The sequence below is a fragment of the Anomalospiza imberbis genome, chromosome 5 (assembly GCF_031753505.1).
Source record: "Anomalospiza imberbis isolate Cuckoo-Finch-1a 21T00152 chromosome 5, ASM3175350v1, whole genome shotgun sequence".
Taxonomy (NCBI): domain Eukaryota; kingdom Metazoa; phylum Chordata; class Aves; order Passeriformes; family Viduidae; genus Anomalospiza; species Anomalospiza imberbis.
Window position 1 is genome coordinate 50287248 of NC_089685.1, and position 60648 is coordinate 50347895.

General features: G+C 41.7%; 3 protein-coding genes and 1 long non-coding RNA gene across 5 annotated transcripts; 2 read left to right on the top strand and 2 right to left on the bottom strand.

The window, feature by feature from the left end:
• Positions 1-1962: 1962 nt before the first annotated feature.
• TMEM52B (transmembrane protein 52B) lies at positions 1963-6405 on the bottom strand. Its single transcript, XM_068190634.1, has 5 exons — positions 5817-6405; positions 5160-5203; positions 4419-4457; positions 3353-3519; positions 1963-2583 (listed from the first exon to the last, which is right to left on the bottom strand). The coding sequence occupies exons 1-5, from the start codon at positions 5862-5864 to the stop codon at positions 2333-2335; spliced, it is 549 nt and encodes a 182-aa protein (XP_068046735.1). The 5' UTR covers positions 5865-6405; the 3' UTR covers positions 1963-2332.
• On the top strand, positions 3514-4170 carry LOC137474251 (uncharacterized). The gene is made up of 2 exons (XR_010999256.1): positions 3514-3852; positions 3972-4170. It is a non-coding gene; the product is annotated as an uncharacterized lncRNA (long non-coding RNA).
• Positions 6406-25857: 19452 nt separating the features above from the next.
• Positions 25858-34738, top strand: LOC137474252 (sulfotransferase 6B1-like). Its single transcript, XM_068190635.1, has 6 exons — positions 25858-26110; positions 26924-27108; positions 28150-28276; positions 30439-30533; positions 31558-31744; positions 33944-34738. The coding sequence occupies exons 1-6, from the start codon at positions 25966-25968 to the stop codon at positions 34060-34062; spliced, it is 858 nt and encodes a 285-aa protein (XP_068046736.1). The 5' UTR covers positions 25858-25965; the 3' UTR covers positions 34063-34738.
• Positions 34739-40345: 5607 nt separating this feature from the next.
• Positions 40346-52843, bottom strand: CMAS (cytidine monophosphate N-acetylneuraminic acid synthetase). Of its 2 annotated transcripts, none has more exons than XM_068190637.1 (8): positions 52578-52843; positions 48748-48890; positions 48314-48469; positions 45537-45670; positions 44504-44598; positions 43650-43821; positions 42003-42153; positions 40346-41253 (listed from the first exon to the last, which is right to left on the bottom strand). In XM_068190637.1, exons 1-8 carry the CDS (start codon positions 52826-52828, stop codon positions 40979-40981), a joined length of 1377 nt encoding a protein of 458 aa, XP_068046738.1. In that variant the 5' UTR covers positions 52829-52843; the 3' UTR covers positions 40346-40978. The 2 variants fall into 2 exon arrangements, with proteins under 2 accessions (XP_068046738.1, XP_068046737.1); XM_068190636.1 differs by lacking the exon at positions 52578-52843 and adding an exon at positions 51139-51443.
• Positions 52844-60648: the final 7805 nt, after the last annotated feature.

Below are 60648 nucleotides of genomic sequence, written 5' to 3' on the forward strand. Positions count from 1 at the left end.
TGTGGCACCATGAGCTGGGCGAGTTTGTCCTGCAGCCGAGGGACTGGTGCAGCTCAACACTGGGGCTGCTCGGGGAACATGGTGTGGAAAGGCCTCACCTCAGAACTGGACTCGTGCTTCAGGATATTTACTGTTTCACAAGGACAAAGGAGTTCAGTCCAGGAAGGAAAAGAGGCTGTCTGTCCTATCCTGAGCCCCTTTCTAAGAGAGAGCTGAGCCTGACTGCAGGAAGGGCTTTCACAAATTGAAAGATGCTTTAATGACTGCTCCTGCACTGGGACTACTGGGCTTTCTAGGCAGAATTGCTGCCCTGTAGAGCAGAGTGACCATCACATGTTAAATGCCAGGACAGCTCAGGGTTTGCAGGCAGGATGAGCTGGATGTTCCCCCTGAAAAGCACTGTGAAGATTTCCAGGGAGTTTCTGGGCTTGACAGTACTTGACATATGTTCAACAGACTCAAATGTCTCTGCTTGCTTCAGGCTTTTACTGTGGAGTAAACAAGAGCCTTCCAGGAAATGTTCTGCAGCTTGGTGAAGCCAGGCCTGAACAGCACTTCAGAGAGCAGCTGATAAAAGAGGTCACTCTAACAGGTGTTCCACAAGCAGTTATAATTATTATTATTTCAAGGCCAGGCTGGACGGGGCTCTGAGCAACCTGGTCTAGCCAAAGGTGTCCCTGCCCATGGCAGGGGGTTTGGAACCCGATGATTTTTAAGGTCCCCTCCAACCCAAACCATTCTACAATTCTAAGACTGAAGAAAGGTGTAATAGCAGAAGGGAAATAAACTTATGTGTCACTTCTTTACTTATTCCATTCCAGTTTATCACTTGCTAACTATACAGTTAATATGACTAGACAAGTTAGGAAGAAGCTTGTGACCTCAAAATCAAGACCCTTATTAAATTCCTTTAAATACAAAATTCCTGTGACTGGTCAAGGTCTGGGGCATTATCAAAGATGTTTTGGTTGTTCAATTTAGCTTTATTCTATCCCCAAAGCTATTTTATCAACCTTCTCTAAAATTTTCTATGGTTGTAATCTCAACAGCAGTTAGGTTCCTAAACATGTTTGGGACCTCATCTATGTTGGACCTTGTCCAACATTGTCCTTGTTCTTATCCACAAAATAACTGTATTTTCTGTATTTCACAGGAAAGGAGACCAGCATATTAACTTAAGTGGGAATTTGGGCACTTCAGCAGGAAGGGTCATGCAGGCATTTCAAAAACATGTGATCTGTGCCTTCATATCAACATGAACATATACATGCAGTTTATCCACAGCTGAATGAATCATCATGTGATATTTAATGTTGTGTTGCTTTAATGTTTTCAGGTGCTGAATCCAGGGTAGAGACAATACTGACGTAGTTCAACACTCACCTTCTCTTGACAGCCTAGTCCAAGGTTTTACAGATAGGCCATACCTATGTTCATCCAGTTTCATTAATATTTCTGGATGGTTCAGCATATTTGTATTGACCAGGAGAGACTCACAAATTATTCAAGCTGAGAAATGGCTTGCATGTTTTAAATGGTCTTACTTCAGTTGATCTGGTTTTGACAGCAACATTAGGAATTAATAAATGATACTATATGAATGCATTGAAAATATGATTGAGCTTTATTTCAGAGGTAGTATTCTTTCTCCTCCCCTTGTTTGATCTGTTGGTACATATATAATATTTTTTAATTCAAATATAAGAGCTTGTGACTACCATTTCAGAATTGCTATATATCCCATTCAGAACCAGACTCTGTTGATTCTATGTATCCTGCAGGGCATTAAGGGCACATACTGTCTATATGTCTGCTGTCTCTCATTTACATACAGATTGTTCCCATAACTTTTTTAAAATTCACTATCAATGATTGGCAATTTCCAGAATTGGTGTTACTATTGGGTCATAATAGACTTATGCAAATGTCTTTTTTTTTCTGTTTTGAAGACCTTTCTGCCATCCTGAGGAAACTTAGACTAAAGGCAAGAGGAATGAGACTGCATCTGCAGCCACCCTACCCATCACAGCCTACAAAATGGCTTAGCACCTTGATCCTGCTGCCTGCTTATTTATGCAAAGTGTGATTCTAGAGTTTTCTGCATGTAATGAATGGCTTGGAAAATGCAAATTATCTGAAGGAGCTGTGAAAAAGAACCATTAGACTATGCTAGATCTGAAAATATTTGGAATTTTAGTTGCTTCCTCCCCCGCCCCCCTTTCTCAATTGACTAAGGAAGTGAATCTGAAATTCTTAAACCCCTGCCCACCTGAATTAGTCTCTGCATGCAACTATCCTGTATTTTTTGCTATCATGAAAAACCAGACATCCATCAGTGTCCTGGGAGGGCTGGCTGGGTGTCCTTGCCCTCGGCAGGCACCTGCAGCTTTTCCTCCGGCACTGGATCCAGGTCTGGCACCTTCTGCCCCGCCTTGGCCACGGTGAACCTGCTCATGTGCAGAGCTTCTTCGTACACTGGAGGGGTGTCTGAAGCAGAGAGGGGTGGTGTTCCCTGGGCAGCATTGTGGGAGTGTGCCACGGCTAATATCCTCCTGGCAGCAGGCCCAAACACTGAGTGGAGAGCTGGAAGAGAGGAGACCAAAGCTGTTTGCCTCATCCTGAAAGCATCATGTGGTTAGAGGAGCCAGAATATTTTCCTTTTCCTGCTTCTTGAGTCTTCCCTAAAAGGAGTATATGTGTGAAATCCTGCTAGCAGCATCCCACAATTCCTCTCTCCTGAAATGCCACTGAACCCTTATTCCACCCAAACATGTCTCACAGCTGAGTGCCTTAGTTTGCACGTGCAGAGGTCACTTTCCCTCCATCCTGCCATGAACTTCCTGTAACATTCACATTTTCTGGAGAGAGAGACATAATTTTGTCTCAGGATTTCTTGAAGAAGTACAGAGAGAAGAAGAGAAAACAGTATTTATCTCTGCTCCTTTGTTTTCCCCATGTGGAATGTGGTATGGAGATTGTTTACCTGAAGTGATTGCTGGATTGGATTCTGGTGAAGGTTGTTTGGGTTCAATGCCCAATTGGATCCGGCTGTAGCTCAGACTCTCAGCAGAGAGTCAGGAGTTAGTAATTAGTTAGATAGGTAAGTAAGAAGTAAGTATGTAGAATAGTATAGCCTCTCTTTAAATAGTATATTAATGTAATACATTATAGTTTTAATAAAGCAGATCCTTCAGCCTTCTGATCTGGAGCCAGACATCATCATTTCTTCCCTGATCTGATTTTACTATAACTTCCCTCTGTCAGCCTTGGGGTGTCACCAGCTGGGCTTTACGGTGCAGCCCCTCACTTCACAGGGTGTTGAAGTCCCCAGGATGGGGCAAGGCCAACTTACAAGTGATGGTGCTCTGGAGGGTGCTGTCATGGTCAAACGCAATGACGGTGACCTCGTAGGGCTGGGGGCCCGCCTCATCTCCTGTCTGATGGCACTGGAAGCAGCACCTCAGGCAGACAGAGACCAGGCCACACAGGAGCAGGAGCCCCCCGATCACCAGCACCAGCCTGCAATGGGAGGGGACACAGAGTTAGGACAGAAAGATTTTGTTTACAGGATGCCTCTTAGTGTCTCTGACTGCTTACAGCAGGGTTAACCTCAAAGATAAACTAAGACACCTGGGGCTTTGTCCAGCTGAGTTTGGACAGTATCCAGGGATGCAGATCCATTATTCCCTCCAGGCACCTGTTCAAGTGCTGCACCATCCTCAGGGGAAGCATTTTTTCTCCTATCTAATCAGAATTTTCCTGTCTGCAGTTTGGTCAGCCACCTAATGTGCTTCTACTGAGCACCTCTGAGAACTCTCTGTCTTTATTTTCTCTCAAGATCCCCCCTGGTTAGTGGAAAACTGCAATTACTTTATCCCCTTAGCTTCCTCCAGGCTGAAGAAACCTGGTTCTTTTTATTGGCTTTCCAGGGGACTGGCTTCAGTTTGCCAACATCTGTTTTGTATTAGGAGACCAAAGCTAGGTATTCCAGACATCTCGTCATGAGTGACAAGCAGAGAGGAAAAATTGGATCTTGCAATCTTCTGGCATACCTTTATCAATTCAGCCTTCCAGATATTCAACAACTACTATCCTTCTTAATCTCATCCTGGTGGGAATTACTAAGAAATCAGACAGAACTTACTTTAAAAATCAGTCTTTTAAAAGGCATACTGTGCCACGAATACTTTATTAATAGTGTACATATGACTAAATATGTGGAATAAAAAAGGAGGCTGATGGATCAACTTTTGTTCAAGACAGATATCTGAGGGGTTGCCTTGCTCTTGCAGAGTTTTAGAGAATCCCAGGGAAAAGGAGGGTGTGGCATGACTCTTGAGCAGGTCACATTTAATCTCACCCTTTGCTACTGGAATTGTCTAGAGATGCAGATATTTAGAGTAAACATGTTATCTTACCAGATATACCACAGACGGTCCCATTCTGTACCTGAACAGCTGAAGAGAAGAAGGTGCAGGAAATAGTTATCCACAGAACACCAAATAAATGCAAAAATCCCTATGGTACCCTCCTGCCCCTCCCCTCATGCTCCTCACTTCCTGTCCAAATTCCAGATGCCACAATGATGAAAAACTCGTTAAACTCATTGTGCTGTGTGGAGGACACAGTTGTCCGACCTCATCAATATCCCTGTCAGGTGAATTTCTCTTCTGTTAGCTTTATATCTTGATTGTTTTCCTGATATTTATCCTTGCCCAATTCCCTTTGCAAACCTTAGAGATCTGCATTCATGTTTGTTTTCTTCTGTTTTGTCAATATGTAATTTCAGTTATTCTTACAAATGACTTCACTGATAGTAATATTCACCAAAGCAGTATATTTCAAACCATTTTTTTAAGGAAAGCTCGATTCTAAATTCATAATCCCAGTCAATTGAAATTACACCATAAAGCTCTTAACTATTGCAGTAATGCAAATAGGCAGCAGGAGCAGTACCACACAATCAGTATGTTGACCAATAAAAATAGCAATTGATACAGTTCACATTCAAAGTAATGGTGATTTTACATGAATCTTTAAAATGACTAAATAAGATTTTCTGGGAAATGTCAACCATCAGGTCATAACACCCATGTCCAGTATTGCTTTTGTTGTTCAGTGTTTTCTCTAAAGAAGAGCAAGATTGACAAATACTTAACAGTTCAGTGTTAAGGCAGCCTTCCTCACCTCTCACGTGGGGGAACTAGAAGGAGAGAAGCAGCAAAGATACAGCTAGAGTGAATTAAATATTTGTCAAATGCATCTTGCGTATCTTTATATTATGAGTGTGGATCTCCTATGGTAAGGACGTACTGTTATCTATCTTCCATTGTTTCTATCGTATATTCTGCTGTAGCTTTGAAGTTACTCCTACCAACAGCATTGTTTCATATATTAACTTCCTGTAGTCCCTAAAAAAGTCCTTAAAATCCTATTCAGTACTGTTCTTAACTTCATTGTCACCACAACCTTCCCCTTCTCCACAACAAGCCATGTCATTCTCCAGCTGTAGATCCTTCTCCATGCTCAAATATTAAGAACATTTAAATACCCTGCTTCATATTATACCCACCCTGGCTTGAAAACTGCTCTGTCCCTTCAGCACTCCTACTCTTCTCATTCCTTTTCCTTGGGTACCCTGATGTCTGAGTTCCCATCCCTGGAAGAACACCAAATAATTCTCTGTGTGTGCCTTTTAAATGTTCAGTTCTTTCTAATATCAGGGGAATTATTATTGCTAATGGCCCTCCATCTTTTCAAGGTAACGCCATAGCCGTGCAGAGACCCCATAAAGAGGAATGTCAAAGATGACTTACCCACAAGAAACTCCCTACAACAAAGCAGATCATGTCTGAGTTATGCATCCCTGTAAGGTGGTTCTGTGGCCCCTCGGTGTTTCAAGCTGCTTGGAGTCTTCTTGTCCTTTCTACTTTCAGTTCATCCTCACCAGTCCAGTGGCTAGGAGAAGGAGCAGCTTCTGTGCTGTGTGTTGAATACAATCTCTTCTTCCTACTCTACCTCTTTCTGCCCTTCAGGTTTTTGCTTTCCCTCTTTTCCTTTTTGTCACTGGCAATTCCTGGTTTTTTTTCTGCCTGTCTCTTTTTGTTATTCTACTTGCCCAGTTCTCTTCCTCTTTTGAAGAGATTTCTAAAACCTTCCAGTCAGATCAGGAGAAAAGCAGTGGCTACAGGTTCTCATTTTAGATGTTTAACTAGTTCAGTGAAGGGCATCATGAGATCTCTGCAGGCCTGACCCTTCCCTTCTATGAGCAGAAAGGGTCTCTGAGTTTGTTCATTCCCAATTATTTCTCTCCCCGCCCCTACCCTGAGGGGAGTGGGTTGAAGGTCATGTTACTGACCTGTTTAAATGGAGTTCAGATTCCTCTCCATCCTCCAGTACCTTTTCTGCTCCTTCACTCACATTGTTCTACCTCTGACCATCCAGTCTACTGACTTGGAAGTGAAAGAATTTGCCATATAATAACTATATTCACCATTTTGTATATATGCAGTTATATGTGTGTATGTGGACATATATGTGTATATATATGCAACATATATGTATGCATATGCATATATATTTTTTTTTCATATGCAGCAACTCTTGTACCTCTCATTTTAAGGCTCTGCCACCATCCCTCTTACCTGTCCATGTCCTGCTATGTCACTCCTGCAGCTGAGAGTTTGTTCACTCACAGGTCCCACTCCCAAACTTCCTGCATGGCCAGCCAAGCCCCGCTCAATCCCTTGCAGCAGAGGGATTACATGTTGATTCTCCTGTCCTGGATACTATTAGTCCTACAGCTGGTTATATTCACAGGCTTCATTCAACAACCCATTAATTTTCTCTGTCTTGTAAAATAGCTTAAAATTTCTGTTAGTGCTCATGGCTATGCACAGTGTTATTGCAGTCATGTAATTGGGTTCTCCTAATCTTTCTCTTTTGAATAGCTGGGACAGGAAAAAATGCTCCGCAGTAATGTGTAACTATTTGTGTTTGGGAACCACCTGGGACTGGTGCATAAATGTTTGCTGAAGGCAGGAGAGCAGCTAGTGAGACTTGTTGCCCCTTGTTGCAATCACAGCCCTTTCACATTAAACTGGTGAATCATTAGCCCTGGTGGTGCATTTTAGAGTTGCAGAGCAGAACCAATGGATTCATGAACATAATGTTTTCTCTCAAGGCAGGCTAAAACCCATTTGCCATTCTCTAATTATAAAAGCAGTGGTGCAGTATAAACATGCCTTAGCAGTAGTTTATCCATCCATCCATCCATCCATCCATCCATCCATCCATCCATCCATCCATCCACCCATGTCTACTGGAAGGAGGTTTCTGATGTACAAATAACAAAGAAAGAAAGAAACATGACCTACTGATGTTGTATTTATATAGGAATTGATCAACAATCTTTTGGTCTCCTTCTCCTAAATTCTTTGGTGTATTAGAGAAGTCTTAGAAGAAAAGACCCAGCAGAACTGTAAAATAGTTTTTCTTGTATGCATGGCTTTTGAAACCGGTGGGATTCAATGTGGAAAAGAAGTATAAATAACCAATGCTTCCAGGGCTTTTTATTATCACCGTGATAATTCAATAAATCATCACTTGATTTTAGCTGAAATTCAGTCATATGATAATCTCAAATTCTGGGATGATCCAAATGCAGAATTAGCAGGAAAAGTGACAAAAAAATCCCTAAAGAAAAAGCTGCAGTGTGACATGAAACTGTGACCCCCTCCAAAAGGATATCGTAATTAATTCTTACTGAAACTTATTGATTACTCTTCTTCAATTACTATGGCATTTCTATTAACACTCTGCTTCCATGTGTTACCAAAAATAGGTAAATATACAAACTCCTTAACACCAATGTAGCATTAAGAAGCAGGCATTCTTTATTTGGCTGGATACATGAGGGGATATCCTCCAGAATATTGTGCATACTGAGTACAGAAAAAGCTCCTATTTAGAGGCTTTATTTTACAGACATATTCATTGATTTTCCTGGAATAAACAAACATTTGACAATCATTTCCCCAAAATCATTATCATAGTTTCCCTCCTCTCTGCAGATGCATTTTTCTGTCTTGGTGGTCTCTTTGGTGGTCCCTGGTGGCTGCTGATCCCAAAGTCAAACCTGACTGCCTGGTGAACTGATAAAAGTTGGCACAACTGGGCTGGCTCCTCTCATGTTCTTCTTCCTACAGAATGGGCATGGTGCAGTTCCATAGGCCAGTGGTTTGTCAGGAATGATCATTGTATTACCCACCAGGTGCAAACAATTCTTCATCTGGCAACATTCTCCCCTTTAAGGCTTGAGAAACTTGTCTTTAACTGCTCCACGAGGTGGCCTTTTCCAGCTTAGGGGATTGTTTTTTAAACAAATTGGACATTGCACTGTTACAGATTTTTCTATTTCAGTCATTCCCACACTAAGTACAGAGTTTTGGAGACTAGATGTCAGGGACTCAGTTCCCCGGAGGGATTTGCTGTGTTCTTTTCCCATTAATGTCCTCCTTAAAGGAAGTGGAACTATAATCTGTTGGCTGCTTGTTACCCACCATCCCTCTTGATTCTTACCGTCTTTTAATATATTTTCTAAACATTGATCCCCACTGTCAGAATTAGCCTTAAATTATGTCAATTTATTTTTATGGCACTAACACAAAAAGAAGGTTGGGATGCCATTTTCAGCTACTCCTCGAGCTGCCTTGTCTGCCAGTCAGTCTCCCACTCTAACATTAGTTTGTCCAGATTGATGTGCTTTACAATGCATCACTGCCACCTCCTTTGGTTTTTCAACTTCTTTCAGAAGTTGTAAAATTTCTTCTCTGTGTTGAATAGATGATCACTGAGCCGACAGCAGTCCTCTTTCCTTCCATATGGCTCCGGGGGCATGAATCACAACAAATGCATATCTAGGATCAATCCAGATATTCACTCTTTTGCCCACTGCCAAGTTCAATGCTTGTTTTAATGCTATTATCTCTGCTTTTTGGTCTGGCGTATTGATTGGTAAAGACTGAGCTTCCAATACCTCAGTGGCAGTCACCACTGCATATCTTGCCATCCATTTTCCATCTTCCATGAAACTGCTGCCATCTGTAAATAATTCTAAATCAGGACTCTCTATTGGTTCATCCTGCAAATGAGTTCTGCTGGAATATAGCTGTTCCATGGTTTGGAGCCAATCCTGTGTTAGGGCTCCCTCACCCATTGCCTTTGGATCAAGGCAAACTTCTGGATTCATGGCTGCTGTTGTCTTTAACTCCACATCATCCTGTTCCAAGAGCACAAGTTGGTATCTGAGCATCCTGCTGGGACAGCCAATGCCCCTCCTTTTGCTCTACTATGGATGTCACCTTGTGAGGGACAAAAGCAGTGATGTGCTGTCCAGCCCTGAGCTTCCTGGCCCCTTGGATCAGTAGAACAGTTGCAGCAATCGCTCGCAAGCATCCCGGCCATCCTCTGCTCACATTGTCCAGCTGTTTGGAGAAATAGTCCACAGGTCTCCTCCAGGTTCCCAACCTCTGCATCAGGACCCCCAGGTCCCCTCAGGTTACCTGAGCATCCAATTTTCCCCATAAATCTCTCCCCAACAAGGGGACTGGGCATTAAGGCATATATAGAAACTGATGAGTAGTGCAGTTCTTTCCTAATTTAAATTTCATGGGCTGTAAAAATGACCGAGTTTCAGTTTTCCCTGTAGCACCAATTATATTTACCACATCATGTACGTTTGCCACATGTACCAATTTACATTGAATAATTTGCAATTTACCAATTTACATTTACCACATCCTTCCTAAGCTTTCCTTTACATGTATTCAATACAGAATAAGTTGCCCCTGTGCTTACCAAAAATTCCACTTCTTCTTTCCCCGGCCTCAGGGGTTCAGCTGGGGTAGAATCCCCCGTTTCCCTTCAGTCTTCATCTTCTCGTGTAACAGCCGCTAAGGCAGGGTCCAGCTTCCCAGCCCGCGGCCATTCCCGCTTCCAAAGTCCCTTTTCTTTACCAAGCGGGCTCTGGTTTTTCTCTAATCGTTGTCCGGAATACGATGGGAGCCTCCCGCCTGCCCCTTCCCCTTGTTCCGCCTCGCCGTCCTCTTTCTCCTGCCCTGTTGGGCGGTCCCTTAGCACCCTCTAGAGTTCCAGCTGGGTTCTCGTGGCTCTCGTTTTCCTTTCCAGCCGGTCACTTTGCCTTTTCCTTATCGATCCCTGTTGTAATATGCTTTCCAAACTTCATCTAACAACGCTCCTGAGTCACACCACTCCGGTCCTTCTATTTTCTGCAGTTTGCTTCTAATATCTGGGGCCGACTGTCCTATATAGAAACTATATTTCCATATATAGAAACTATTTCTATCTTCATAGAAACTATAGTTTCTAACTGTACAGCCTCCTCTAGATTCTGAGGATCCGGATTAATGTATTTTCTGGCAGTCACCTTCAATCATTCGATGAAAGTCACAGTCCTGTCCTGCTTTACCTCACACAGTTTTGACCAGTTCATGGCTTTCAGTATAGCATGCTTTACAGCAAATAATACCCATCTGTGGTACCTTGCTAAATTCTCTCCAGCCCAGGTAAATTAGGGTCCCACCTTGGGTCTGTTAAAGGAAAAATTTTGATCTGCTGTTGCTTCTAAGTCTCCATGAGCATGTGCCTCCTCTACCTGCTTTCTATACCATCTTTTTTTGATTGGTTGACTAATAAATCATCACTTGTATATCATTTCAGTCAGGTTCTTGAATCCTACTTATGGTTCCTGGTGTAATTCCAGCTGTTTGGGTGAGCCCTGGTTTAGCAGTCACAGGATCACAGGATTATTTGGGTTGGAAAAGGCCTCTGAGACCATCCAGTGCTACCTGTGACTGATCACCACATTATCAACCAGACCATGGCAGTAAGTGCCATGTCCAGTCTTTCTTTTAACTCCTCCTGAGACAGTGACTCCACCACTTCCCTGGACAGTTCCTTCCACTCCAAACTCACCAAGTTATTTTTAGGTTTTCCCACAAGGGATAAGAGCAGTCCCTTGCTTTCTGCCTTCTTTCCCTTTCTCCACTGCTTTATCTTGAACTTTTTAATTAACATTGCCCCCCAGCCAACCTTGCAGACAAATGATGTATGAAATTATCCTGTGAAGTGAGACCAGAAAGGCTTTGGCAAACCCTGTTTTTAAATGTTCCTTCTAAAAGCTGCAGAGAACACAAGCTGTTGAAGAAACCAAGCTTTTGCCTTCAGTTTGACACTGAAGCAGTGCCACCTGTTGTGCTAATTCTCTTGATTCAGCTACATAACTCAAAGGAAAGCAAGAATTAGAGTTGACTGGCATAGTCCCAAAAAAGCAAGACTAGTGCAAAATAATGAAAAAAGTGCAGTTTTTTATAGCCAGAGACTAATGAAGTGAGCTTTAAACCACCAGCCAGTTTGAAATGACTGCATATACCAGTGTCCATGAATCCTGAAAAGTCAGAGCAGAGGATCAAACAAATTCACTGTGAGCTCATCCATGAGGGCCATCACAAGGGGAAAAATATACTGTACATATCCAGGCTCATGTTACAGCTTCAGTAGTGTCACTCCTGTGCTTTCTACTGCAATTCAGACTTACACTTGAAGGAGGGCCACACACCTAGTGAAATGAAGAAATAAAGATACGGGGAAACAACTATGGGATGCAGTAGGTTAACTTTTTCCATGAGTCTGGGAAATTATGCTGATGTTGCTTTTCTTGGGGGCACAGAAAGAAACTCCGACCTGAAAGCAGCAGTTCAATGGGTGCATCAGCTAGTTATTTGTGGTTGAGCTATATGTATCAGATGGCAACAGGTAAAAGCACAGTTCATTTCTCTGGTGATGCAAGGACAATGCTTTTGTAGGCCAGCACAGCCCCCCTTGATCTGTGATCCCCTTTTTGAGTTTCAGTAAACTCGATGCCTCTGAAGTCCTTTCCTATTTAGGGCAGAGGGTTTTACTTCATTCTCTTTGTACAAGGTGTACAACACAAAAAGTAAAGGGCCTCCTGAAGGAAAGGAATTGATTGAAAATGCACAATCTTGCCTATCTGGGTTGTGATGTGGTTGTTTCATGCTGAATGGTCAAGGTCCCCTCTGCTGATAGCAGGAAGCTGATCTTGCTTCTTCAGGGAAACTGCTCCCAGAGATTTCTAAGCACAGAGGAAAATTAGCAGCTTTCTAGTCTGAGGTGACTACCCTGTCTGGGACTTTCGTAACATCTGAAACCAGACTCCAGTCTGGTTTTCCCATGCTCTCATATGGATGCAGATTTGAATTTACCCCCCTCCTCTGCAGAGGAAGAGCAGAAGGCAGAGAGCTGGCATCCTATGTGACCTCATAGGGGGATGGCTTGGAGTTTTTGGGCAAATAATAGCTGAGACTCTTGGACAGCACAAACTGCTGACTTTCCCTCTGTATTTACACCTATAGATTAAAATAATCTATCTCCTCAGTTACACAGGTGGTCTCATCCCTTCTGGGAACAAGGATGTGCAACAAGTCTAATATCCCAAAAATCTGTGTATACAAATATGTTGCCAGATGGGGAATCAGAGACTATGGAGTACAGGACTCACCTGTCTTTAGGATGAGAGATATGCCCTGTTTTACTAAACATGTGGAGCAGATGGAGTGGGGAATGCTAAGAGCCCCATCCAGCCTGGCCTTGGACACTTCCAGGGATGAGGCAGCTACAGCTTCTCTGGGCACCCTGTGCCAGGGCCTCAGCACTCTTTAAACTGAATAATTTCTTCCCAGTATCTAATCTAAACCCAGTCCATATATGAACTGTTCCCCAAGTTTCTGTTGTGGTCAGCAAAAAGAAATTAGCATTTCTAGAGCACAATATATCTCAGTCTGTTATTGATTTCTAAATTAAGTGAGCTGTATCTTCAAAGCCTTTGTCATTCCTGGGCAAAGTCAGCTGAGAGTGACCATGCTGGATCTCCTCTGTACACACCTTGCAGGCTGTTCCCAGTTATCACAGAGGGAGCTTTAGTGTCCCCTTGGTGGACACTAAAGTTGGGCAAGATGAACTTGGTGTGTCTGGCTGTTTGTTCCTGTCTTTTAAGAAGTGGTTGCAAACTGCCTAGTTTGCTTTTCAGAAATGCTTTGGCTTCTTCTCACCTTGGCCTGGATTTAGCAAAAAATGATAATTAGGTAACTGATTTATTCCAAATACATGCATCCTTTCCTGCACATTGAAAAAAATTGCAAGAGAACAAAGGACAAAATTGTCCTCTGGGTTACTGAAGGCTGATCTCTGTAAAGCATTAGAAATATGACAAGCACTTATAAGCAATTTCAGGCCACTTCTTTTTACCTTTTTCTTCTCTCCACTTGATTGTCTTGTTAGGGTTTTATTCTGTGTCTTACCAGATCAATACTACATCTAATTAAAATACACACAGCCTTCTAAAAGTAGGAGTAGGGAAAGGGGAAGACAGCTAAGACTTCAAAGCTCCCTAACTGGTGTTATGGAAATAAACATCCACCTTCCAAATTAACTCCCCAAATTCAACTTTGTGAAAGGCCATAACAAGGTGACATGAACCACTGCTTTGAAGTGAATAACACCTGAGAAGTTCTGTGCTGATATCCCTGTGTCACCTCTGCTGTGCAAACAGGGAAAAGAAAAGCCACAAAAATCCAGCTTCTCCTGAATCAAGGACTGAATTTGAGAGCCCTGAACATGAGTTCAGTAAAATCCACAAAATCTTGCAAAATGCTTCAGGCTCACACAGGAGAGAATCTGAATTAATACTTTAAATGTTGAGTGGTTTTTCTGCTAAAACCTTTGTTTCTGCAGGAGATGGATAGATGGGAAATAGAAATTTCCTCAGCTTCTCTGACACTCGCTGGATGCCTCAAAGCACAGTCTGCTGTGTGGGCAGCCAGGGAATATTTCAAAGGGATAAAGCAGATATCTCAGAAAATCTATAAGTTTTAGTGTAGGGAGTAACCATGGCAAACAAAGTGTTTGCAAAGGCCCAGCCTCGTGATTTCTCCCAATGGGCTCAAGTGGGAGAAAACATTCACACCTAACCTCCTCAGCTTTCTCTAATCCCCTCCTGCTTTCTGAGAAGCACTTCTCAGAGACAGGTGCCTTGGGAAACAGTGATGCCAGGCAGGGCACTGGGCAGCCAGCAGCCTGTTTTATCCATGCTTATGCCTTTGGATGCCAGGCTGAATAATTCAACTGGCCTGGTGCTCATTTGGTTCATTTGCTAATGGCATCAGTCAATGCCATCAGCCCAATGCAAGTTAGTTCAGAAAGAAGCTTTGCACAAGATAGGGCTGAAATGAGACATTCAGGTAGAAATAATTCAAGATAACTGATGACTAAAATATATATGATGTCAGTAATCTGTCAGACAGCTGTCTCAGTTACCTTGGTGGCTGGCTGGACATCTCTTGGTGCCTGAACTGATGTCAGTGAAAAGGAGATTTATTTTCTTTCTGGAGGCAGAGACAGGCCTGCCCTGGATGGATGAAGGGAGACCACTATGCAGATTATATGGGAAGAGAATTAAGGTTATTTGGACTGAGTACTTAAAGGACTGGTCAGCCTGAGTCAGTGAATTATAGGGGAAGGTCTCCAAATAAAGGAGGAACAGATCTATATTTCCATTGGATCAAATGAACATGAAGGCTTTTTTTTTTTTTTTTCATTTCAGTAGGCTTTGGAAGATGCCTCTGCTTTGGAAATCTGCCTAGTGCATGTCATCAGTCAGCTTTTCAAAAAACTTTTATTGCATTTCAGACAAGCAAGAAAACAAATGGAGCCCCCTGAAAACAAACAAACAAAAATTAATAGCAAAACAACACACCAGAGCAAGGAATCTGGATTGCTGAGTCTGATTTCACTGTGGTGCCTTTTGCTTTAATATGAAAGAGTAGGAACTCAGATATTGGTATTTCTACTCTTCAGTATTTAACTGTTTTTTTTTCTTCTTTTTCAAATAAACCCACTTACCCAGTATGAAACATTTTTCTCTTAGTTCCCTGTAAATTCTGACTTGCGCAATTATCCTAAGCTTACATTGATGTGTAATGTTTCACTTTTAAGGATACCAATCTAAGCCCACCAGACTCTGCTTCTAAAAGTATTCATAGCTGTCAAATCTAATACAAGTGAAGTGACTGATCTTCTAGCTAGCAGCATCCTCCAGAAGATAATACAGGACTTAGGTCCTAAAAGCTTCTTGTTCTTTTCAAGCACAAAATCCTCCTGCCTATGATCCTGTGCTACAGGGCACCATCATTTTTATTTTCAGTGTATGACAAAAATACAATTTAAATATAGATTCCAAGTGTTTTAAATCCTTTCTTCTCTTGAAGTTTGCTTGCATAATAGTGGCTTATAGAGTAAGGCTAAAAATGGTATAATTTAAATTAGTGTTTTTTCTGGGTTGAAAAATGAAACAAAGCATTTGTCAATGTTTCTCATTCTCTAGAGTTTTAATAATGATCCCCAAATCTAAGACATTCACATTTTTCTCATTTGCTGCATAGTTAACCCTACACATTCAGGGCAGTACCACAGTGACAATGAAAAAGACTGAAGCTGTCTGGACACATTCTGTGCAAAATGCCCACACTGAATATGTGCAGGAAGACATGTTAAGGTGGTTTTGCTGAGGCTTTTTTCATATGATTTGAATATCCAAAGGACTACGTTGTGTTATCAAATCTAAATTGCCTGTGGGTAGCACTGAGGTGATAGGTAGGAACCAGATAAAGGAAGGCACAGGCTGCCTCTGTCGGTATTGTTTGGGAGGGTCATAAATGCTGTCAGGTCCAGATGCCTTCAATTATGGAAAACTTGAAGTAGGTTTTAAATAATAAAATTGGTACAGGTGTACTTCTACTGGCAAAGGGTTCAGGAAAAAAGAAGAGCTGGGGATTATGAGGACTGCAGCTAACCAGAAAGAGAGGGGAGAAGAGCAGAGGTGTGGCTGAGGTTGGTGTGGACAGGAGAGTGGCAGGGGAAAGCTACTGACAGATCTGAAAGGAGGATCCTGCATGCACTGGTGGAGAAGGTCTGAGGTGTAAGAAAGGGAATCTTTAGATCTCTCCAAAGTAGGGCTATGGCTTAACCATCCTTCCCCCTCTCTCTTCTGATCAGAAATCTGGAGTTCTCCTGGCTGACAAGAGGATGGGCTGATCCACTTTACTGCCCACAGCACATGAGCTGCTCTCTGGAGAAACTCACAGCCTGCTTGTGCTGTGGATGCCCGCAAAGATCTCACTGACTCTGCACCTGCTCATTTATAAATAGACAAAGGGACTTAGCCTTGGGGTCTTGGACACTTCAAGACCTCCAGACAAGTTATAATAGTCTTGTACATCTCTGGGGCTTGCACCTCTCATTCCCTCCCTCACATGAGAAAGAGCACAAGGACTTTCAGAGGTGCTAAGTGAAGGAGGAGAGATGCAGCAGCTATGAAGTGCCCTCTGGCTCTGATCTGCCTCTACAGCAGCAAGAAGTGTCAGCCAGAGGGAGTACTTCACTTCCTCAGCTTCAGAAGACAAACACATGTTTAGGAATTTAAGTTGATTTTCTTATTCATATTACTTGGTATTTCTATTGTTACCTAAAACCAGGACCTTCACATTCCAGAGCTCGAAATGGAGAGATTAGAAACTGTATTCAGCTCTAATGTTTGCCACCCCACATTTTATACATTTATTAAAGAAGGAATGTCTGTTATACTATTTGTTGCTGGTCAGCAGAAATATGCCTTTATGATAGAATTGGCCTCTGTTCACTAAGCAAAAAAATACCATGCATATAACTTAGGGGCTATTTAGAAATTAATTCAAATAAATCAAAGTGTTATCTACTCACTTAAAGCCAAACAGTGGCAAAATGCCCAGTACAAAAAGTACACCTCTAGATTTATGTCTCAAAAATTATTAAGCATTAATTTTGCATTAAGATGCATGATACTGGCTGGCTGCACCATTTTTCTGCTGCACTTCTCTTTCACTTTGCATCAAAAAGAATTGAAAAATAGCTTGAAGATTTGAATCCATCTTCATCAGATGAGAGTGGTGTAGCCACTGCTTATTCTGCCAGATAACGAGGGCAGATCTCTGCTGCCAAGTCCTTCACTGCCATCAGGATAAATCACTTTACAAGCTTAAATAAAGGAAATAGACCTACTAACTCTGTAAGATGTTTGCACAAACCATAAATATTTATTTGACCATCTCTCTGATTTTAGGAATAAAAGAAAATCCAGATTACATTTACATATATTAATTTCATATATTCATATATTCATTCCCCCATTCTAAAGTCATGTCTTTCATAGATGTGTGTGACTTCTGCATACACATTTAAAGAAGTCTTGCACATTATTATTTCATTTTATATTCAGCCATCAACAATTGTTGCAAAATGACATTACTGAAGCTGGTAACATTTAATATTTTTATTTCTATCCTAAAGCCCACCTATTTTTCCATCAGTCAGACTAATGAAAAATCCAGATCCTGCCATCCACGCTAAACACACTGCTCCCAATAAATTAAGTATTATTTCCAATTTTCTAAGGACAAAACACAGGACTGAGCCTAGAGTTACATTCATGCAAGAAAGGAAGAAATCTTTTTAATTAGGTGTAAGAATTTGAGGTAAAATGCTGGGTACACTTGAAACTATGAAGAACTATGAGGCTGTATTTTGATATTTATACTTGCTGTCTGTATTTTATTTTATTTTTTTTATTTTATTTTATTTTATTTTATTTTATGGATAATTTTAGGAATTTCACTGCAATCCAATATGCAGAAATGAACTGCATGTCCTTTCTCTTCCATTAACTTTTCTTTTTATCCCTCAGCCAGCTCCATTTTCTTTCTCTTTGTATAGTAATGATAGTGGAATGGTACAAGTGTAAGAAATAAGGATCTGAAAATGTAAAAAATTTAGGGCAATTTTGTGAAAAGCGGCCGGAATTCCAGATTTGTAATGCTGGCATTAATTAGCTCAATTTTGCATTTAACCTGTTGGTCTTCAGAAGCATTTCATTTCTTCAGGAAAAAAAACAAACAAACAACAAGCTTATGAAGTCGTTGCTGAGCTGACAGCAAGAGAGAATTTTGCAGAAGTTTGCTGGTTGAAGTGCATCTGAAGAAATTATGCATTCAGGCAGGTAAATGAGGTGTTTCTGTTGTGAATGGAAGTTTCTGGAGCTGGCTGCAGGAAAGCCAGTGAGTCAACAAGTTGAATAATAAAAAAAAGAAATCACAGATAACCCCATATTACACCTTAATCACACAATTTATTACAGTAAGATAACTCTGGAAAAAGAGAGACGGCCAATGTGAAATATTAATCCTGGGGATCTGGACAACATCTAGAAGGTCCTAATGTAGATCCATGATTTTAAAGATTGATGTGGATGTTGGCCCAGCAGTCTTTAAAGGTTTTCAGCCTTGTTAGTCTGGATTGGATCCTGATTTCTCAGTAATGTAAAACAAGGATCATTATTTCAGCTAAGTTACATCGTGATATTTGTGATTGGTTGCATACAAGACATTACTCCTTATTTATATTCTAAAAGTTACAAAGGTGTTGGAGGCCTTAACCAAGACTTTTAGGGCTTAAAATGATCATTCATTAGTGGTGACAGGGAAGACACTCCACTCTGCAAGGGAACTTTTGGCATTTTCTTGTATACTCTGCAGAAAAAAATTTGAATTGCTAATGAAAACAAAAACTGCCCTAGGTAGAGCACTGGTTGGATTTGGAGCGATTGTTCTCTTATTTCTTATTTAGGTGGAAATTTTGCACTTAACACCCACTCAGAAAGATCTTGTAGTGGCAGTTACCACACCAGTATTTTAACTCCATTGATTTTACTGAAGTTGGCATTTATACCTTCTCTCTGGTGACCAGGGACAGGACCAGGGCATGGCTGGAGCTGTGTCAGGGGAAGATTAGGGTGGATATTAGGAAAAGGTTCTTCCCTCAAAGGGTGCTGGGTTACTGAACAGGATCCCCAGGGCATGGTCACAGCCCCAAGGCTGCCAGAGCTCCAGGAGAAGCACAGGGTGGGATTGTTGGGGTGTCTCTTTTGAGGGAAAAACTCGAATGCATGAAATAGCTACTGGACTTGGTGTTTAAATGAATTTATATATTCTATAAATATAGATTCATAAATGGAAGCTGCATCTAATAACCAGACAGAAGGGGTTAATTGGTTGGATTCAACTTAATGTTCCTTCCTGATTTCAGACACCTGTTAGAGAAAAAGGGCTGCTAAACCTGCAGATTACCACCATGAGCATGTCAACTCAGAGAGGAGCTGAGCTGGCCTATGATCAGCCTGGTTCCTAAACTCCTGGAAAGGGCCTCTAGCATCATCAAGTCCAACCATCAACCCAGCACCACCACCATGTTTGTCAGTAACCATGTCCTCAAATGCCACATCCACGTGTTTTTTGAGCATTCCAGGGATGCTGACTCCACCACCTCCTTGGGCAGCTTGTTCCTGTTCTAGTACTTGACAAGCTGTTCCATGAAAAAAATGTCCTAGTATCTAATCTAAATCACCCCTGCTGCAACCTGAGGCCACTTCCTCTTGTCCTGCCACTTCTTACCTGGGAGAAGAGACTGATCCCCACCTGGCTACAACCTCCTTTCTTGGGTGTTTAGAGAGCACCAAGGTCACCCTGAGCTTCCTTTTCTCCAGACTAAAAGAGAAAAGGCTACTCCCTCCTTCTCATGGGACCTGTGCTCTTCACCAGCTTCATTGTCCTTCTTTGGACATGTTCCAGCCTCTTTGGACACACTCCAGGCAGCAATTCCTAGGGTAATTCTGTCACAGACAGTGCACAGGCAGACTGTGCCAGTCCTGGTTTGTGTGCTGTGTTAGCTCAGCAGGAACCAGATCACACCTGGGGTCTCTGAGAGCAGCAGGTATTTAACCCCTGGAGCTGGACAGCCAGCAGCCCACTTGTCATGGCATTCTGCTGCCCAAACCCACAGTCATCCTCCCCCTTTGTCCCTGCTTGTTGCAAGAGTTATGGTGGAAACCAATTCCAAAGAGACTGGGACCCATTGAGTCTTCTGCACTGTATGTTGTAAATCTTATAATACTTTCTCTTAGGATGAGAGTGTGCATGGAAAATCCAGGTAAGACAAATGACGGCTTTTAAGCCATTTACATTTCAGCACCTCCCAGAAAGGCGTAGAAGAAACAAGGTAGGTTGATTCATGGCTGTTCCCATTTGGAAAAATCTCTTTTCTAAATTGGCAGTGAGACACAGAGTATAACTGACAATAATTAGCTACTAGGAAGGGAATGGCCCAAGTGACTTCCTTGTCGTTTTGAATGAAGACTTCAAACATGACTAGATGGAAAATACAGCTGTGTGCAACAGACTGTTGATACCTGTTCAGGTGCAACTGGATGAAATTACACTGTGTGTTAGACTTGTGGTTCCACTCCAGGGGCTATGGAACCATTTGTACTTTTTAGTCTAAACCAAAATGCTGTCTCCAACGATAGGAAGAGTTATGAGCTGTGCTCCATCCCAGGAAAAGGGCTGGACAGCTGTACAAGATCTATTTAAAAGCTTCCTTTAGAACCATAAAAAGATGTTTTGGTTTTTTTTTCACTCTGTCCAATATTAAGACTAAAATACTGTGTGGCAGAGAATCCTAATTTGTTCTTGCCTTGTTCTGAGCTACATCCCAACTCTGCCAGAGAGGACAAGTGTGCAGTAGGAATTCTCTTTCCTGTTTAAGACATCTATGCCTAAAGAGTTCATGCAGCACAAGAACGTATAAAAGAAACCCCAACTAATGACAAGAGAGAAGAAATATAAACTTTGCAGAATATTGCCCAGCCACTGAATGACACAAAGGCAGATAATTGACAGGAAACTTGTGTTTCACTTATCCAGTCTGGATCCGGCCTGAGGTTTGATTGCTGTTCCCATCACAAATCACAGAAAGCTGTTATAAATAGCAGCTGAACAAATTCCTTTTGGACTTTGGAATCAATTTGTCTGTCCAGGAGTAACTAACACTTTCGGGCAAGATCGAGCTGTACTAGTGCTGGCTTGCTTCCCAGCTCCTCTCTATGACCTCCTTTATTTTCCTGTAGCATTTTACAGCTCATATCTAATAATTTGGTACTGAGAGACCTTAAAGAACCTTGAAATCAGGAATAATCTTAAGATGTAGCTGTGTCCAGCTAGATGCTGAATTTAAGGGCAGTGTGTAGACCAGCAGGATAGCATTTGCTATCAGACCTTTTTGCTGTGTGCAGTGATGCTCCACATGGTGAAAATCTCTGAAAAACACACACATAAAAAGACTTTTCTTTCTGGAATTTTTCTGGCTCCCCAAAGAATACTTTAGCCTATTATTGCATATGTGCTTCAAAATATTTCTATCCAATGGCACTGACAAATCAAAAGAAGTTGAAACCATTTCAAGTCACCAATGAAGTTCCTAGAGCCATTTGAAGTGCCGGTGCACCAGCAATTACAGGGTGACTCATTAGTTTTTGTAATTAATTCCTGTGCCAATTAGCCGATAAAGATAAACAGAAAGTAAATTAGGCCTCCATGGCCCGTCCTCTCTCCCTGGATTCTCATTCTCTAGGAATGCCCCTAGGCAACCCCCAGGGGCAGACGAGGGAGAGGGCTTACCTGGCTTAGCCCCCCCCCCCCCCCACAAACATGTGCACCGCATCATCATTTTTTGGACCAGTGTAGGTTAAAATCGTCATTTGATTTCCTTTTCTGCCCTCTTGTCCCCCTGCCTCCCTTTCATGTCCTCATTCTGTGTGTGCTCACACCCCAGAGGTGTCCTCATGTGCAGCTGCAGGGCAGGAGCTGGAGAGATAGTGGTGAGCTCAGAGGTGGCACTAACCTGCCACCCTCTGCCAGGGCAGGGCTCTGCTGGCAGCAGTGGCACTGTTGCGATTAGCTCTAATTAGCTGCATCCGCTGTGCATGAGGCATGAAGTGTCCACGGGCAATGATTTGTGCTAAGAGGGATGGAGGGAGGTCACGGAACTTTATCATCTGCCATGCCATAAACATGACCCAGCACACAGGGCTGACTTCCTGCAGAGCATTAGCTAAGCACAGGCACAGCTGCCTCACACAGCAGTGCCTGTGGAGTCAGGGACTTCTGGAATCAGAGTTGTCAACTCATAGCTCTTGATTAGGGCTGAGATATAGGTTAATGAGGGGAGGCTTCTGAGAGCGCTTAGATGCTGCAGGGAAGCTCTATCAGGAAGAGAACTGCTGTTGGAAGTTGGAAGCTGTACAGAGATCCAGTCCAGCCCATTCCAGTAAAGCACCCTTGGCTAAGTCACACACCCTGATAGCTGGGACCAGCTCAGAGTACAGTGAGGCAGAGTCTTGGTGTGTTGTGGGCAGCCCTACACACATCCTACAACTGAGTTTTGTTAGAACTACACAGAAGCCCAGGATGAGGTTCCTAAATTCTCAGCATTCAGACACCGAGGTGCCCTAACTTCCCAAACGCTCTGAGCACTCATGCTGCATCCAACATTTTGCAGGTTGTCTCTATTAAATAGCCATAAACTTAGACAAGACACTTCATTTGTAACATAAAAATAAACAGGGATTTCACTGGAACCCTTCAAGGGAAATTCTACTCCCAGGTGCATCAGGTGAAGTTAAATCTTTTGTCATTTAGGGACATGTGGGTTCATGAGACCTGGAACAATGATTAACTGGAGGCATTTCAGTTCTTGCCTACATCAGTTTTACCACTCATTCACTACCACAACATTGAAATATTTCACAGCTTTAGGACATTAAAAAAAAAGGAGGGACCTGGTGCTTGAGAGTGCTAGCTAAAACCACTCAGAACCCTGTGGATGTACACCGAAATTTTCACCTGTGTAAACAACACGTGGCTTTGCTTGCACATTTCCAAAATATCACAATATCTTTTTAGTATGGGCTGCCTGAGAGGAGTTTGGAGGGGAACAGACTGGCCTTAGCTGAGAAATCTTCAGCTGAAGGAGATGTACATGGTACTGCCTTTTATCAAGCAGAGAAGAGGATGGGGAATCTGAAGTGGAGCTTGCAGGACACAGGCAGGAACAGAACAGTCAAAATTTTAAAGTCATTAAAAAAGAAATTGCTCACTCGACAAGGATATAGATGAGAGAAGGTCAGTCAGACATGGAGACAGGAGGAGCTGGACTGAAGCAGTGTCCAGATGCCCAGCTACATTTGTCTCAAATCATGAAAATCCAAGTTTGGCACTGCTCTCCAGCAAGAAAATACCTGTAAAACCTGCTGGTAATGTGTGCACTCCATCAGTATGGATAGCAGAGACAAGGGCAAGGAGAACTTGGCAGTGGGAAAAGCTCCTCAGAGCCTGGTGCAGAGACCAGGGAATAACTACTGCAGTCCTGGTGTGTCTATATATGCATGTTGACATATATATATATATATATAGATATATATAGATAAAGAAGAAAATCAAACTTGGATGGAGGGTTTGGCACAGTCTTCTTTAAACCTGTGCTCTCTTTGTATAATGTCACTATAATAATGTATTTTATGGCAATGTAGTTAGCATAGTTTTAATAATAGCTTTTTCCTGCAAGGTACCAAATATTGTCTTGTTGCTTAAATTGTTGCACTTCAGGATATTGTTCCCTTGCAGGGATAGGCCTTATTTTCCATGTACAGGCAGCATTTGAGGAGGAAAAATTTCAGTTTAATTTCCCCTGGATTGCCATTACACATGCTTAAAAGAAAAGCTACTACAAAAAGCAACTGAAATGAGCTAAAAGAACTGGAATTTTTCTGGCTTCTGTATTGCTTCTGTTTTACACCTTAGCAATATCTGTTGTGAATGATTAATTCAGGTTCAAGTCATTAGATGAGGCAAATATGCTGATTCAAAACATAGCAGGAATGCAGGAGGAAATGAAAGAGAATAAGCACGGTAAGTGTGCAAAACATTTTACAGTGAGATTACTTCTGCCAGGTCAAGGCAGTAAAGTTTTACTAGCTTGTGCTACTTGCCTGTAACTGGAATGATGACTTGCAAAATCAACCTTGGAAATCTCTCTCTCTGCATATTCAGATTAATATGCACATTCAGAATAACACAGGATCAGGGTTTTTTATGCCTTTGGACATAGTTTGTATACCTGAAGTAACCAAAGTGAAATCTGCTGACAGAGGTAGATTTTTGAGTATTCACACCTTAAGGTATGAAGCAGTGGCTTACGTGTTCAGCCTGGGGGCAGGAGGAAAATGTTGAGCTCTTCTGGAAGATTGCCTAATTCGTACCTGAGCACCAGTATCCCAGTGTTTCTTGTACCCCCACTGACTCCCTGCAAAGATTCCCCATCGCCTCTCATCCTTAGCAATAGGGAACATCTTTCCAGAGCAATTTTTCCATTCTTTTCAACCCCACCTGGCCCTGCAGGAGGGGAATTCAGACTTTACTGATGGCACAGGCCATATTTTGCAGGTGATAAATGTTTAAGGACAACTTTACAGGTGAGAAGATCACTTCTCTTTGAGGTTGAGAAAGGAAAGGCAGTGGGGGAAATAAATTTTACATTGCTGGTTTTTGTGGAGATTGGATTAGAAACATGCAAGCACAGAAGCTGGTAAGTGTCATTACTCCTTGTGAGTAATTCTGGCTGCTCAGGTGTTTATTGACTTCTCATCAGGGCTTGTGGGAGTACATCTGGGAATCGCCTCCTCTGACCAAACCCAAGTTGTTATTTACGATAAAAAAAGAACATTGGTAAAGCTGGAAAATTCCTGAAGCATTGCTTCATTTTAAACCAAGATTTCCAGGGAGGTTTTTGAGTTAAAAATATTGAAGGGCCTTGGCTGAATATATTGGAGGAATCTTTCAATAGGAATAGTAAAGCCACTGGATTTTTGAAGAAAAGAATGTAAAAGAAGAGTAAATTAATTTGTGGCCATTGAAAGGAAAATTGAAAATACTAAACATTCTAAAATGTTTTAGTTCATAACTGAGCTATTTATTTTACTGTGATACATTCACATTGCTTAAGGTCACATTAAACAAAAGTGAAGTTTTCTGTTTGAAAAATATTAATGATAACTTCCACAGATTCAAATTAAAAATAAACAAACCCAAACAGTTTAAAACAGACAATTAATGGAGAACTGGCTCTTTCCTGAAAGTGACTTTCGTATTGATAAATCTGCATATTCTGTGGAAAGGTTTAAAAATCTTCAGCCACTTCTAGTCACGAAACACATGGGATTAAATGCAACATTAAATATCTATATAATACATCTATTTAAATACCTATTTTCATTTTGGGATTTTTGTTGCTTATACTCTTCTTACGGAGACATATAACATCTTAAAAAATGATTGTGCCTCACAAGATTCAAGCACTTTGAATCAATTTGCACTTTTGAAACTTCAAGCTGTTGTATAGTTGATAAAATGAAACAAACAAAAAACTTTCATTCACATAAAATAAAACATTGTTTCTCTAATAATCAACATTATTTTAAGACGCAGCTTTTTCCTTGGAAGGTAAGAATATTTCCCAACAAAATATAACTTACAGAATAATCATATTAAGCATATTTTAATGTAATATTAATTGTCATTATTTTTCACAATTACATTTTGACCATTACCTCATTTTTTTATCTGGAGAGCCAATAAATGACAAATGGGATGCATTTTTCATGACTTAGCATTTTGGTTATTTATTAAGTTAGCTCTAATATTTCAGTTGCCTTTATCAACTACCTGAAAAAAAATCAATATCTGATAGGGCAGTGTGGCAAAGTATATAAGCATGAGGTTTGTGCTGCTTAGTCTCAGTTTGTCACTTCCAATCACCTGACTAAGAAGTGACATTTAAATCTTCCTCCTGTCCCTGTTATCTGATTTGCAGGAACCCAAGACTTAAGCAACCATGTCCAGCTCCGGCGAGGCAGAGCTCCTACACACATTTAAGGGGGTTCCCTTTACCTCCAGGTCTTCTCCAGAGCTTTTAAAATCCTTGGATACTTTTGATGCTAGAGAAGATGATGTCCTTTTGGTTTCCTATCCCAAATCTGGTAAGTTCTAGTTTTCAGTGTTAATTGCAAGAAGTCTTGATTTTGTGTTTCATGTTCTCTGCTTAAACTACTTGGGAAATGTCTATGTGAAAGAAACAGGAAAGGATGTTTAAGTATGTGAATGTATTATTCTGTCAGTAAATGTTCATATTATAAGAAATATGGGTAATTTCCCTACATTTTGATACTGTAATTGAAAACAATCACAGGTGTTTTCATGTTGGAAAACAAATATATATTCCTTACCTGTGAGCAGAATCTGTACCTGAAATATTTTCTTGAGGACTTTCTACATTCAATTATGAGCAAGTCAAGAATTGTATGAAGTTATTTGTGTGCCTCTTGGCTTGTAGATTTATTAATTTCTTATCCTCTCTCCACCCACCTCTCTTGGGCAGAGTAGCATGCTCAGGGGGACCTCAATCAATACTTTCAGAAATATACAGACTCAAGTTATTGTAAGGAAAAAACCCCCAAACAAACAGGTTTTGCTAAAATAAATTATAAAAACAATAGCGCCACCTCTCTGCTGACAGCAGTTTGTCTAATGGGATGGTTTTGGTACCAATATTAACACTTCTCTCAGAGTTACACTGTAATTCAGATACAGCCCTAATTTTTTCAGTGTTTATATATTTGGAGCCAAGGGGATTATTTAGTCATGTAGTTTCTTGAATCTGTGGGATTAGAAATATAACTTGTTCACTAGCAAGGTGTTTCTGTATGAAAAAATGCATGTTTCACAGTAATAAATATTCACCCTTTTCTTTTTGTTGTTGCTTGTTTTGTTTACTTAAAATTACTTTTTTGTAGGCACTCACTGGCTTGCAGGAGTTATAGCAAAGCTTTACAATACTCAAGTCACAATAACATCTCCCATTGAATTTGGAGACATTTCCCAACTGGAGGAGCTGAATAAACTCTCATCAAAGAGAATCATCCCAACACACTTAGACTACAACATGTTGCCTCCAAGTTTTAAGAAAAAGAAATGCAAGGTAAGTCAAAAAATATATCAAAGCAGTAAAATATGTAGAAAGTCTACTAGGAATCTATTTTGTCCTGTTGATCCTCAGTAATTTTTGAATGATTCACAGTTTTTAAAAGTGTTTTGCTGTGAATTTTGGTGACACAGCTGACCACCAGTTGAAGGCAGCAGGAACAGAGACTTGGACTGGGGACTGGGTTCTGTTTCTGCCCCACTGCTCCCACGGGGTGATTTTTACACCAGGCACAACACAAAATAGGACATCAACATCTTTCAGTCAGAAGTCTCTCACTGGCATTTGGGGTGTTCTCATTACCTCAATTCCTACTCTCAGAAAATCTTGGCTACTTACAGGCTGTTCTGGGATTAAAGGTACTCTGAACCACCTGCTGGAGCTTTCTGAAGAGTCCATAAAGGTATTGGGCAAACAGAGGAGAAATGAGATGAGGGAGGCAGATTCAGAACACAGTTTTCAGTTCACAGAATCACCTGGATTGGAGAAGACCTTAAAGATCATCTTGTTCCAAACCCCATGCCATGAGCAGGGACACCTACTGAACCAGTTCCTCCCCTGCTAATGTGGGAGATCTTTAAAAAATAAGCTCTGGGTCTCAGATTTTATATTCTAAGTAAAAAAATTCAGGATTAGTCAGATTCAGACTTTTGGGACGAAGCTGATTTGAATGAAAGGCCAAAATTTACGTTTTGCAGCTGTCCTTTGCATGTTAATTAGTAAATGCTTTCATATGTGCGATATAGGAGATAATATACTGACTCAAAGTTAAAGTTAACACAGGCTCTTTCATAAAACATAAACATTACCCAGCCAGAGCAAACACACCTCTGTCCACATGGAATTGTTTACTAATCACAATGGACTCCTTACTAAGAAGAGATTTCTGATTTAATGGCATGGCCACTGAAGGAGGAATCCTAAAGGAAAGGGTTTTGACACTGCAAACTGCCTATGACAATGATTTATTTACACACAGAGCTCCTCTAAAATAAAGGGAGGATATATCATTCATAAATACATATTCTTCATTTACAGATGATCTACATCAGCAGAAATCCAAAAGACACTGCAGTTTCCATGTTTCATTACTACAGAGATAACCCAAACCTTCCCACTGTAGACACCTGGACTGCTTTCATTGACCTGTTCTTAAAAGGCAATGGTAAGGATAAATGTTTTCTTGCAGTTCACATGAGTTTGTTATGCACAGAAAGACTTAAGAAATTTGAACTGTGTGAAAACTCCTTATTGAACTGCTTATTCATATGGGGTTGGTGGGGATAAATCCTAATGCCAAGCTAAACACGAGCAAATAATAGGATGCTCTCTTCAGCCCTGCAAGGAGTCATTCTGAGAAGCAGCTGCATCATTCCAGCACAGCTCTTTGCAGGTTTTTGCTGCTCTTTGCTGCCCTGGGCGAGCAGGGCCATGGCTGGTGACAGAGCATGTGAGCCTGGAAAAGCTGTGACTGCAGGTCTGGTGTCTTCTCCAGGCTGGGAGACAGCCCTGGGCAGCCCAACAAAGGAGCCTGGACATGTTCCTAAAGCCCTTCTGCACACACTCTCCCTTGATGTGCTGTCTCAGAAATGGGGTCCAAAGACCAAGGACAAGAGGAAGATTTTTTTAGGAGTGGTGGGATGGCAGCTGGCAACAGGACCTTGTTCATGTTGTCCACTCCCATATTTAGTGTTTTATTACTCCTTTGAGGACATGTGTCACCACAGTGGTGATAACAGCAATAATGATTGATCACCTTGAAAACCCCAAAAGAAAAGTGCCACTGCCGTCATCACTGGCTCACATCAGAGCTCCAGGAGTCAATTTGTTTACTGCCTCCTCCAGGCTTTGACTCAGATCTGGTCTTCTGAGTCCAGAGGAGCTCTAAGGCACATGCTTCAGTGATTTGCAGGATCTTGGCTCGTTTGGTATCAACACTGAATGTACAATAGTGAAAAAAAGGAACGAGGATTCTATTCAAGGCCAGGCCGGATGGGGCTCTGAGCAACTTGTTCTGGTGGAATTTGTCCCTGCCCGTGGCAGGGGAGTTGGAACTAAATGATTTTTAAGGTCTCTTCAAATCTGAAGCATTCTGTGCTTCAATGATTAATTTTTAAAAGCATCTCCTATTTCCCCATAAATTATTAGCCACCTTCTATTTTCCAAGTGCTTATGTGTGGCATAAATAGATAACTATATTGGTTAAAGAGAAATTTAGGTAAGAGGTGATGTGGAGGGAAAGGTGGTAATTTTTGCTCCTAGAAGAAACATTTCAAGGTTGTGCTGCTTGATCCAAATCCTGCAGTACTCTTGCAGAATATCAGTTCAGAACAAGGGTTAGAACACACAGGGACAACTGTAATGAATTCCATGGAGCCTCCAAGTCTCTCCTGAAGCCACCAGGACTGTGCTATCACTGGCCACATCCCCAGAGTAGCTGGGTTTAATTGCACACTGTGCACTTGCCTTGCACTTAAAAACTGCTTTATGTGCTGGAGATGGCTCCAGACTGGAGCATTCAGCTTAATTATAGCTATTAATTATAATTTATACTTAATTACAACTCACAGTTTGTGACCAAAATGATGCCCATTACAAGATTAGAATTTTCTGGTGGTAGTGGTTATAAAGCAAAGTCACAGTTCTGGCTGAGACTGGCTGGCTGAGCTTTCCCTGTTCAGGCCTCTTCTCATTGCCCTGCAAGAGGTTTTCATCTTGCCTTTGAAATGGAGAGGTCAGAATTTTGGTTTTTAAAAGAAAGCTGAAATTTAGCTGTGGTTCAGCAAATGGGGCATTCAGACAAAACAAATCAGCTACAAACCCTTCTATTTGTATCACTGACTGAATGAGGCATTTGCACGAGTTCTTTAAGTAATTCTTCTGCGTTGAAAAATTATACAGATTCCCTTCTGCTGGGATGAAAGAGAGGTAACAACAGTGTGCTCCATTTGCCAGCCTACTCATTTCATCTCCTGCTGAGGTGATCATACCTCTGTGACCACAGATATACAGTCAGTCATCTGTGAGATGTTCACATCTTGTTAGGCTGGTACATTTTACTTCATTATTGGCTTTGCCTTAGATCTGGAGCCTGCTTCCACTACAGAAACATATCTCAGAATAGTATCTGGTATGAAAACAAATTCCAACAAGAATGGAAACCTCTTTGGAAGTTACTTTTGTAAATTTGCATCACTTGACACAAAGAACTGCCTGTGTTTTAGAGGATTATGGATACAAATTATTCCCCTAAATGTGTGAGGTAGCATCACAGTAATTTATGAATAAAGTTTTTCTGAATCTCTTTTACATGGGTTTTCCTTTCAGTTGTCTGTGGATCCTGGTTTGATCATTTCCTAAGCTGGGAAGAACATGAAGATGAGAACCACATCCTCTTTTTGTTCTATGAAGACATGAAGAAGGTAAATATGGTCTCTGCTTTTGGTGCAAAAGGCATTACTTGTAAATTAGCATCATTAAAACATCAAAGAGGAAGTTATAATGAAAAAGGAGAAAGAAGGAAAATGTGAATATGTATCTTTGGCATATTTTTATTTGTATGGAATTTAGTATTAATTAAATAATTCTGACTGCACAAGTTATATAAATATCAAATCTTGGGAGAGATGCATTTCTTAGATGCAGGAATGGGACTCACACTAGACAATTTTCCTCAGGCTCAGGCAGAATTTTAAGTTCCCTTTTTTTTGTCCTATGGAAAGACCAACCAAGGACATCTACTGAGGACCACACATTAATTTGCTATATCTGACATTTTAGGTGACATTTTCAAAAAGTGATGTAAGACAACAGAACTGCTCACATTTGGGACTTGTGTTCCCAATTAAAAAAAAAAAAAAAAGAATTAGAGGCTGGAGGGTTAGGGAAAAACTTCACTATTCTTAAAAAGGAAAAAGTAAAATATCAACATACCTTAGCTTTCAGAGAACGAATTTTTAGGTGAATAGAATACACTTTCTAGTATCTCCATGAAAATAGGTTTGTTCAATTTTTGGAGGGGAAAAAATTCAACTACTAGGAATATAAACAAACCATTTTGGATGCTGAGTCACTTGCTAGATCTCCAGATATAGCACATCAAGTGAAATAAGCTACATGGAGCTGGGCTTTGAGTATTCCTCTGTTTCCAGGGAAGTAATTCTGAGACAGGAGAACATTTTATCTGAAGTGAGAGGTAAAATTGACAATGTGACTGTGTGTGATATGACATACTCTGTATTTATTAATTTCTGTGAGTATGGCTAAGAGGGGAATCAGGTTTACTGTACCTGTCAGCTGCACAATCCAATGACATATTTAGCTTTGGTTGAAAGCAAATAAATGTATGACAAACTCATTATGTAATAAAAGGGATCATTTTCAAATCAGCTAAAAGTCTGATAACCAGCCCAGAAACATAAAAGCTGTATTTTTCTTATACCTCAGGATCTCCCTAAGGTTGTAAAGGAAATTACTTTGTTCCTGAGTTTAAATGTCAGTGACAATGATATCCAAGACATCTGCAGGAAGTCCTCATTCTCAGAGATGAAGAATGACGCAAAAAAGGAGAACAATGATCCCAGTCACACCGTGTGTGCTCTGACATCCAACAGGAAGCTGATTTTCCGAAAAGGTAAATTCCTTTGTGCCTAACATGGCAGAAGGAGTGGGAATCCAGACAAAGACTGCAGTGCAGGTCTTTCCCGGAGTCTTTGGGTCAGCCCTGGAAAGTGATGACAGGATTCTTTGATCTGAAGCCCTCTTAAGAATCATTTCCTAATTTCTCTGGCTGCAAATTCAGACTTGTACTAGAGAAGCACAGAGGAGTCTGAACTACAGCCTGACTAATATTGCTCCATGGGAGCTGTTGAACCAAAAGGGAAGGTACACCCAGCATTACTCTTTATCTTTTATTTTTAATCTAAAAGTTGACCACCTCAGTGTTTTACAACTCTGATATCACCTGCCAAGGTCACTTAGTTGACTAGAATAAGAAACAGCCAGACACATTCCTTCTGAATGAGACTGCTCTTATCACCCGTTATCTTACTGAAATATTCCTGAAGAAGGAATATGTTGACAACAACAACAACAACAAAAGAATGGTCATAGGTAACTTCCAGACCTTTGGAAATTTTCCACAGTTCTTAGCTCCTATGTGATTTTAAAATACCCTCAGGAGCTGTTTTCTTGCTCCTGGCATTTCAGAAGCTTCCACAGGTTTGGATAACAAGTCAATCAAAGCCACCGTTTTTACATGGATTTTGATTATTTTGATTTAGTTAATTTTTGAACAACAATTGACAGTTTAAGAGTTGTTTCAGTTAATAAACAGAGAAATGTTACCTTCTGTTAATTCACAATGGTTTTACCAGTCAGCAGAAACAAATGACAACATACAATCTGGCAATAAAAAAAGAAACAAAAAAAATGAGATGCATTTTTCTCAGGCAGTGAACTTTAATAGATATGATGAAAATGTAGAAAAATCCCAACATTTTCACTTCCAAGTAGTTCCTACACTAATCCCAGATGTTTAGCTAGTTTCAGGCAGCAGCAGATTTATATATAAATATATATATATATATATAATATATAAATATATATATATATATATATATATATATATATATATATATATATATATATATATATATATATAATGCTTCAGGCTCTCTTTTCCTGTCCTTTAAGACTGAATGCTATTTTAATCAGAAAATGAGATGATTACTTTAGTCAGTTTTGGGATGCAGAGTCTTTAGAGCATGAACATGAGGGGAAACAGTAAGCATTGTCTCATAAAAATGTATCAGTTTAAAGAACAATTTCCTTTTTGCTTGAACTGGGTAACAGTTGAAACACTTTTCTGATCACCAATGTCCATGACCACCCAGAAGTATTTACCTGCCCACTTAAGTAGCTGGACATCTAATCCCTAAAAATCCCTAGAATTTAGAAGCAGGTGTAAGGGTGGGATTAATTTGTCAGGCCATTCTGGGCTCCTTTTCTAGGAATCTTTTTTTGTCAGTGGCTTTTGGGCTACCACTCATTTAATAAGTTTAGATGGTGACTATGATTATCTGTAAAGGTCTCTTCCCACCCAAACTGTTTTATGAATCTATGAATTTTTAGACTATTTACAAGACCATCTAGTAGAGAGACTCTGTGCAAGGGCCCGGAGTGACAGGACAAGGGGCAATGGCTTCACACTGACAGAGAGCAGGGTTAGATTGGATATTAGGAAGAAATTCTTCCTTGTGAGGGTGGTGAGGCCCTGGCACAGGGTGCCCAGAGAAGCTGTGGCTGCCCCATCCCTGGCAGTGTCCAAGGCCAGGCTGGATGGGGCTCTGAGCAACCTGGGACAGTGGAAGGTGTCCCTGCCCATGGCAGGGGGTTGGAACTAGATGTCTATAAGGTCCTTTCCAACCCAAACGATTCTGTGATTCTACAATTTCTTCTACTGATTGTGAAAAAACCCAGGCAGAGACCTTTAACTACATTCAACTAAGGCATGGCAAGATGTCCCTCTGCCCAGATCAGCGGGAGCTCCAGTTCCACCTTGGAAAGCTGTTGTTCTTCCTCCACCACTTGTGTTGCTGGCACTAATCAGCTCTGAGGATGAGGGTTCATCAACCTTCATGGATGATGATCCAGATCCTTCCACCAGAGTCTCACCAGAACAATTCTGATCCTGACCTACCACAGTGACTTTGGTTAAGAATATATTAATATCTGTGCCAACTACAACATTAACGAAACCAGGCTGTTTTAAAATCATTTTCTGCTCCACAAATTGCTTACTTCACTGTTCTTTCTGTTCCTGCTTTCCTAGGTGCTGTTGGTGATTGGAAGAACTACTTCACTCCAAAACAGAACATTAGGTTTCAGGAGATATTTAATGAAAAAATGAAACTCAGCAAGATGGCAGACAGTTTCATCTATGAGTGCTGAGTCCCCGTGAAGAACAATATCCAGTTATCAACAAACATACACAGACCAGTTGGTGGGAAGTTCTGAATGGCTGCTCCCATCAGTTTATAATGCTTCCAAAAGGAAGGATTGTAAACATGGGATTCTTGAGAACAGGAAAGTTCTGACACAGTGCCAGAGCTGAACTCAGTTCTCAGAGGGCAGATGTAAATGGTTTCACAGAGTCAGGTGTCAGACCTTGGTTTGACAACCAAATCTACTTCATCATTTATTTATTTTCTTTGCTTCAAGGGGATATGAACAGACTTCATAAAACTGAAATAGGAATTTTACCCAAGATAATATGAAGAGAAAAACAAAAAACAAACTTGCAAGAAACTGAATGTATTAGAAATCTAAAAACACATCATAAGAAAATTACCAAAAGTTTGACCCCAGACTTGCTCCTTCTGTGATACACCATGATTTGGAAGTGCCTATCTTATTGGACATTGTTATTGATAATTAAGTTGAAAACTGCAGCATTTGAAGATCTGAAGTCTGTTTATAAAAGTGTTTCTTTTTTTTCCTTTTCTAACAGTATATAGTTCTTTGATGTAACTTATTTCTGGATTAGGTACCAGAGAGTCTTTGTGTTTTAAATGCAACTGATACAAATTCAAATAAATTTCAGCACCACATGTTGAACAACCATAAATGTGTTTATTTTCCATTTGATTTTCTTCCTGCAAAATTCCTGTTTCCAGTGTTTTGATGAGAATTATTTTACTTCCCACTCCTTGAGCAACAAAACCAAACCACAACTCAGAGACAGCTTGATTCAAACAGCACTTATTTATTTGCTCTGCCCTGATAAAACCGATTTTTCAAGGATCAGCTGTCTATGTCCACCTCCCAGGGACTGTTCTACCCAACCACACAGTTCCAAGGCAGAACACAGTTTCTGTGTGTGAGAGAAGCTCCTCTCCTGTATGTGTTGTTTCTGAGGTACAGGAACAACCTTGTTTCATCAACACTCATCTCCCTCCAGCCACACACTTCACACTTGCCAGGCAGCCATTTCATTTCATTTCATTTCATTTCATTTCATTTCATTTCATTTCATTTCATACCTGCTTTGTGCAAACTGGCATCAACACCTACTGATTTTGCACAAAGACACAGAAGTTATGGTGCTGAGGAGAGTGGGAAAAAAGCCTGTGTGCAGTCCTTTGCCATTTACCAGTTCAACACAATCTGAAGGAGATGATGCCCTGCTCCATACAAATAACCATTTGATGTGTTACTTTGCTCTTCTGACATTAAAATAACTCACTCTTCCCCCAAAATGCCACTGTTGCCCTCCTTTCAGGTGTCATTCTTCCACTAAGTGGCAAGAGATCAGCTAATGGAAATAATTGAACATTTTACTTAGAGACTTATTTTTTTCTGGCCCTGAGCATGGGAAAAAAGCCAGAGGGTCCTTGGGGAAATGAGGTTTGCATGTGAGTTTAGCTGCACTAAGACTGCTGTGAGCAGCATTTGCACCACACATTATATGCACACACAGAAAGGATTGTTTACATCAACATCATACTCACAACGTGGAACTGTGTGTGAAGGGACAGGATGAGGACTTGCCTTGTGGACCAAGATAAGCTTGGTAAACTACTTAAAGCTACCCCTCAGCCAGGGAGGTAACACTGCGCTGCTCAAAGTGCAGTTAGCTCCCCAGCTGCTTCAGGGGGATTAGGAATGAATCAGTTTACAGCATGGCCTGTTAGTGGCTAAATTAAGGATTTACCTAGATTAAAATTAACCAAAAAAAAAAAAAAAAAAAAAAAAAAAAAGGTTCAGCAGGGCCTAATCAGAGCTAGGCCATGTGTCTCTGTGCTATCCAAGATCTGACAACAGTGACAGCAGCCTGGCTGGAGCAGCCCAGGCTCGAGCTCCCTTGCTGCTCAGAGGCACTGCAAGGCACTGGGCCAGTTTGCTCTCCACATTGCCCTGCACTGCCTGCAAGTTTACCCCCAAATCCCCTAAAAACCTCTTGACTTCCATAATAAATGAAACGTGTGCTTTGTTTGAACTAAGTGCTCCAAGTGTTGATATACTGATGTGGTGAGGCAGGAGCAGGGCCTGCTTGTGAATTATCAGAACTACTGCCCATAAAATCTATTCAGACTCCAGGTGGAGATAAGTGTAGCTCCTTAAGGTCCTTTAAGAGGCAGCATTCAGAGAATGGAATTGATCCAAAGGTAGATCATGATAAATATATTCAGGAAAACTTAAAGTTCATGAAGTGACATGAACGGGAGTGTTTTATGTTTGTCTGAATCGGGCAAAGGGCCGTGAGGGGAAGGAGGAGAAGCTGAGGCCACTCAGCTGTTCAGCTGGAGGAGGCTGAGGGGAGACCTCACTGCAGGTACAGCACCCTCGGGAGGGAAGAGGAGGGGCAGGCCCTGATCTCTGGGACAGCCCCAGGCACGGCTGGAGCTGTGCCAGGCCAGGGTTAGGGTGGATGTCAGGGAAAGGTGCTTCCCCAGAGGGCGTCAGGCACTGCCCAGGCTCCCCAGGGGGCGGTCACGGCGCCAAGGCTGCCAGAGCTCCGGGAGCGCTTGGACAGCGCTCTCGGGGATGCACAGGGTGGGACTGTTTTGTGGGGTGCTTTGTGCAGGGCCAGCAGCTGGACTCCTGATCCTGAGGGGTCCCTTCTAACTCAGCTCATTCTGTGATTCCGAGGTACTTCATCCCATTTTCAAGCTTTTTAGAGCAAGCTTTACCTGATGAATAGAAACACTTCTGCTGGGCCTCACTGCTCAGAGGGATCAGTGAATGGTGACTGATCCCCTCCCAAGTTGAGTCTGAACTGCTGTGGACAAAGTGTAACCAAGAAAAAAAAGGTGGGACAGTAAAAACAAAATCCTACATGGACTGTACTAGCCATAAACAGGTGTACAACTATACCCTCAGTTAAAAGTTACACACCTGGAGAGACTATCGCCCTGTTTAAAACAAGAGTAGCCATAACTAGTCCAGTTATGTTTCAATTTAGGTCAGCAACTTGTCTGCAAAGCATGTGAACAATCAGGAAAAATGTGGTATTTTCCAATGTTCTCCAAACCTCTGAGTACATTTTGGCCAAGAAATTTCACAGCAATTTACTCTGTCTCTGAGTACAGATAATAATGACCGTATAATGACTGATTCATCCAAGGTAAGTGTACTCTTACATAATTCTGTGTGTACTTTTGCCCTATTTTCCATAATTTTTTAAGATTAGATTACTCCTATTAATAATAGTAATGCCATGTCCTTCTGCACTGTGTCAGAGCTACACACTGACGTGGAATGAACCACTAACATACGTTGTGAAATAAAAATAAAATGCAGTTGGGTATTTCCTACACAAGAAATAGGAGGAAGAATCCAAGGTTCAGAACCAGAACTGAATCAAGTGCCAGAAACACATGGCCCAAACCTGTTTTAAGTATTCTGAGGTTCATTAAATGTCTGTAATCCGTGTCCAGCTTTGGAAATCCATGAGCTGCAAATGTGCTGAGGCCACAGAAAAACTGGAAAGCACTACTAAATACATGGTAAATTTATATTCGTCAGGCACCAGATTTTGGTCACTGCTAGCTTATTCAGTGGCCTTTCCATGGCTTCCCATCTTTAATCTGACAGATATTTTAACACAACTCCCTTCAGTCCAAAGTGAAGACGCCTTCTTCCAAAGTGAAGAATTCTGGTTTGGCTACTGCTGCCACTGAACCTGATTCCTGTCTTCCACCATCCATTTTATCCTCCCACAACCCTTTGGAATGCTACAGCCTTTTCAACACAAAATAAACAAAACATGCAGTATTCAAGATACACACAAGCCACTGAATTATACAGTGGATTAATTATTTTTATCCTATTTGCTATATATTCTTTTTCTAAGAATTTCTGCTTTTTCAACTGCTAGCACACATTTCAAACCACTAGATCATTTTCTGAATTATAATTGCTCTGTGAAAATGGATATTGTAATACATATGACATTAGGACTTTTTTCAGTTAAGCTCAACTTATTTTATATATATATCCTCAGTTTCATCAGGCCCTCTCTTTACTAACCTGAATAATTTGGTATCATTACCTTCACACTGCTCACTGCTCATTCTCTTCCATGCCTCCCTCACAGCAGGGGGAATGCTCTACTAAACCAGAGCCACATCCATAAACGTATCTAGAATCAGAAATGAGGATAGACCAACCTGTCCCAGAAGGAGAGAAACAAACACACCATCCAAAGATTTTTCAGGCAAGTGTATTAAACTTACCAGACAATTGGTAAGTTTTTCTAAACCATTTTTGAATCAGGTTCATGGATAATGGTGTTTTCCTTTTGTACAGCATTACTGCTCTTGTAATGGTAACTATTAGGATGATTGGTCATGCTGGGTGGAATTAGACTCAGTTAGACTTATTTCAAAGGTAAAGACTTATTGCAAAAGGTAAATAGTGTTTTAAGACCACACTAACAGAAAAAAAAAAAATTAAAAGCAAAAACCTTCCTCCACATGGGCTCTGGAAAAACTAGTTACCTAAAATGTGTGATCTAGGTTTAAAAGTCTTAAAAACTTGAAATCAGCAAGTATGAAAACATACTTCTGACTTCAAAAGGCTGAGATATATGCGATTCATATGGATTTGAAATTACTTAAGGTAAGAACTTGTTGCATCGCCGAACAGGAACTGGAGAGGAAGACAAACTGAATAGGAGAAAAAGCAGACAAAAATAAATAATTGAAGTCAGAAGTAGGTGAAGGTGTGAAGGATTAATTTGGGCATTAAATCTGTCCACCTTTGCAATCATAAGTCATTTATGTGGCACGTGAACTTGGGAGTGTATGATTTGCAGAACAGAAATTCACCACAAGCCAGCCCATAACCATTCTCTACTTAAAAGTCTAAAGACTTGTTTATTTACAATTTGAGGTAATCAGCTATTTTTTAATAATAGCTTATTACAAATATTTACATAGTTTCCTGTTTTTCCATTTCACATAATCATGACAGGACAGCCCACATTACCTAAGATCTTCTTTGGAATACCCTAGTTAATTGAAGCAAAAAAACAAGTGCTCACATGGCCAAAAGATGATCTCAAAATTAGTCCAGAACAACAAAACTGACCATTGAAATCTACTCTGAATGAGCAATACCCCTCTAATCAAAGGCAGTTGTAGTGTCACATGTACTGGAACAGGCCATGGAAAAATATTCTAAACATTTGAACTTTTCCTGGGACATGGGATTTCACCTCTAAGGTGACAGTTACCCCTCACTGTCTGCCTCTCTGACTCCTAAATCCTTCATATGATTGAGGCTCTTCTATAAAATCAAGAGGAGCAATTAATGCATCCCTCTTCCTACCCTATAATTAGGCTTTCCACTACAGTGTGGGCAGTACAAATCTGAACCTTTCAGGCAGCAGATCCTGCATATCCCTTATCTTTTTCTGGTAAACAGTCTCTAGAGCTCTTTTATCCTTCTTACTCTTTCCAATGTGAGATTATACCATGTACTTCTAAACGAGAATTCATCAAAGTGACAACACTGATGTTCAAGATGTGGCTCTCTTCTTGTCAAAGTCCATGGGATTTATCCAGCACAGAACCCAAAAACGTGACTGAAAGGAGACACTTAAATTTAGGTGACTTAGAGCTGATTAGTACAATAAACTATTTATCTGTTAACTGTAGATAGGCAGTAAATCATTTCAGTTCAACATTTTGCTTTGTGAAAGGAAGTAAACACAAAGTTTATCAGAGGCCAATATTTCAGGAGATATACTGGGAGTATAACTATTTCTACAACACAATATTTAGCAGAGAAACAAAATAAAATGACAAGCCATTATCATTCACCTCACTTGTAATTGCCTGTGAACCATAGGTATTTTTATTTTTTAGCATAACCCAAACCAGAACTTGACTCTGATATATACTATTGTATTTGTAATGTACAATACAAATCCTATTTTCAATAAATACAAGCATGTAAACCAGTTTTAACATGCTAAAAATAGTCTGTATATATATTTTATATAAACTCACATCAACTATGGTTTGGTGGCTTTTTTTTTAACAGCAGCTACTTTTCCATACAATAAACTTTAAGATTTTTATTTGGCTTTAATTCATTTAAGGTTGCAATACAGTCTTCATAGAAAGAGTCTGAGTTTCTGCAAAGATCTCAAAGACAATGAGAAATTTAACTCCAAATTTGGCAAAATATTAATTTAGGCACTACAATAACACCCAAAATAAACAGATTCCAAGAGGCATAATTCCAAATCTGATTTAATTATTTATAAGCTTCAAACTGAACACATGTTAAAGTGCTTTTTTAAACGAATATTAACTTGTTTTACAGTAACTGTGTTCTGTTTTAAAAATAGAGGAGGAAGTTTTATTGATAAGTACTTTACCCCTGACCTCTCCAGCATATGTTAAAACTCTTCCTTGCTAAGGACAAAGCCTGTAAAATGCAATCACACAACCACAACACCATGCATTTGATAAAAGAAATGCAAACCATATGAGCAGAACTGACAAACATTTTGGGTTTTTAAGCCTGAATTACAAATCTTCAAGTCATGCAAAATCATTGATCCCTGAAAACATACAGATTATGAAACAAAGATGGATAATTCCTGCAGGACAGGTTTGATGATTAAGAGCAGATTTACAGGGCACTCTCTTTTGTAGCATTCCTCCCATTGCACTTAAATGGCTTTTAAAATCCTCATGGATGTGATCATATTTTCAGCACATAATCATGAATGTGGGACCTGGAGTTAGGGGGAGACACCTTTTTAACTCTACTGTGCTGTAAAATTTGAAAGGCAAGCATTCCTTTGGGATATGGATGTACTGAGGAAGAAAAGCAGGACTGACCAATGGCATTACTCTTTTTCCATCAGTTCCTTATTTCCTTTCCTGCTGTTCTCATTTCTCCCCATTTCCTTCCCTGCTGTGCTGATTTCTTCCAGCTGCTTCCTTGCAGAGTTCACTTTCTCTAAGAGCAGGAATATGTGCTCTGCAAACTCCCGCACAGCTCCACAGCCACCTCTGCTCTTACAGATGTAGCCAGCAGCCTTCTGAGCAGCAGCACAGGCATCAGCAGGCACACCACTCATGCCTGCCTGCTTCAGGCACTCCACGTCAGACTCTTCGTTTCCTAGGGAGGAAGATGACAGGCAAGGCCAAATATCACAGAAGGGAAAGAATCAGTATTTTTCTCACTGTTTTACTGAGTATGCATTGATCTGATTTTTTAATTTTCTTTTTCTTGGTCACAGTGTTCATCTCAGCAGCTCAATAGCACTTTGCACATGCAAGTCAGGTGTTGGAAAATCTTGGGGAACCATGTAAATTATGATCACATTTCACAATCTTCAGGCAAGAGAATGCTACTTTTAACAGCAGTAAAATTATGTGAGCAGCTGAATAAGCACTGGCAGGACTCCTCACTTAGCCTGTCACTGAAATGCAGTTTAGCACAGAAGCACATGGCTTTCAGTTCTAATTATGCCCATTTCTGATTACCATTTCAGAACATAATCTATACAATATCCCTCTGAAATGAGCTAGAATCAGTTCAATTGTCAGCTCTAATTGTATGCTTATAAACATTTTGATACCAAAATGTTTCCTAAAAACAAAAGCTTTCCTATATCCTCCTGGAAAAACAGTGAGGACTTCCCTTCCCAAATGACACAGATTCACCAATGTCTGTAGAATTTAGATTGTACCCTAACAGGCTTTAAAATACTTGCTTTTGGTGATTGTGTGCTGCAATGTGCACAGCAATCCCATTAAATTCCTAGTATTTACAAAGAGAGAAGTGGTTTGAAGCTCAGCAGCAGTATAAAGATTCTATTTGTCTATGCTATTTAAATTGAATAAACCAAAAGAAAAGGAACTGACCTAAGTAAGCCACCTCTTTCCAGCTCAAACCCATGTCTTCCTGCCAGTCCTTCAGAACCTGTAGTTTATTTGTTACACTGACTTTTGCTACACATCCCAGCTGCATGGCTGACAGAGTTTTTGAACAATCTCTGTCAGAGATGAGTCGAACCTATGGAAATAAAATTAGAGTAAGTTCTACATCCAAAGAATACGACATATAAGTTGATTTACTATTACAAAAAAAGTAGTTTTGCTAGTAGAAGCTCTCTCAGGTACCAGAGAAGCATTGAATGACTGATTATCAAAACTCACAGCAGAAGTGATTAGCATCCAAAACCACAGAGTCTTGAAGTTCCTTTAGAATGGTGAAATACCTTTATTCAGCTCTCTCTGATGTTCAAAAATAATTTACATTTGTCTTTTTAAATGCAACATGTACTAAATAAAATACTAAATATCACAGTATGGTGGCATGGTGACTATCTAGTGCAGTATGATCCAGTTATGTCACCATGTGGAATGAGAGAGTTCCCAAGAAAGACTTCTGAAATATTTTCCAAAGTAGAACATGAAGTTTTTTCCTTCCCCTCTACTTAATAACATAACTTTATTTATAGCAGCATTTCAGAGCATCAAACCAACACTACACAGACTGAAGCAGCACGGCACATTTATCTCTGGAAGTTCATTCCAAATTCGAAGTTTCAGGAATGGCGCACAAGGTGAAGATAATTGCAGCAAGATTTTTAGAAATCTCAGATGCAAATCTTTCAGGTTTTCTGTCAGAGATGTAGACAAGCTTATCTTCCCTAATTGCTTTTAAATACAAACAAATGCTTGACACTGATTTTAAGTACAGAATGAAAAGAAGTGGAGCACAAAGCAGGATTGTGTCAACAACATATACTAGAAATAAATAAAGTGCAGCAGAAAGACCTAGAGGTTTTTAATGAAACATCCCAAGTCAAAGAAGGTATGGAAATGGGTGGGCTTCCACAGGCAAAAAACCAGTGATTAAAAGCTTGCTACCCCTCTGGCTTCCCAGAAAACGAAGCTGAGGGACTGCTGAAAAAACATCTACTCCATTTCACAGGAGTGGGCTCTGGGGTGACCTAAGTACAGCCTTCCAGTGCCTGAAGGGAGCCCACAGGAAAGATGGAGAGAGTCTCTTGACAAGAGCCTGGAGTGACAGGACAAAGGGGAAAGGCTCCAAAGTGATAGAGGGTAGTTTTAGATTGGATATGAGGAAGAAATTGTTCCTGTGAGCGTGCTGAGGCCCTGGCACAGGTTGTCCAGAGCAGCTGTGGCTGACCCTGGATCCCTGGCAGTGTCCAAGGTCAGGCTGGATGGGGCTCTGAGCAACCTGGGCTAGTGGAAGGTGTCCCTGCCCATGGCAAGGGGATGGAACAAGATGGTCCAGCCCAGGCCATTCTGTGATTCTGTGAGAGAGGCTGTAATTACTGTGATTGAGAACTTTCTCAAAACACTTATTTTCCTCTGAGGCTTCTGAGGATAACATTTGTCCCAACCAATATATTATGCTGCTTGATCACAAGTACTGTGGAAAAACTTCAACTTCTATGCTGCAAGAATATAATTCTTTAGGATCTTTTAATGTGCAGGTTACATGAGACATGAAGGCTCACTCTTCAGAACAGCACTTACCTGGATTCCTCTTTTCTTTAACAGATCAATGCCAACAATATCTCTGTAATCGTAGGAGACCATTTCCTTATGATCTTCTGTCACATAAATGCGACCATTGGTCAGGCATCCATCAATACTGCAAACCAAGAGCTTCACCTCTTTTAGTGGCTCTTTGCCAAAATATCCAAAGCTAGACAAAGAATTATCTTTTTAGGATGGAAGTTTTTGCACACTTCAAAACCCCAAGTATTTCCCATGCAATTGTAACCTTCAGATAGAAGAATCAGCTTTGAAATTCTTCTTTTCTAATGTTTTTTCTCATCATCATCACTCTCCAACTATATTGTTCCTTTTCAAAGAAACTAACAGAACCATCCAAAAGAGAGATAATTTATGTCATCCATTTAAAAATTAGGATGAAAAAGGTACAGAAAATATACTCCATTCCCATCCATTATTTCCTTAGAGCAGCTACAAAGAAAAGGCAGCTGGTGAGGTGGAATCAGCTCATGCCCTCTACACAAACATTCCCATTCCTGGGCATCAGTTATAGTGGTCTGGAGCATGGGAAATCTGAGGCACCTCAGCTGGGAAAGCCAGAGATGATGCTAACACATTGCTGAGGTATAGTGGGGCTTACACTCTTCACCAAGCTGAACTTCAAGGAAAAAAAATCAAACTACCAAAACCCCACTATGTAACAAAGGTAATTCAGCTGATATCAACAAAGAGAGGAAAAAATCCTGGGCAGAAATACAGCCGCCCAATTATCTTTGGTCTTCATTGCTTACATTCCATACATTATGAATTCACATGACCACCCTTTCAAACAAGCAGCACCAAAGAAATAAGGGAATAAAAAGTGCTTTTACCTCAACACTCTCTGCTCTGCAATAGGCCAGTCAATGTCTATGTCAATATCCACACTGTGCTCTGCACGCATTTCATAGTAAGCCATTTTACCACCCTGAAGGAAATAAAATCCACTCAAATTTTCTGCTTGGGTCAACACAAACAAAAAACTCTACAGTTTAGCACTGTGCAATGAAAGCCAAGTGCCTGGTTACACAGTGGCCACCATGGCTTATATAAAAGTGGCCATCAATTATGTTTCTGCCAGTGACACAGAACAGTTAATAACTATTGAAGAAATTAAAGGAACAGTTCATTTGAAGGAACTTCAAACAACTCAATTGAAAGAACTTCCTAACTGAAGGAACAATTAATAACTATTTCCATTTTACATCTAGAGAAAGTGTGCAAGATATTATGCATTATAGCAGTTACATCACACTAATTTCACTAGATCTTTTAATCAGCAAAATAGTAATACCTTCAGCATTTGTTTAGAAAGACTACTATTATTATTATTTGCTTACTGTTTCTTAATTTCCAATGGCAAAATATCCACCACACCCCAGTGTTGTTCTGCACTACTACACTGGGATGTTAATATCAGGAAAGGGAAAAAGACTGTTAAAGTTACAGTAGAAATTTGGGGTAAGATTAAACTGAACATAGAAATTTACAGATTATGACAAGGCTCTGACACTGCATGAAGCTCAGTTTCACACCTTTAGTGGCACTAAAATGAATTCTAAGATACACTGGTGAACTCATGCAAAACTCAACTCAGTACTGTATTGGTTTAGGGTTAAAGCTATGTAAGACATTTATTTGCATAAATTTATTTGCTATGGAGGATGCTGTTACTGGAAACTGGAACTACCCTAGCTATAACTAGCCCTGCTAAGTTACAAACAATTAGCAAACTGTTCTGGGGTCAGAGTGCTGTTATTTCACACTGACTTCATCAGAAATCAAAACAGAGTATTGAATTCAGAACCCTCTACAGCAAGAGTAGATGTATTATTCTGAAGAGCACGAAAAACCAGAAGCGCTAACCTGCAAATAGCCTTTCTCAATCAGATGCCTCTTGGCAAAATAAAACGAGCCATTTTCATAGAGCTCCCCAGGCCAGTCTTGCCTGCGGTACCGCTTTGCTGGATTCAGGTTCTGGGGTTCTGTCATCTTGTTTTCTGTTAACAGAGGGAAAAAAAGACAACATAAGCTTTAAATAATCCATGTTCAGAGTCACTTAACATCCTAAACAACTTTCTGTTGAAAAATTAAGGGCATAATTCAGTCACCAACTTCTCTCATTATTGCCTCTTGCTGCTTAACTCTATAAAGAATCACAGACTGGTTTCGGTTGGAAGGGACATTAAAGATGATTCCGTTCCTACCCCTTGCCATGGGCAGGAACACCTTTCACTAGCCCAGGTTGCTCAGAGCCCCATCCAACCTGTCCTGGAACACTTCTAGGGATGCAGCATCCACAACTTCTCTGGGGAATCACCGAATTGCTTCTCTTTCTTGGAACTGTGGATAAACTGGAGGACTACTCTGTATGTAGTCCTCCAGACTACAGAAGGAAATTTTTCATTACCACTTTAGAAAAAAGACCCCAAACCAACCAAACAAAAACAACAAAAACCCAAGACATTATTTGCTTCAAAATTGGCTCCTACAAGGAGTAGGAGGAACATTCTTCCAGACTGTCCTAGGCAATGTGAAAGAAATATTATTCCTGTACTCCAACTCCTAGTGGACATGGGAATGCCTGAATGCACTCTGATACCCGAAAGGACCAGCCTGAAATCTGGAAGGTGAAAAAAGAGCATATATTAATAACTTTTGCCTGTGAAAACATCTTGGCACTTCCCTAAAATACATCCTATTTAAGGATATGCATTAACTCTTCATAAGTGGTCTAATAAGTGTCCACAAATAAACAGCTGTCTGCACAAACACTCTCCCGAAAGATCCCATATTATAACCAATGACATGCAGCAGAAACCAAATCAAGGACTAGAGACTTCTGTCCTTAAGTCCCTTCAATCCAGACGTACAAAGCAGCTAAAATCCACCAGGTCTCAGGATCCAGTAACCACAAGACACTTTGAGGGCATTCTCAAACACCCAAAACATCCTGAGGCTTTAGTAGATACACACACACCTTGTGTTTCATAACCAACTAAAGCTTTGTGCTCACTGAAGTAAATATTTCCAGTCAGAGAGAGACTCCTTTCTCTTTCAGGGTCTATCAATATTAAACCTTAATGCAGAAGGAGCAACAGAACTACACCAAAAAAAACCCCAAACCTCCATGAAATTATTTTAGTGGATTCAGTACTCTAAAGCTGTATGGAAAAATAAAAAGAAGAAAAACCATTGTATAATGCTGCTGTGAATCACTGTCACCTGAAACACCACACACCTGAAAGGCCATTTGCATTTATCTTTAAGCTGCTCATGTTGGCACAATGTGTTTCCAGCTCTCCTCATCCCTTGCAGCTGAATGATTCCTTATCTCTCACCACATTAAAATGTTTGGATGTCATTTTGTGCTGAAGAATTCTTTTTTTAGGTAGGCCTCGAGGCTTTCTTATTTAACAATCTGCCTATGGGACACAACCACTTCAGGAAGCCACATGGCAGATCCACATGAGATTTATTCTTTCACATTTGTCCCTTCCAGCATCTCAAGATGTGCATGTGGCTTCCTAAACTGCAATCCACAGAACCCTGAAATTGCCACCCATGCTTTTGATATTCCTCTTATACTGCACAAACAAAAAGTGTCACTTATTGCTCCTCTTATGGGGAACAATGACAATGTTCAAGTGTTCATTCTAAACAAAGGCTTAACTTTTATTTCAACTTATCTCTCAATCAAGCCTCATTCGTTGCATATGCTCTTTTACAGCATGATGCTTTCTAAACTCACAAAAAAATGTAATCGGAAGCAATTTATATCTCAACAGAATAACTGTCATGCCTGAGTAACTTTAATTAAAAACAAACAAACAAACAAAAAAAAAAAAAAAAAACACCAAAACTCCAGTGTGAGAGTACCTGAAATAACCGTTTTTAAAAAAATGAAGAAAAAAATTCTGCTTTAACCACAGAAACAAAGCCAGCATACAAAATGTGTGGAATAGCTCTTTATACCAGGACAAAAGGAGGTTTATAGCTAAACCAAGGTGTAATCTTTATTTGTAAAATTTCAGTCTTTGGTCATCTTGGCCACTGTAGCTGAGGGGCATATTTTCTCTGGGAAAAACCAGTCATGTTTTTCTGGATGAGCTAACCAACATGAGTTCAGCTCTCATGACTCAAAGGCATTTTGCAACGTGACATAAGTAAGGAGCCAAATTATCAGGATGAAACAAAACCTAAGTCTCCAGGCCAAGAGATTGCCATCTCATCCTCACCAAGATTTTATCTCGCATTACTGGTCATTTGTTAGCTACTGCACAGCAAGAACAAACAGTTTCCTAGTTAGGACCTCAGTGTCATGTCTGAATACACATGAATACCCACTAGGAAGAAGTCAACATGTAAGGTTTTTTTTGGAACTGTATCTTCAGCTTAGACAAGCTAGTATCATTTTAATGTAATTTTCATTTTTACAAAACAGTTACAGAAAGGCTCAGCAACGCTCAGTAATGGCTGAGACACCAATGCTTGGAAGGAATTTCTAACCTATCTCAAATCTCTCAGAGAGAACTCAGTCCATGCCTCAGACATCACTTCCTAAAATAGCATAGGTATGAAAAGCAAGAATTTGGAAAAAAAAAAGTTAAGTATAACTGTAACCAGAAACATCTAAATATTACCTCCTTTCTTTACCTCACTCCATCTGAATTGATGCCTCCTCACAACAGAGAAGACAGAATCAAAGCCCTCCTTCTGGATCAGATCTGCCACTTTTATAAGGTCACTGGGGTGTAAACAGGGAGATGTTGCTTGAATATTTCCTACAATATCAACCTCTAAAGAAAAACAAAGAGACATTTATGAAACAGTTCACATCTTTAGTAACACAACTGCAAAGTGTGGTATGAGTAAGTACCACATACCAAAAAACACCCCCCCCAAAAAAAAACAAAGCCACAAAAAACACCAAAAAATACCAAAACAAAACAAAACAAAATGAAAAACCTTTCTGGGTTTTATTTACTGAAGGCTTTACTTATTTTTCTAAATAATAAGTATATCATCCCTCTGGGGCTACAATATAAAAGCTCAGCTTATTTCATCCCTGATTTACCATGATGATGATTGAGAAACTCTGTGATGGCTTCTAGGGAAGTTGAAGAGTCTTGAGAGACTTCAGGGCTTCTGCGATGGACCTGAGCACCAAACTGCTTCGCAACCTTCTCGATCTCATCGTGGTCTGTGGAAACCCATATGCTGTTGGCAGACAGTGCAGAAATTAATATAAAGAATAAATCCCAACATTATTGACTTGCCTGTTGTAATTTAACATGAAAAAAGCCCGCAGCTTGTTTATGTCTGTACTACACCTCGCAAGGATAGGAACTAGTTCTTGTATTTGTGTTAACAAAACTATCCCAGTCAGCCCAACAAGCAGCTTTTAACAACAGGGATAAAAAACACCAGAGTGTAAAATCTGAATCTTGAGTTGCATTCCATGCAGGAAGCTTAAGCAACATAAAATTTAGAAGTGTTACCAGAAAAATCCAGTGTCAGCTCAAAGAATTTGTTAGGCATGTTAACAAATCAATGAATTGTGAATGCGTTGGATGTGGCATTCAGAATGAAGTGAGAGTTTAGTTTAGAACAAGTAAAACTGCCACAAAGTTAAAAGATTAGCTAATGCTGCAAGAGTATTAAAATGTGTTAATTGGGTTCCTTGCACTCCCAGAGAAGGAGCTGGTCAAGTTCCATATGTTTTGGCACAGAAAACTTCCAGTACTGGTAAAGCAAGATTGCAATCGTTCAGGGAAAACAAACATTTACAAAAGGAAGGGCTAATTCTGAATGTCATGTGATGACAAACACAGCAACTGTGAAGCCACGGCTGTCACCGTGGTGACAAAAAAGCGAGAGGTGTAAAAACAAAAGCTATGAAAAATCACCCTTCCTCTCCCAGCAATGCTGGCATTCTCAATGCACTGTCCACAGCAAATGATGTTGCAGTTACATTTCTTCCTCCAAAGACATCGTGGGATCATCAGAAGAAAAATATGTGTGACAGCGACAGCAATGGCAGGTCACACCCACGAGAACAAACACACAAGAGGTGTTTTCCAGAAACTGGTTTGGGATGGTGAACCTAAATACACACTCCCCATTCAACCACCAGAGTTTTGTTGTGTAACAGGTACCTTGCACAGCTGTTCCAAAGGTGGCAAGGCAAACCTGGTGCATGTCCACCTACTGCACCTGCCATGCCTCAAAGTCAGGCTGCACAACCCTGACTGCCTTCCTGTTGGGAAAATTCAGATGCCAAACAGAGGCCACAGCAGGTCATTCAGCAGTACAGATTCACAATCTTTAAGAAACTATCAGTAACCAGAAATGTTCTTGTCGGTTTCTTTATTAAAAATAAAACAGAGTGCTGCATCCTCTACTTTTCAGATACAGCAAGAAAGGTTTTCCAAGCTAGATAATGACAGAGCAGCCATGAGATACAGAATCCTCTGGATCTAGCTGGGCTACATTTCTCTTTGACTTGCTCTGAGCATTATGCAGCAGGTTTGCATTGGGAACCCGCCTCTAAGTATGCTACACACCAAGCACATCCTAACCATGGCTTTAATTATCAGCAAATGTGTAGAAAATCCTCAGTCTTGCTCCTGCAGAAAAATCTCTCTATCCTCAACACCAAGAACACATGTGTTTCTATCTAGCTCTACTTATTGCTTCTGAAGTTTCAGGCACTTGGCCACAAACTGAGCTTTTCTTCTGTGTCACATGGGCAGACAAGATTATCTCCTTCAACTTGACGTTTGAGTGAGACTGCTTCAGATGTGCTGGGTCCAGCTGTGGGCTCCCTGATACCAAAAAGGAAAATGGGAGCAAGCTCAGAAGGAGCCAGCACGATGACTGGGCCCGGGAGCACACATGTGCCAGGAGATGCCGCAAGAGGTATCTCAGCAAGGAGGTGATTTCACTGCTGGACAGGTAGAGAGAAAATAAGGAGAATTTTTCTGGCTGAGTGCAGTGAAAGGAACAGAAGGGCTGTGGGGTCTCCATCACTGGAGATGCCAAGCTCAGTGCACACTGTCATGAGTACCCAAATGACCACGAACCAAAGTCATCCTGTGCTTCAGCAGTTCACAGGAGATCATCTCCAGCCTGGCAGTCCCATTTAATGCAGACGACTTAATGAAGTAAACCCATCAATAGTTACAACATCACCAGCTAGTGGCCACCCAACCACACATGAGAACAACTTTAATTTCAATTTACTGTGTTGTAAGACTTTAATTTCTTCATTCCTCTGCTGCTCACCCTCAGCAGGAAGGGACAGCTGTGTTCTTGACAAGGTGCCTTGCCTGACCCTTAACCTGGTGCCACAGTTTGTTTTAAGTGAGGATGAATCCTGCCTCACTGTCAGAGTCACAGCCTGGGTCAGGCTGGAAGGGACCATGGCAGCTCAGCTGGTCCCACCGCCCTGCTCTAGCAGGGTCACCTGGAGCAGGCTGCACAGGATTCCATCCAGGCAGCTTTTGAGTATCTCCACCGAGGGAGACTGCACACCCTCCCAGGGCAGCCTGTTCCAGTAATGGAGCTCTTCCTCATGTCCAGGTGAACTCCCTGGGCACGAACTCCTGACGTTTCTCCCGCCCCACTGCTGGGCCCCACGGCGCAGAGGCTGGTCCCTGCTCTGAGCCCTCCCTGCAGACACTGACAGTCACCCCTAAAACCCTCCTGACGAAGCGGCGGCTTCCCCCAACCCCTCCCTGGGCCAGGGTCCCCCGGCACGTCCATCCCGAACCGGAACTCCTCAGCACATCCATCCCGAACCGGAACTCCTCAGCACATCCATCCCGAACCGGAACCCCCAGCACGTCCATCCCGAACTCCCCAGCACGTCCATCCCGAACCGGAACTCCTCAGCACATCCATCCCGAACCGGAACCCCCCAGCACGTCCATCCCGAACCGGAACCCCCAGCACGTCCATCCCGAACCGGAACTCCTCAGCACGTCCATCCCGAACCGGAACTCCTCAGCACATCCATCCCGAACCGGAACCCCCAGCACGTCCATCCCGAACCGGAACTCCTCAGCACGTCCATCCCGAACTCCCCAGCACGTCCATCCCGAACCGGAACCCCCCAGCACGTCCATCCCGAACCGGAACCCCCAGCACGTCCATCCCGAACCGGAACTCCTCAGCACGTCCATCCCGAACTCCCCAGCACGTCCATCCCGAACCGGAACCCCCAGCACGTCCATCCCGAACCGGAACCCCCCAGCACGTCCATCCCGAACCAGAACTCCTCAGCACATCCATCCCGAACCGGAACCCCCAGCACGTCCATCCCGAACCGGAACTCCTCAGCACATCCATCCCGAACCGGAACCCCCCAGCACGTCCATCCCGAACCGGAACCCCCAGCACGTCCATCCCGAACCGGAACTCCTCAGCACGTCCATCCCGAACCGGAACTCCTCAGCACATCCATCCCGAACCGGAACCCCCAGCACGTCCATCCCGAACCGGAACTCCTCAGCACGTCCATCCCGAACTCCCCAGCACGTCCATCCCGAACCGGAACCCCCCAGCACGTCCATCCCGAACCGGAACCCCCAGCACGTCCATCCCGAACCGGAACTCCTCAGCACGTCCATCCCGAACTCCCCAGCACGTCCATCCCGAACCGGAACCCCCAGCACGTCCATCCCGAACCGGAACCCCCCAGCACGTCCATCCCGAACCGGAACTCCTCAGCACGTCCATCCCGAACTCCCCAGCACGTCCATCCCGAACCGGAACCCCCAGCACGTCCATCCCGAACCGGAACCCCCCAGCACGTCCATCCCGAACCGGAACCCCCAGCACGTCCATCCCGAAACAGAACCCGCCGGGGGAAGGGGAAGCGGAGGGGAGGCGGCGCATGCGCACCTGTGGAAGACGCCGGCATCGATGGCGGCGCGCAGCACCCAGCCGATGAGCGGCACCCCCGCCAGCAGCTTGATGTTCTTCAGCGGGATCCCTTTGCTGCCGCCCCGCGCCAACACCAGCGCGGCCAGGTGGGGCTGAGGCTGCGGCCGCCCCTCGCCCGCATCCATGGCCGTGTCTCTGTCCCCGTCTCGCTCCGCTCCGCTCCCCTCCCGCCGCGCCCTGCCACGCGCGCGGACCTCCCCCTGGGGCATGCCGGGAAATGTAGTCCTGCGCTGCCGTGCATGCGTGTGGGGAGGGCGGCGGGGAGACGCCGGGGGGACAGCGAGGGACGCGCCGCGTGGGGGGCTCGGGGGATCATCCACCCTTTAGGGAGGAGAGGGTGCTCTTTTGGCACAAGGTGCCCCGCATAACCCGGTCTTCGTGCCTGCTTTCACGGATGGATGGATGGACGGACGGACCTCTGCAGTGTGTATCTCTTTAGTCTAGGGAAGACTGCGGGGGAATCTCATGAATACGTGTAAATATCTCAAAGTGTGCCAAGAGGATGGTGCCAGACTCTTTCCAGTGACAGGACGAGGAGCGCTGGCCATAAACTAAACACAAGAAGCTCAGCGGGAGGAAGAATTTCTGCACACTGTCAGAGCCCTGGAACAGCTGCCCAGGGAGGGCCGGGAGCCTCCCTCTGCGGGGACATTCCAACCCCGCCGGGACACGCTCCTGTGTCACCTGCTCCAGGTGGCCGAGCTGGGCAGGGGCTTGGACAGGGAGATCTCCAGAGGTCACTATGATCACAGTTGTAGGCTAATCCTGTGGTTCTGCAGCTCTTTGCGGCCGTTGGCAGGACGTGGCTGCCATCCTGTGGGCACCCAGGACCTGGCCGTAGCGGAGGTGGGCTCGTCCGCGGAGCCCCGGCCGCCGGGAGCTGTGCCCAGGCACCGTGCCAGACAGTTCCGGGTTTTCTTCCGTCCCCAAATGCCGAGGGTTTCTCCAGCCTCGTTCCCTTCCCTGTTGAGCAGCCCCGGCAGAGGGCAGAGCAGCCACACGGAGCCTCGTGGTGGGAAGGGGAGCTGGGGCGCGCCCCTTGCTGCTCCTTTTCACTTCCTAAAAATGTATCCCAGCATAAAAACACGGTGTTGCTATTCCAACTGTCTTATCGAAACCGAATGGTCAAAATAAAGTAATCCACTGCTGACATAAGGCTGCAAGGGAATTTGGGGTTTAATATCGTCTAGAAAGTGGAAAGTAGAGGCTGTTGAAGTCACAAAGTCACTCCTGGAGACTCGAGCTCAGTCCTGTGTCAGTCCATGGTGAAATCGTACCACAAGTGGGTCACTGATGTCCTCTGGTTATTCAAGATGTGTTGTGGAGCAGAAGGACCTTATCTATCACTGCCAAACTGAACATTCCCACTTACATTCATCAGTAGGCAGGCATTTAAGAAGAATATTCATACTGGGGGGTTGTTTGTTCTTTCTGAAGTGTTCCAAGAGACCCAGCAGAGATAGAGAGTTTGCTCTTCTACTTTGCAGATCGAGGCAGCACCTTTCAGGCTTCTTTATTTTTTAATAAGATGAAATTAGTAGACATAAGGTTCTGAGGAGCGTGATTCCTGCAGGTCACTTTCCATGTACTTATTTTTAATTATTATTTTTTTAACTCTAGGATTTTAAACCTTTGCCACATCCAAACTCCCACGCATTTAGCCCTATGCTTCTGTCAGAGTTTGCTGTGCCTACAGCAGACCAAGTTGGAAAAAACCTCCAAGATTATTGAGTCCAAACTGACTGAAAACCACCACATCAACAAGACCGTGGCACTAAGTACCATATCCTCTGGTTTCTTGACCCCACTGCCTGCCTGGACAGCCCGTTCTTGACCACAGTGAGGACATGAAAACCCCCTGTAATTTGGTTCACCACATTGTGAAAATTTTACGATTTATCAATAATAATACTTCAGCTACATAATACAGTTCAGTTCTCTTCTCACAGTCTAGCAATATCCCAAGCAGGAAGCTGAGTCTGGGTTCAACTTTCATTTACAGAGAAAATACATGACATTAGGACATGTGGCACACATCACAGATGCCATACTAGATGGGGTTCATGTAGTAAGAATATTTTTACAGGTCTCTGAATAATTAAAACAAATTTAATTTTTTTTTCTCTTAATATCAAAAACAAATCTTTCACTCCCAGGGCTAAAACAATCCTCAAACAAGCATCTTAAATACTTCTGTTATTTTTCATAGACACATATGTAACCCAGTCCTAAAGACTATCAGTGATGTTAACTGGATGACCTGTCCAGGCAATATAGAGATTTGTATGATAGCAAAGATTTTCCTAATCTTTACTAAATCTTCTTTTCTGTAATATGAGTCCATTCATTCCTGTCTTATCCAAAACACATCTGGAGATAAGATTCAGCAGGCATGTGCCTACTTGAAAACAGGCCCCATCTCAGCTCGGACTTTTCCTTTTCAGGATCAGACCTGTGAGTTCACTCTTCTGGTTCACATCTTCCAGACTTCCCATCATCACAGTCATTCTCCTCTGGGCTGCCTATAATGTAGTGCTCAGAATTAAAGAGGATATTGCAAGGGAGTGAATCAGAAGGATTACTGCTTCACATTCCTCATTTATACACCTCTATCATTTACCTTTTCTTGCGCAACATTGACATAATTCAGCCACTGGCTTGCTTTGACCTCTGGTTTGTTTCTGTAAGAGCTGGGGCATGGCCAGAGACTTCCAGCCCTCTGCCTCTGGCTGTGTGTGCCCCAAGGAAGTTTCCTGCAGTTATTCCTACAGCAACCAGCCCTGTCCCCACATTTGAATAATTTTGTGAAAACCACAGTCTTGTAGTTTATTTATGTGAAAGCTATTGAGAGTTTCACCGAGCTTATGATAGAGGGCATCTACTCCATCTCCTCCTAGACACAGGTCTGGGTTTGTAGGTTGAAGTTATACTGGTTTGACTCATTCTCTGTACATTTTTATTGACTATTAATTTATTTTATGTGCTCGCCAAAATGTCTTGATTATTAATTCCGGCTTTGTTTTTTTTTTCCAGGATCAAGTGTTTGACTAATGGTTCAAATGCATCTGTATCAATATTTTAGTTCAGATCAAGAGTGCATTTCTGAATTGAGTCTCCAGCTACCTAAACTGTTGCTGTCTGGCAGTATTTGCCAGAACAGAGGGGTTAGTCCCTAGGCCCTTCCTTTCTCCCTGTTTTTTAACCCAGGGAGCATTTTATGCTTTCTGGTCTCAGTAACTCTGCCTGGTTCAGAGAGTTTATCAGCCACCTTCTCCAGGATGCCAGGATGAAACTCAGCTGTGAGCACAGATTACTCAGCTATATACATCCTAACTCCTTTCTCTGTGTTTGTACTGACATCTTGTTCCTGGAGGGGACTGTGTGGGTCACAGCACTCAGGGAGACAAGAACATTTGCTATTCTAATAATAGAGAAGTGGAGAACAGAACAAAGAATATAATGCTTTCTACATCTCTGGGACATGTACCCTGGTTTAGAGCATCATGAAAGTGGCATGCAGGAACAGGTTTCCCAGTCTCGAGGAAGGGTTTTCACCTCCTCCATCACCACCAGCTACTGCAGCACTCATTCCCACATGCCATGGTGTGAACAAGGTCTTGGAACTGCACATGTTCCCTTCCCCTCACTAATATCTCCATCCTGTCATTCCTGACTGTCCCTGAACAAGAAGAGCCAAACTGGATCATTTCAAGGAAATGCTGGTATAGAAGTAAAATTAGTGGGAATAAAGCTATTTAAAAAATATGTTCCATGCCATATGACTCCACTGGGAATAGTAAAATCTGTGAGTTTCCTTTCTGACCACCACTCAGTTGCTATAAACTATTAGATTATTGTTTTTCTGAAGAAAGAAGTCCTTTCATTCATGTCCATGTGTAAGAGCAAATGGACAAACCCAGAGGTGTTCAGTAGGTGTGTGCTGAGCTGTTAATGCTCAGAGGCTGTAACCTATCAGGGAGCATGTCATAGAACTTAGCTGATTAATTAGGGATTTTTTTCTGCAGTGTGGAGCTGCTATTAATGTGTATCAGGCATGGCTGGACAAGAAACCTCTTAGTAATGATGGCTGGAGTCTTCTTTCACACCAACACCCTCTGAACTGCCTGGCATGGGATTAGCCCTGTCCTTCCAAATTGCTAGGCTCGAGAGCTGCTCTGCCCTTTCTGACATCCACACTTGGTATTGTGAAAAGACAGGAAAAGCATGTCACAGCAGTTCTCTCTCCACACTGGAGCCTTGTGGAGTGTGGGTCAAAGCCAAATGCATTAAAAAGCCGATTGCCTAACTGCTGCTGGCCCAGCTGGGTCTGGGATTTACTTTTGTGTGCATGCAGTCTAATTGAGGCTCCATAAGTAGCAGTGTGGGTGGGCCCAGCACTGCCCTTTTCCTAGGACATACCTGATTTAATGAATGCTATGGAAACAGGTAAGGAAGGCTCAATGGAAGCATGTAGTGGGAAGTTCTGGGTTACACTTTCTGGCTGAACTGGGATATGCTCTTTCTAGGCCTCTCTGCAGCAACAGAAAGTTCAGAATTCCAAATCTCCTTTCCTGGACCATGGACCTCTCCGGTGAAATCCCTGCAGTTCTCTTGAAGTCAAACCAGTGTAAAGGAAACAGGGAATGGGCCTGGTAAAATCTATCAAATTACCCACTGCTGTTATTGGAAGCTTCGTGCAGGTCTTGGGCTAACACAGCTTGTTCATACGTGAGAGTTAGGTGAATAAATGTTACCATGTTTATAAAAAAGGAAGTCTTCAAGGGTCTGAAATTTCTGAAAAGCAGGCAGGAAGGAATATGATTGCTCAGAGTTTATGCTTGATCTGGTGTATTTCTTGAATTTTCCGCAGAAATGGATTGGAGCAAACTACTTTGCTGCAGCAGATTGAAATGCATGGTATTTAATTCAGTGCCTGCTGGATGGACTGTGTTCCTTTTGGCAATCTCATGGACACAGAAGAAATCAGAATTGAAATATGAATATTAAAGAGTAATTTCAAACTTCTGAATTATTATTATTATTAATTATTATTACCTAGACTGTTGCACTATTTGACAAATAGTGTAGCTATTACCTGTCTGGATATAAAACACTGATTTATTTTTACTATAAAAGGATCCAAACACCTTGGCAAATCAAGTCAATGTTGCAGACATTTACATGTACACATCATTTTTTGATACTACGACTTAGATTCATCCAGGTATCCAAATGAACAATGAGCTGGAAGCCTGAATACCTCAGGTTCTTCATACAGTCAAAGTTTACAGTTCAAATGTCCTTCAGACATTACCTCTAGAGAACATTTGAAAGCAACTTAACTTGGGTTACCCTCAGAGAGGGGACATCAGCAGCATTCCCCAGCTGGAAAATGAGTTTTAACAGTGCTAGGTATCCCCAAATACTCAGCTTTTTCAGATGCCAGGTTAGTTTGCCCTAATTATATGGACATGGTTAAGCTTTTAGCCAGATCTACAAGCAGAAGAAGTTTTCCCATGAATTTAGACTTGCAAATATCTTTGTTACCTTGATTATTAAAAAAATAAAAATAAAATAAAAAATAAAAATCTTTAGCAGCGCCATTTAATCTTGATCCTCCCTAAAATCCTCAAAAATTCCATCCTACTTAAGGGTCTTAATGTTGCAGTTCAGTGGGTACCCTGCAGCTGGGCCCCACAGATAGGAATGTCCGAACGACCCTTAACCTTAGCTAGACCCCATTGGCTGAGTGCCAGATAGCTCCAGCCCCCCTAGACCCAGACCTAGATAAAAAACCTTCCCGCCATTGTTCGGTCTCTTTTCCTGCATACCACCAGAGAATAAACACCTGGAAAACGAGCCTCTCTCTCCTGGTTTCTGTGGCACTGCTCCTCTGAAGTCCCCAAGGCTGAGCTAGCAGAACAGTTTGGGGGGACTGAAAGAGGGCTCTGCCGCATCTTAATACAGGAATGATATTTTCTTTCTGTAGTTCATGGCTTTTGACTCTTTTTCTTCCAACTTGTATGTATCTTCTTACAGTGTTGGGGAATTTCATGGTTCAGCATTTTGTGGGTGGTTTTTTTTTCTCTCTCTTTTTTTTAAGTAAATCTCTATCCCATGCATGAACAAATGATTTTTTTGTAGCCTGCTGTTCTTATATATTTTCTCTATCAACCAGCCTATGGGATTCTAAATCAACTCCAAAAAATTCTGGTAAAGAATTTTTTTTTAGCAGCCAGTAAAGCAAAAGACCAAAATCCTGCCTGGTCTTCCTTCTTATAATGAAACTGTGAAGAACTAGTGGAGGAAATTGAGCTCTTTAATTAGAAACTGAGAGGGCAACTGATATTTATTGTCACACAAGTAAAAGATTTCTGCAAGAAAAAAATCTTTGTTGTGTCAATGGCTTGTTTTGGACAAGTTACCAGCATGAGTTACATCATGACATATTCAGGCCAGCTGTTAGAAATGCTAAAGGTGAAGACATCAAGGGACACCGAAATATTAAAAAAAGAGGAAAATTCAATGTAACAAAATCTTAGATTTAGAGAAAGAGAACTTTTTACCAATTTATAAAATGTCTGTGTAAGTTGATGTTATGCACTAGCATTCCCTAAAATATTTCACTCACTCACATTCCCATATCAGAGCTGCAAGCCCCCATGTGTGTCTCCCCAGCAAGGATCACTTGTGTGCAACACAGAGAGCAGAGGACACTGTCTGTCATGTGCTCATCATTTCTCTGGTGTTATTCTTGATTGACAACAGTTGGGGTTTTGATGGATCTTTGAAAACCTTTAGGAGTCAGTGTTATAGGGCAGTCTGTTGTTTTGGGTTCTTGCATACTTCAGCCTCCGTAAACCTTTGAAAATTTGCTGATTTTGCCCATTTTAACTTGCTTACTTGAAATTTAGATCTGTTTTTCCAACAGGCCAGTGGGGGAACAAAAGGCTGCAGCCTTGTTGCCATCCTGTTGTGAGGATGCTGGAGCATCCTGTGCTGTGAAGTCATCTTGTACTGTGGGCTTCAGTGCAGGCCTTTTGGGCTTGCCTGAAATATCACGACTCAATTTTACTGCTGAGAACAATGTTCTGGGAACAGTGTCAAGGGAATGGTGTTCTTCATTACCAGTACAGGCTATTCTTCACCCCTTGTTCTACTTTCTCATCTGCTGCTGTTCACATACATGTGTTTCCATTCATCCTGTGTTCGTAACACTCTTAATATATTTCTTGTTAGAAATGTCTGCCTCTTTAGCAGCCAGCTCACTCATTTTATCTGTGTACTGAGTCATTAAACCAGCTGAAAGCATAAACATCCTCAATCTGCTGCAGCAGTTTGCCCACAATATATGTCAAAACTATTTATGAAATGCATGTTTATTTTACATATTAACAAATTCCTTCACTCGAAGCACAGGAATGTGTATATAGTGCCTCCTTTTTGCCTGACACTGAACATCCCTGGCTGCTGCTAATGGTTTTGGTCTGCCAAGTGCAAAGCTTTGTGTGTTGCCTCTTAATATGGGGGAGATCCACAATTTGAAATTGTGGCCTAATCACAACAGAGCTTTATTTCTGCCTAGTCTAGAGCAATTTATTCCTCTGTCAGTCTAAAGCAGTAGGTTTAATTATAGACCACACAGCTCATAGTCTGCTATGCCTTCTGAAACTGCTGCTGTAGCACAGCCTGGTGTAACCCTGAGCAACTCAGAATTAGCAGCCCAAAGGAGTGTTCACATGTCATTTTGGCAGCTGGTGGGACCAGTACTATCTAGTGCCATTATTAGAGCAGCATGAACACCATGTGGCACAGCAACAAGCAATAATCAACTGAGAGAATCATCATCAGAAGTGCAATGAATTACTCTTCGTACTGTAACAGTGATGTCAAAATGTGTCCAGGAAGAACTCAGCAAAATCACTATTTTTATTGTATACAGATTTCCAGACAGTTATCTAAGGCTGTTGCACAAAGAATGGCTTCTGCTGTTGCCATTATGCTATTACAGCTTGCAGTTTCTAATTAC

Excerpts from the sequence above, each read along its gene's own strand:
- LOC137474252 (XM_068190635.1), top strand. The coding sequence starts at position 25,966 with ATGTCCAGCTCCGGCGAGGCAGAGCTCCTACACACATTTAAGGGGGTT. Across the intron at positions 27,109-28,149 it reads TTAAGAAAAAGAAATGCAAG|ATGATCTACATCAGCAGAAA; the intron begins GTAAGTCAAAAA and ends CTTCATTTACAG. Across the intron at positions 28,277-30,438 it reads CCTGTTCTTAAAAGGCAATG|TTGTCTGTGGATCCTGGTTT; the intron begins GTAAGGATAAAT and ends TTTTCCTTTCAG.
- CMAS (XM_068190636.1), bottom strand. The coding sequence starts at position 51,437 with ATGGACGTGCCGGGGGACCCTGGCCCAGGGAGGGGTTGGGGGAAGCCG. Across the intron at positions 44,599-45,536 it reads TTGAGAAAGGCTATTTGCAG|GGTGGTAAAATGGCTTACTA; the intron begins GTTAGCGCTTCT and ends TATTTCCTTCAG. Across the intron at positions 42,154-43,649 it reads TAAAGAAAAGAGGAATCCAG|GTTCGACTCATCTCTGACAG; the intron begins GTAAGTGCTGTT and ends TTATTTCCATAG.
- TMEM52B (XM_068190634.1), bottom strand. The coding sequence starts at position 5,864 with ATGCATAACTCAGACATGATCTGCTTTGTTGTAGGGAGTTTCTTGTGG. Across the intron at positions 4,458-5,159 it reads GGCTGCCTTAACACTGAACT|CTGTTCAGGTACAGAATGGG; the intron begins GTTAAGTATTTG and ends TCTTCTCTTCAG. Across the intron at positions 3,520-4,418 it reads GACCGTCTGTGGTATATCTG|GCTGGTGCTGGTGATCGGGG; the intron begins GTAAGATAACAT and ends CTCCCATTGCAG.